Raw genomic sequence first — 72,089 nt, 5'->3', positions numbered from 1 at the left:
AGAACTTGAACGTACCTTGCACTAACCATCATATTGCCAGGAAATCATAATTTATGGCACTTTTCTTTGACCTGTGCATATGAATGAGCACAACTAACTACCTAAGGGTTTGTTGATTTTCTTTGAGATTTCCTTCTCTTTGACCCAAAACCCTCAGCAATGATCTCTTTACTGATGGTTGCCACCTGTGGTTTTCTCAGTGATTCAAAAAATCATATTGTTTGGGTACTGAACATGCCACTCACCAGCTCTGGACCTTTGGTGAGAACATGCTGAAATTTCAGATTCCCATTCCTTTGAGAGAAAGAGAGCACTCATACGAGGGTCATCCGGAAAGTAGTACCCGTTCGTGCCGCATGAAGTGCTGACGACGCGAGTAGCCGCTGGACGAGGTCAGATAGCTTCAGTGGCTTGTCTGCCTTCTCTGAGCCAAGTTGCGTGACGCTAGCATTGCCTGTGTTGTTTCTATGATTGTTTACAATGTTTAAAAAAATTGAGAACGCCGCCAGTTGTGAAGTGAGGGCAGTGATTAAATTCCTCAATGCAAGAAACGTTCGCCCATGTGATATTCATCGCCAATTAAAGGAGGTGTATGGAGACAATGTAATGGACGAGTCGTCTGTTCGGCGGTGGTGTCGCAACTTCAACATGGGGAGGGGGAACACACACGACGATGAGCGTTCGGGGAGACCGTCTGTCATTACAGACCAACTGGTGAGCTCAGTTGACGAATTCGTGAGGAACGATCGGCGCGTCACAATTGATGACATCTGTGAGCATTTTCCCAATGTTTCTCGAACAATTGTTCATGAAATTGTTAAACACCATCTGCATTATGCAAAAATTTGTGCAAGATGGGTCCCTCGCGTATCTCAATGAGCTGGCGGCGAAGGACTATGCAGCAGGAATACAGAAACTTGTCACACGTTATGACAAATGCCTTAATTTGCTTGGAGATTATGTTGAGAAGTAGTTTAAAGTATCCTCTTTCAAATAAAATTTTTTATGTTTGTTAATATTTACTTTTGTGTCTTTATTTCACGAACGGGTACTACTTTCCGGATGACCCTCTTATTTAGACGTGTTTAAAAAAATATAAAATATTAGTAATGCCATTGATTGAACAATTACAAGGTTCAATGGTACCTGTGTAAATTAAAATTGACCTGTGCATGTATGGTTTCTTCCTTAAGGTATCTTAAGAAACCAATAACTTACCTGAAGAATTCTTGTTTTGGGACATTGCAATAAGTCTTGTAATTTATCACCCATTGATTAGTGGTACTCTTGCATGGATATTCATCAACAGGACAAAGCAAGCTTTTTAATGATGGGTTTACTAATATTTTAATACTATTTTCAGTGTTGTCAATGAGCAATATGTACCTCACGGCTTGAAAGTGGTTCAACACTTTCGAGTGTTAGGGGAGGAAGATGGCATTAGAGAACTTGAAATATTGTGGAGAAAACATTTTGTGGATGAAATGAGACCACAATTTCTCCCACCCATGTGGTCTACTCATCACCTAAGGATAAGCCCAGCCAGGAAGGAGCTAGAAAGTCAGTCACTGAGACAACAAGAAGAGCCATTGGATGCAAATGCTGATTAATTAGTCAACTGGTCCAAATAAAATATTTAAAATATGACGCATGTTTTATTTTTTGTAAATCTATCGTCAGGTTGACTATCCACGTTGGTGATGGCTATTCCTCTATTCATATAGTGATTTCTTCAAACTCATTTACCTAATTTGATGGATAAGTATTCCAATTTCATGGCAATAGTCTTTAAGTTGGTGGTAGCAAGTTATACCAAAAAATTGTAGGGCCATAATTCGTGGAGGGGTAGTGACCAGTGGTTTAGGATGCAGATTATCTGCCATACCTTTAAAGCAGAAAAGTGGATGTTACTAAATAGAGATGACGAAAATAGAATGGCATTATCACATTACACAAAGTTTTCTCTCGAAGATCTATTAAAAAACTACCACAAAAAGCTTGGAGGTAGTATTTGAGTAAAAAGAGGTCGAAAATACTATTTTGAACTAGTTTTATTGATTTCATTTGTTGCCATTAAGCAATTTGGTGTTTATTGTAAGGTTTAAGAGAGATATTTGTCAACACTTCTTTGCTCAATTGCAAAATAATACAACCTTTTAGCTTGAATGATCTGCAAATATTGAGAACTCCCACTCTTTCATTCAATCCAGATTTTGCATTGTATCCTAAGAGACCTGTGAGAGTGGATTTCAGGATTTATTACACAGTTAATAATTTAAAAAAATGGCAATCAAGCTCTGACAAATTTCTAGGCTTTCATTTGAACCCAAATACCCTGGAATGTGCGTATCACAACAATCTCCTAGCAGGCTGTCAAAAACTTAATAAAAACCCATAAGTTTGGAACACCCCGTAAATATATGGACAATATTTACTTTGATTTATTCCAAAGTGCACCACATTATGATGTGCCATTGGAGCAATAGCATTGAAAAGGTAGTTGTGACACAAAAAATAGCCTCAGGGAGTTGGAAAAACTTGGCGTCATTAAACTTTCATTCAATAAAACAGGTTTCATTACATAGCCACATTTTCTGGGCCACTTTTTTCAGGATACGAGGCAATACATGTACACACAGAGAGGAGAAGGGATGGTTATGATTTCAGAGGGAGGAAGGATTGAATATAGAAGAGTGCAGCTGAATTTGGGATGTGCGCAGAATAGTATAATCCATGGAGGATTGATTGTGCAGAAGAATAAATGTGGAAACCATGGAGAAGGTGGCAGAAGAATGTTTGGGTGAACAGATGCATTGTGTATAAACAAGGGACACTTTACCACAAGATAAGGGCAGGAAAAATGCTAAGTGAGATGTGACTGCTGCAGATGGAAATTTCTGCCAATTATGTAGGGATGATACCAATGAATGGCAAGCCGGTATAAGGTTAACATTCAAAAGATTACTCATTATTACACTTACATATGAATATTCTTAAAAAAATTAGGTCTCGCTACAAATTATTAGGAATTTGTCTTAGACAAAAGGCAATCATAGCATTGTAGTTTGAGACGTAAATTAAATCTGCCATATGTTTAACTTCAGACCTTGAATTCCTTTAGGAAAATAAATGGTGTAAATTCTACTGGCTTAGAATGTATAGAGAAATGATAACCACAGTTATTTACAGGCCATATTTTTATTAACATACACATAGACAATGAAAATCATTTTACACTAACTATGGAATAAGAATGTAATGAAGTAGTCCTGATTTGTAAAAAATGTTATTTCTCCCAATAAGATTTATCAGATATTTTATTAATATGGTTAAGCACCACATGTTTTCTGAGGACCTTTCTGTGTTGTGTTGATTTTTTCTCCAAGACTTAAAGCCATACCCTGAAAGAGTTAAATGAATATACACTCATTATTTCTTCATGATAATATTTCAATTCCTCGGCTAATGATTTATGCAAGCATCTAAAAATTGCACATTAATCACAGTTAACTTGAAAATTGACAGACAAGAAAAAACTTACCTGGCTCTTAGCACGTATGCGAATGTGACCAATAACTGAGGCATCTGGTTTATTAAATGGTTTTTCTAAGCTAAGATTAGCTAAAGCATCTTCACCAAAAATGGATCTTGCATACATGTTTGCAGCCATAAAGCCACACTGACCAGAGAGTGCTTTCTCGGGGGTTAGGCACTTCATGTTTGTGCTACGTATAAAGTGTCGAAGGTACTCGTGCAGATCGGTTAAGTTTGTATTGACTGACACCTTAAAAAAAAAAAAAAATCAACATGGAATTAGATGGAAATTGACAAAGAAGAGGAAGAGAAAATCACACTATTTTAGCCTATTTTCTCTAGAATATAGACTTCAATATTAAAAAATGTACTTGTAGCTGAATTTATTCATTACACATGCAGTAATCATAAAAACTGCAAAAAATCAAATTCACACAAATGTATAACAATTATAACAACCATTTGATTATGAAATAATGAAGGATACTGGCCATCAATTGATTGGGATTTGAGATTAAACATCGAATAAGGACACACGAAGCAAGATGATCGGGTAGATTGGAGGTTTTTGAACTGTGTGTAAGTAGACTGATGAAAAGGTGAAATGGACAGCAAGGAAAACAAACTAGGAAGTGCTAAGCAGAGTGTGGGAAGAGAGAGGATGGTGGGGAGAAATGCAAAGGAGTCAGGAAAGACGAATTCAGAGCATTCTGAATGGTGATGGAATGTTGAAGACTATGATAGAGGTGAGAAAGTTAGGCAAACTAGGAGAAAGGAAGTCTGTGGAATTGAAGAGGGACTTACTGAAGAGCCCAATTTTAGGTTGCGTTTTTGGTTATGAGAAGAAAGTGAATGTATTTTTGTGCCCAACTGCATCCATCAAAAACCTTCCTTAACCAGGAGAATACATATAATAAATGAATAAGGTTGCACTAAATATGGAATATAAAATGTGAAAGTTATTAATATACAGTATCTTTCTAAGTATTAAAATCTATTCACTTCCAAGGGGTGAAGTTTTCCATGTTATATATAGAATATGAAGTCTATATACTCTCTTGTTTTACTACTTCATGTTGTTTTCAGATGGAATGAATTTTGCTGGCATTTGAGATGTGTCTTTAGGTCTAATTGACAATATGACAAGTTGGCTGTACTTTTATTAGCTAGTAAATGGCGTGGTTCAATTGACTTTGGTTGCTGGCCAATCCGATGATTGTGTAGTTGAAATATACTACTTTTCCATTTATTGAGGAGCTGATAATCGCGGACATACTCTGGATCCATTGAGTACTATATCATGCTGCTTACGGACAGCAACAAGTAACAAGCAATTCTCCTTCTCTGCCTAAGAGTGGCATGCTTTGCTGTAGCTTGCACATGAAGCTAAGGAAATCTGAAGAAACTCATTACTGTCCTAGGATTATAGATGAGGCCATTGAAATTGTTAATCACCCAGCAAGTTTCAATGAAGAAAAAGGTTCCAGCTCTGTTGTAGAAAAATTTCAATTCCAACTACTGTTCCATCTGACTGACCAGAAAAAAATTACAACATCAGGGGACATATAAGAGGGGAGCAATGCCGTCAACCATTCAGCAAAAGGATGGCCAACTTGATACATCGTCACTCCTACCTGAAGACATCAACTAGCATAATGGTAAAATGTCACTGGAAAATCACAGCTAGTGATACTCAAAGAGTAAGTAGCTCAGAAAATTCATTCTTGACTACCTAAAAAGTAGCCAAGAATGGATTCATAAATAAAGGATAATGAGAACTTAATGAAATTCATCATACCTTATTTTCCCATTCAAATTCTGCCCACATTTGACGGAATTCTGTGTCCGTACAAGTGGCAGGAACAATATAATCCATTATGTCAATGTGAATATCATTCAGGACAACAACATTTCTGTCTGAAGTGGATCCACTGACATCATAAACTATAAAAAATTAACAATAGAAATGATAAAATCATACTCAAATGTGAGCCACAATTGTGCTGAGGATTAATGGAACAACGAAAATCAATTTAATTTTAACAGCTGAATATTCACTTCATGTTTTTTTCGATGAATAAGGATATCTGAGCAATCTACAACTTATGGTAAAAATGCTCAAATATTCCCTCTATCTGACATGAATTTTTTACAGGAAATGCACCAGCCTAGAAGATATATGTCAAACTGACATTTACAAAAGCAATATTTTCTGATTACTGTTTTCTATATTATGCAAATTGGTTCAGCTAAAATGACAATATCACTTCTCATATGTCTCATTACCAATTCAATAACAGCAATTTTTTCTTAAATTTTATTTTGTTATTAGTTCCCAATATCTTTTTCCAAGTTCAATGTTTTATCAAGAGTACCAGTTTTCTTACTAAAGCCATGATAGAGAGAATATATTTTCCATTAATATACAATTTTGTATGGCACCTCACTCCAATAAAGAATGGAAGTAATTTTGAATTGGGGTACAGCACCACTGCTTTACTTGAGGAGTCTATTCAGTTCTTACAATGTGCATTGTGATAACGACTGATGGTGAGAAAATGAGACAATGTGAGGAGGCTTAAGAAAGATACTCAACACAAAAGAATAACTAAGTTTAAAATATGCAATATATAGGTCATGAATGGGTAATTTTTTAAATATTCCTAACTCTAAACACTTCGTAAAATTCTATGCTGCTAATGGAAGTTGTGAAACTTATTTTCCTGTGAATGATTAAACCTATTAATCACACCATTATATATTGAGACAGAGCTATCTACAATTACGACTATACTTAGGGAGTACAATTAAGGACCCTAACGAAAAAAAATATTTTTTTCTGTATTTAATGGATAATAGGCTGAAAAAATCATTTTTCAATAGGTGCAAAATCAAAACAACTTACCAATGTTGCCAAAAATGATTCCATTCTCAGTAGAGGCAACTTTAACATTTGCTTTGATGTTACAAAAATCATGCGGGGCAAGAACAACTGGCTGTGGCTTCTCAACTAGTTTTAAGTCACCAAGAGTTGCCAGCTCAAGAGTACAATTTTGAAGTGTATCACCTGGAGAAGAGAATCACATTAATTAAAGTATGTAAAAGCAACAGTTACCATACAGCTAGGAACAAGAACCGTATTAAAAAAAAGCTTCAATAAATGACACAATTTTATAATTGGTCTGAAACAATGAACATATCAATTAAATATCTTATCTGCATATTTTAATTTTTTTGATAAAAATGTGCACATTTTCAATGTAAAAGTAAAATATGAAGCATGTGAATCTACAAAAAAATATTTAAACGTAATGAATATATTATGGAAGTTGGACACACCCGTCTGATTTACAATGAGGACATCCAGGACAATGTCATACTGATTGACATGAACATAGGCCTCTGAGTATACTGGGTCTGAAAATCCTGTTAGCTGTGTGATCTTATTAAGCTTAGAGGAAGACATGTCAGCACCCTCCTTCCTGGTAAGTCCCATGGCTTGACTCAGACTAAGATCAAATACATTCTCAGAGCCACTTAAGTCACTTCGTGATGTCAATTGAAGGAAGGAAATAGGATCGTCAGCCTGAACTAGAGACCCAGGTTTTTCTTTTGCCTGAAATAAAGGAAGAGAAAATTTAAAAAAAATAATGAAATTTTGTTTTTCTTAAATCAAATTGTTTTGAGTATAACTTTCCAATTAAAGTAACTGTCTAGAAAAAGTAGTTAAAAAATGTAGAGAAGGGAAAAGGAAATAATGAAAAATTGTGGAATGCTGAAGCCCATAACAGAAGGGAGGATGAGAGATATACATCTTGCATGAATGAATGCTACAATAATATGATCATGCATAATTATATGTATGTATCTCATTCACAAAATGCTAGCTCTTTGATTGCATAAAAAAACAGGACTTTTAAAATGCTGAAAATAAAATAAATAAAATTTTATAAATGCGCATAGTTAAAAACCTGATCTAATACCCATTTAATTCAATTGCACTCTACTGAAAAACTGCGTAATTTGAACAGAGGGATGAATTAAAAGTAATAAATATTTAAAAAACTGCAAAATAATCAGTGGTTAATAAATATACATAAGTTTAAGGGACAATAGGAATGAGTAATTAATATAGGAATAAAATGATTATAATACATTGGTGAAATGGAAGTTTCAATATATTCATACTTCATTTGAGAAATCATAAAATATATGAAATAAGTTTTCCTTGATAAAAAGGAAATAGCTACTATTAAACTTTCTCCCATGGATAAACTATGAATAATATATAAAATTCTGTTATTACCTTCAATGAACTTGCTTCCTCCTCTGCCTTCGCGGACAGCATTATTGATAATGCCTTTCTGCATGATTCACTAAAAATTTCAACAATATAAGGTGTTTTGTCAGCCAAGGCACGCAAACATAATGACAGATGGTCAGCATCATCGTTGGTTATGGCTTTTGTTGGCAAACCTTTATGTGATTAAAAAAAATGTAATCAGCCTAATTATTTACAATAACCCCATAACTAACACACACACCTTATACATTTAAATTTACCACTATGAAGCCCCAAGACAATATTACCATGATCACTGAGTATTGCCAAAGCGTACAGCTACCAAAAATCTCAATCTACTAGGGTGACAAGGGTGAATGAAAAAGGATTTTTTTTTACAAATGAATCAAACTATGAATTAAATACTAAATGATTCCTCATTATTGAACTGTTTTTTTTAGGCCCAATGAAAAAAAATAAGCAATGCACTATCAACAGTAAACAAAAGCTCAACCACCTTATTATAAGTCATGAGTAAGGGTTATAAGATGCTTCATAATATCACAAAGTTCTAAATACAATTTGTACTGCTTTTTTAAAGTATGAAAACTAAAAGATGATTTAGAAAAATTATAGTTACACATTGACTGCACAATGAAATTTTCATGATTTATCTTTTACGAAAACGATAAATTTCACACATTTTTGCAGCATTGCTGTCATGAGAGTAATAATTATTTCATTTTTGAATATAAAGACGGTCTTAAAGTTACTGCCTCATATCATAAGGTAAACAAGTACATATTCATCCATTAAAATAGATCTAATGGCTTTTACATAGCATTTCTTCACCTTATAAGAAGCCACTAAGTTTTGATTTACAATGAGGATATCCAGGATTGACAACAAAATATAACACCCAATATATAGCATAAGTAGGGCATAAAGCTGCTCAAGCAGAAGCAGCATTATGCATCTAAAGTTATTTTTCGTGGCCTTAAGCTATAATATTTTCATTGAAATGAAAGACAAAGCAGTAAATTGCAGGTGCTACCAGCCTAGTTAAAATTCTGTCTGGTGAACTTTCAAGGACACAAGTTTTTCTATAAAAAAAAATCAAGACTGTCATAAATGAAAAGGCAGTACCTAATGTTGCAAATAATAAAAGAATAATTTTTTCTAGTAATTATCTAGAATAGGGGTATTTTTAAGTTTCAATTTATGAACTTATAAACGTAAAAAAGCTAGATCTTGATTCAAAGCACAAGTAAGGCAAAACCTATTTCTACATATATTGTGATGAATAAATCAATGAACCAGAATGAGGAGCAGACAAAAATATGTACATATGACAAGATTTTACCCATTTTCAATGGCTGCCTTCTCTGATTCCAAAGTACTTTATGCAATCCATGGGATACTTGTACATTTGGGGTTAAATTTGAGTAAAAATGACATTGATGGTTGAAATATCACTGACCTGATTTCCCAAGATGTAGAATAGAAGCCATGACAAGCATGGCTTCTGTGCAAAATCTATTTTGTTTTTTGGTATCTGGTACTAAAGATATATATCTCAATGCAAGCTTAGTCAGTGTAGTACCCAAAGCTGCACCAATGAAGAAATCCCCATCCATCATATACTGCCTAAGGGGTGGCCGCGCTTCAACTTTCTTGGCTGTGCTGCAGTAAAAATAATACAAGATTTTTCTGAACACTGCATTAAGTGACACAATAATAGGTAAAAAGTAATCTATCACCTAGCATACATAATGAAAACGTGACTATATTCATTACTTTGAGAGATCATATGAGAAATTCACGACATACAGTAAGTACATTTCTTGTGTGTGGGTACTTGAGCTGCTGTCAGCTAAAAATTGAGCCCTTCATAGTAAGTTCAATCTGAACTCTGGTTGGCTAACTAACTTGAATATAGGGAAGCATCTATAGTCTTCATCTATACACAAATTCTTCACTTTTATTTGCTTTTTCATTATAATGACACATGCATTTAACATTGATATAAGTACCATTGTGAGGAATTTTAAGAAACTTCATACTTAATTGTTTGGCTGAATATTATCTGAATTTACACTCCAAGTGTATAACTTATTATAAATAGTGGTACTGGGAGGGAAGAGCAAAGTTTCACTCTGACAGAAAACAATATGTACACGCAAATACTTAAATAAAATTGCAAAACATTGAGAAATAATGAAACTTTGATTGCTATGGATGACATGATGGTAATTAAATAATGGCACAACACAATTCAATGTAATCCAAAATATCCATCTTCTATTTCACTTCAAATGAACCATTAAATCTCACTTGATTAGATGACATATCATAATGGTTATTTATTTATTTCTTATATTCCTTCATGGTGTTCCCATGGTCGAAGTAATTTTTTTGCCAACTTGAGCTCATGTTTATGGTGGATGCATATCCTGAGGAACTGCATCCCGTGTTTAAACTACATAAAAATACCATCAGATTTAATGGCTGGTTACAAAGGCTGATAAGAGATATGTTCAATTGTAGATTCAATTGGCATGAACAACCATGCCAATTATTTGATTAATTCACTTCTTTTCACTGGACAACCAATCTCACTAAGGTTATCCATTAAGTAACACCCATTAAACTGTATTCATAGAGACATATATTCATCAATTTCGACAAATTTATATGATTAAAGATTACTATTATTCAATTTGAAAGATTTCTTAAAACAGAGGAATAGATAAAAAAAAGTTTCAGATAGCTCCAATAAGAAAATTGATTTCTCTGTACAAATACACCAATACAACGAGTACTCAACAGTATATTACCTGACTGTACTGAAAGCTGACTGGGTGGCATATGTGCCATCAGAAATAATCTTTTGAACGGGTGCTTGTTGCTGCATTATTAAGTCATCATCAGTTTTCTCACCAGCTGCTCTTCTTAATTCATCTTCAACAATGGGAATCTATAATGTACAAAAAAGATGACTTTCTCCAAATAGCTGAATAACAACCTTTTATTAGTTAACAAAATTCCGGAATGATGCAAGGAAATCAAAAAATTGTTAAACCAAATATTATTGAAAACCCTTACATCTCCTAAAGTCTGTCGAACTTGGCTCATCACCGACTGGATGTCCTCTGACGTATTAGCATACTCTCCAAGAATCCATACAGCTGCACGATGAACTTTTACTGATTTGATGGTGGGAAAGGCATCAAGCAAACGCTGTAAAATTATTACAACATAATTAATCGATCATCATTAACATCTATCTGAAATTATATTATTATTATTATAGGTAACTTATCGATTACGGTAGGTCTTTGCATGGACATTAGCTGCCAAATGGTCCACTGACAATTCCCTTGTTTCTCTTGAAAAACCATAACTGACATCCATCATTGCAACCAGCCCCTATTCATCTCTGTATACTTCCTTCCTTCCATCATTCTGCCCAACATGCCTATCCTATTCCAATCACATCCTCATTTGCCTAACATTCTCCCCTCTATTACAGACTTCCCATAGCCAATAAAAATGCTCTCTATTCATCTTTCCTGCCTCTTTTTGATTTCTCCCAGCAATTCACTCTCCTCTCCAACCACACCCAGTACTTCCTCATTTCCTATCAGTCCACTTCACAAATTCCAATTCCCTATTCTGACTAATTCGTTCCTCCTCTGTGCTGCTGTCAGTTTTGCTTTCCCAAGGATTTCCTGAGATAAGAACCACAGAAGCCTTGCCTCCTCCTTTGCTGGGCATGACACACAGCTGATTTAGACAAATCCCGTCGTTGTCAGGACTCCCTTCCTTTATAGTGCCCATCATGCAATTCTAGGGCTAAAGTAATAGATGACCCTGCCAGAAGCAACTATCCTTGCTCCCACCAGCACAGCTCAAGGAGCCATCAGAATGCACAAGCCCTTCCACCATGTCAAGACTTTCCATGGGGAAGGGAAAATATTTATAATTACAACTATTCTACTATTATTTATTTTTATTCTACAATTATTATTTATATTACCACTATTCTAGAAATTCTTAAATTATATATAGAATTAAATATAAGCACATATATGAAACACATTTTTGTGAGTTAACAAGAGTACTGCACTTAGGCATTAGCTATGATAGGGCGTTAAAATAATAATACAGTGCACTCATTTTACCCTTCCACAGAGACAAATATACTGGGAAAATAACACTAAGAGAACTTAATAAAATACATACAACTGTATTTAACTGCGATGAGTAGAGTTGCACTGTTTATATAAGAAACTTTTGTCAGGCATTTAATATATGACTCTGGGCATTAGAAAAACCATACACACCTCTACATCTCGTCGTATTGCAAGCACCGAGGGATAATAGTGAAAATTATCGACATGATCAGACCAAAGGAGTGACATGGGAATAATATGAATACAAATGTGACCAAAATTTATAAATTAAGGATGAGGGAACTTTAAATCTTACACCACTTAGTTAGCTATTATGCAATTGGAATGGAGAAGCCATTGGTGTCCACGGATTGGTTCAAGAAAAGAAACTATTGAACTACTGTTCACTAAAATAAGAATTATCAACAACAAATACAACAATTTCATACTAAGCAACACTTTAAAATGTCATACATGCCTGTATTTTTCCTCTATGTGCTCTTTCCTGAGATTCATTTTGATACTTCAATTCTATTTTTTATTTGAAATTGATATTCAAATCCTGTCATCATTTCTTTACTCACATTTTCCATTTCTAACTTTCTCCTCACTTTTTACTACATGATGGTCAATAATTTGTTTAAGGGTTCACCATACAGATAAACCAGGCTGAAGGGAAGCATTTATACAAAATACTATGTAATTTTAATCAAAAATAAAACACTCATTTGGTACCTCAATTATCAAAGGTCGCAAAGTTTCAAACTTCTGTATTGCCTCTCGAACGAATACTAGCACATCTGTTGCTGCAAGCTCGTTACTGTCAGATAGGAATTCAATCAACACTGGGATTACTGTTCCAGCAACATCGGGAAACTGAAAATAAGAAAATGACATACAGATCTCCTGAAGTCAGGTTTAAGAAAAGAATAGAAGCTTCAAATGAAATAAACGACTTTTTTTTAGCAAGTTTGCCAATTTTTTTCAGAAAAACTTACTTTGATACAACATGAATGAAGAGTTCTAACCAGCAACTGTCGGTATTTCCCAGTGTCTTCATGCTCCACAACATTGTGGGTTTTTGCTACCTCTTTCTTTAAAACCAGCACCATTTCCTCAATATTCCTTGAGGACACCAACTCCATTGCTTAAAGAAAAAACAACATATTGTATTTCAACAAACAAAAAAATTTTCCTGAACCTAATCAGAGGAAAATGTGAATTATTTACCCAGATTAAGAGTCTTTTTCCTAACTTCAAGATCCGGGCTTGCCAACACCCTTAGGATGTCCATTACAAGATCCTGTAACACTCTTTCATGGGATGGATGTTCTTTTAAGGCTATCAGTCTATCAAGGACTATTAGTTTAACATTGTTGTCACTTTCTTTCACTATCAGCTCAATATAACAGCTGGCAGCAGCCTGAAAATCATATTATCATAAATTATTTTTATTCTAGATCTCAGAAATTGCAAATCTGCATGACAATTCACTTTTAAAACCATTGATACATGTCAAAATTGTTTGATTTCATTAAGCTAAAATTAATTAAAAATGGATGTCTCATAAATTTAAGTAAATCTGGTTAAATTATCTGCAGAAGAAAATTTCAACTGGAGATCAAATGACAACCATTGACATCAGAAGAGAATTTTTTCTGCTTAAGTAATGACCGTTTACCTTAATAGCAGTAGGGGCATTGGACAGGGTAACCAAAGTACCCGCTGCTTCATATCGAACAGCCTGGCTCGTTGAGTTTAGTAAGTTGTATATACATCGAATGAATCTAGACCTTTCAGATGGATTTGCATGGCACACCTATAGAAATCAAATAATTAACAAAAAAACTCAATATAAAAATATGATAATAGGGGGAAAGAAATGTGAAACATACTGCATGTGCCACAAAAGGTTATTCTATAATGAAATACGGCACTGTCCAGAATTTTTTAAAACAAAACAATGAAGTATTTTTTCACTGAAAGCGAGCAAATTTAAACATGGTGAGAAGAAAAAAACTTAGTAAAAGTCAGTGTGCCAAGAAGTGGCAATAAATTATGGGAGTGTAAGGGGAATTGGAGGTTCATCACACAGCTCTCAAGTAACTATTGTTTACATTGCTTTATAAGGTGTTCCTTGGGGCAATGTATTGGCTTGAAATTAAACCGTAAACAAATGTAATTGTTTGCACATATTAGCAATGGTATTCCTGAATATTTAGCAATAATCTGATCCATGCAAATTTTTATTGGCTGAAGAAATAATTCATGCATAATATGGCTGTGCCACTCAATGAAAAGAAATGAAATTCAATTTCATATTACCTTATAGATGAGCTCGACTATGACCAACTGCAAAATATCACCAAAGGATGTAACCTGATCCAAACAAGATGCCAAATAAGAAAGTGCTCTTTCCTGATCTGCATGCAAAAGCATCAAAAATGCATTACGCTTGCATGACATATCTTCTTCGCCCTCCAAGAATGTGGCAATGAGCTCTGGGGCATCCGGGATCAAGAACTCAAAGTTCCTGTAAGAGTGATTAGACATTTATTTCACAAGTAAACTTTTTAAATATTATTTGGAGTCACTGTAGCCTCCTATTTCTCACATATTATTTGCTGCAGAATCCTTCCAATGGGCTCTCATAACTAAGAGTTAGAATAGCGGTCTTCACCACTGATTACTTATACTGGAAAATACACTAGCGCACTTCATTGTTCTCATCATATTATGGAAAAATTGATATCATGCTAATCAGAGGGTATTTTACAAGTACATTTTTTTCACACACGTCAGCAGGACACTTAACTCAAAATCAGAAGGATTCACTGACAAGTGATATGTGCCAGAATGAATAAAATTTTAGCAATATCATTTTACTCTTAATTTTGTAGCATTTAGGTAGATAATTCTTGAGCAATTATACAACTCCTATATTTTCTCAAAATGATAGGAAAGGGTGGAGGTCATCCCCAATAAGGGATTATGGGCAGGTTAGACAGCATCATCCTCTGTGTCGTTTGTGCTGGGTTGAATTCAACATACTATTAACCAACCTGTAAATTGTAAAGATAGCAAGAACTGCATTCCTTCTCACATAAGAATGGCGATGATCTAAGCATGTTCTGATGGCCGGCATGAGAGGCTCGAGTAATTCAGGCTCTTTAAGCTTACACAAGAACCGAAGAGTTGAGCCACGAATGAATTCATTGGGATGTTGAAGATCCTTTGAGGAAATTAAAAAAATATTTTAATAGGGGGCTCTTGTGATCATAAGAATGACATTCAAAATTACAATAATGGCATTTAGCTTACCAAGCTCTTCATAAAATCAATACAAGCGCAACACATAATAAGAAAATAGAAGCATATAAAGTATATTACCTTCCTATAGGCGTCACAAACTAATATCATTTCTTGCATCAGCTTTCCATCCGGAGTTGTTTTAGGCACTATTTCCCAGAAAATCAATAACAACTTTTTGATAGTGTGATCTTGCAATGGAAGAACAAACCGAATGATTGTCATCAATATTCCTGGTAATCTTTCTCCACTGACTATCATGTTAATGGTTTTCTTCAAGGCTTCAATTTTAGTTTTGGCATCGCCCTTTTCTGAAAAAGATTTCCTTGCTTTCTTAGAACATTTTGATGCTGGTTTAAGAGGCCACTTTTAAATATTAAGACTGAAAAACACTGACGAAATCAAAAGCTGGTATCATATGATTATGTACATTTGTTTTAAAAATGGAAATACTTACCTAAATCAATCTTCAGCTGCAATTCATTGGGAGGTTCTGAGTCCGTTGGTAAATTTATTAACGTGTAACACGGCTGCTCTACGGCAGTCATGATTGCTTTGAACTGTAGCCGGTTGTGACAAATGGTTATGATGGTCTGATGATTTTCATCGACTGCAAACACCTGTTTCCAACAAACAACATTCATTTAATGCAGAATACCAATTGATTTCTGATTCGTCTAGTTGCGAAGACATAATTCAAGAAGGAATATCGTCCGCAGTTTTTTGAAAACGTTTCTTATTCGTGGTTTCATTTGAGAAATATGGGAGGACATACGATTAGAAGCACAGTAGAGTGCAAACAAATTACCTGATAAACTTTACTAGAGTTGGTGGGGTTCCATTCACAGAATAAATTTAACAACAAACTAATAAAACTAAATAACTTTCTGTACTTCCACTAATAACAGGCAACCAGACGTGTCATTTACTATATTGGTCAAGTATAAGTTTTTACAAGAATAGTAATTCTCTATTAACATTTAAAAAAGAAATAAAATAGATATAATGTTTTGAGTGTTTTCTTATTGATAACAATGATTTTAATCTCATGAGCTTAGTTTGATCTATTTTGATACATTAAAATTGATGTTGATTAGGTTGCTGGAAAAAACAATTGAACGTCAAATTCGTTGGAAAGCAGTCGAAAATCCTGATAATTGATAACATTTTTAACAATATTTCGTGGATTAGCGTACCGTAGCATTCTCATTTAGGAAAACGCTCAAATATAGCTCATTAGATTAAATCTGTGACCATTGAATGAGCATTTTTTCTGAACATCGTGGTTAATGTTTGGATGTCAGCACGGATGGAAAATTTTACGGTTGTTTATGGGGTCCATCAAGATCAGATACAGCTGTTTACATGCATGAAATTATTCTAATTGTTACTTATTACTGAGGAATTATGATGTTACTTGTGATTATCTGAGAAACAAGAAATGATTAGAGGTCTGTATAAGTTTTACCTTAAAAAAATGATTGTTTTAATCCCGTATCTGTCACTAGATTATTTGTACCGTCCGATATGTGACAACTGGTTTTCGCCTTTCTTCTATTTAAGAAAGTAGGTTAATGTTATTTCTAATTCAAGTTAATCAGAATAATGCCAATGAGATATATCTTATGGTTAAATTGGACCAAAATATAAAGTTAAATCAATGTAAGATGTTTAATTAATGTACCCTGCCACTAAGATCTTTGGAAAACTAGTTTTCCTCACTAGGTACCTTCTGAGCTCTAGGTGTTTGTGAACTATTAACTGTTGCTGACTTGTACCTTATTTTTCTGTTATATTGATTTCTTAAGATAGAAAACCATTTAGGTGAAACTCCACCAAAATATTAGTGGATGTCATAATTTGTGCACATACACCTATTAGTGTATGCCTGCTAAGAATCTTATCGTTTCAATAATGGACGTCTATATCTTTTAGCGGATCCGAAACTATCGATCGTCTGTGTCAAAGGGAACATTTATCTGTGACATGAAATTAACGACAGAAATTTGTAGTAATATTGTACCTTATGTAGTGTGTATTGTTTTTTCTGTTTCCTTTTTCAACATAATCTTTACCCCGGCATCTGTATCCTTTTATTTGGATCATCACTATTCCATGTGATATTAATATGATTCTAATGCTCAAAATTTTCATTTTTTGAATTTTTGTTAATGGGGAGTTATGGAAAAATTAACAGGGTACATATCAATCAGAGAACTTTTATACCTTTAAACTAAAACTTAAAAACATTTTCTTTTGAAGTAATGTGGAATTTACTTAAAACTAGGATGGAAGAGTGTGGTACCCGGTTCTCAACTATTCAATTAATTTTTCAAATCAAAGTTTCTGCTTCAACAACTTAAGCCAAATTAATTCTTTGATTTACATGCAGCGAAAGAAGTAATTAATATATGCGCAAATGCTCCATTTATCATGCAATTAAGCAATCATAATTCAAGTAAAGGTATGAAAATATGTGAGTTTGAAAATCAATAAAACATCGCGCATCTGAAAGCATAACCAAGAGGCAATTCAGCTGGGAAAACTGTTTTACGAAACCAAATAGTAAAAAGTTAGATTAGCCTGTAGGTACCCAATGGTGCGTTGATGCTGCTATTGCAGTTGCATTGTCAAAAGTTCTTGCAGCCCACTAAATGACTCGACCTGGAAAGTGATTTTCAGTGAAAGATTGAAAAACTCTTAAAACGCTACTGAAAGGCACTCTCCCCACATTTTGTTGTTCTCGTGAAATGAATATTAAGTTTTTCCAACTTTTAGACTCAAGTTTGCATGTAATTTAATTTGTTTGTGAAACAGATTTGGACCTCCATTGCGATCCTACAAAATATGTTCAAAGGTTTGCAATGCTATTGCCACAACTTCGACGGACTGTTACAGCTTATTATCTTATAGGTCGGATGTAAGTACAATACAAATGACAGGTGTTGAAACCCTTAATGTGTTTTCTTAATTTTTGAAATTTTTATAAACATTTCACTTGCATGAACTTTTCGACTGTTTTGCTCTAGGAAAAGACCCTAAGCGACTACTTTCTCATGTGTTTGGTTCTGGTTGTGTATCTCTCTTGTTGAGAGTTTCAAGAAAAATTGATGTGAGAGGTTTTCTTATGCCACCAAAACTTAAGTTAATCCCTCAAGGTTGTAGCCCATAGGAAGGGGATTGACATTTTATGACTCGATATTATTATAAAAAATATTGTGAAACCAAAGCAAAATTTTGATAAGTCGGACTTAAAAAGCATTTTTCATCAATTAGGACATGGAATTTAAGATGAATACTGGCTATATTGAGCCCACTTACATGGAAGCCAGGCTAAACATGCCCTCTGATTAATTGTTTTCACTTCATAACTATATATATATATATATGTATATAAAATATCTTCGAAATGGAACGCTCATCGGCGACACACAAATATATAAAAACACAGATGTAGATTTTTAGAATATAGAGACACAAAGAAAGGATACTCAAAATTTGTTATTTTACGTTTCGACAGCACGGCTGTCGTCTTCAGAAGACGACAGCCGTGCTGTCGAAACGTAAAATAACAAATTATGAGTGTCCTTTCTTTGTGTCTCTATATTCTAAAAATCTACATCTGTGTTTTTATATATATATATATATATATATATATATATATATATATATATATATATATATATATATATATATATATATATATTTTTTTTTTAAGTAATCTACCGGTTCGGGTAGGTTTTTGGACGGACACAACTACCAAACAAATATTTTATTACTCCTAACAAAACACAAAATCAATCATCCTACTCTATATCAGGTCCCTCTTCATCACTGAGTACTTCCTTCCTCCCTTCATCCCGTCCAGCATCCCTATCCTGTTCCTTCCCTTTCCTCTTTTGCCCAACATTCTACCCTCTATCACAGTCTTCAACATCCCACTGCCGGTCAACACCACCTTCATCCACTTTTCCTGCCTCCATAGGATTGCTCCCAACAAACCCCTCTCTTCGCCCACCATACCAAGTACTTCCTCATTTGTTTTCTTCTCTGTCCATTTCACCTTCTCGATTCTTCTCCACACCCACATTTCAAAAGCCTCCAACCTACGTCTATCCTCCTGCTTCAATGACCACGTTTCCGCTCCGTACATAGCTACGCTCCATATCAAAGTTTTTACGAGTCTTTTCTTAACATCCTTACTCAAAGTCCCTGTCATCAACTCCCTCCTCCTTGTGAAAGCCTCTTTGCCTAGCGCAATTCTTCTCCTTACGTCCCTACTACTTTGACCGTGTTGGTCCAAAACACTACCGAGATACGTAAACTGTTCTACCTGCTCTAGCTTTTGCCCTCCTATTTTAATGTTAAGCTTGGCCTTTTTCTTTCTAGAAAATCGCATAACCTTTGTTTTCTTAATATTGATTATATATATATATATATATACATACAGGTATATATATATATATACAGGTATATATATATATATAAATATACAGGTATATATATATATATAAATATACAGGTATATATATATATATATATATATATATATATATATATATATATATATATATATAATATACAGGTATATATATATATAAATATACAGGTATATATATATATATATATATATATATATATATATATATATATATATATATATATACCTGTATATATATATATATACATATATATATATATATATATATATATATATATATATACAGGTATATATTTTTTATTTTTACACAATTACGTTGCAATTAGGCAAATTTCCTGGTGGCAACAGTCAGGTTAGGTCAAAGATAACTCTACGAACACATAAATACAGAATTACATACGAACACATAAAAACGGAAGAGATAAAATATTTTTACATAATGACACTTCCACATCACATACAAACAAACTTCCACATCACATACAATATGCCGTCCACATCACATACAAACAATATTTTCATGACTACAATGAAGTTTATTACCCAGTGGCTGCTTTACATTTCAACTTAAAACTTCTAAAATTGGATGGAAAGGGCTCAAACAAACCTCCAGGCAGCTGATTCCAATCAATTATGGTTCTATTTAAAAAAGAGTATTTTTTCTTATTGGTTTTTTGAGTCCTTATTTTTATTTTGTGGCTATGGTCGTTTTTTCCCTTAAAGTTAGGCTTTTCCATCACTTGCCATAAATCTTCCCACGCTTCGTCCTTTTTAACAACTCTATACATCGCGCCTAACCTATTCCTTTTTCTTCTATTTTTCAAACTCTCCCATTTCAGTACATCTCATCTACATCTACATCTACATAATACCCCGCAAGCCGCCGCAAGGGCGTGTGGCGGGGGGTGTTAGGTCACCAACCGTAAAAAAGAAAAATACCACATGCAAAAAAACAACACGGAAAATTACACCCACAGCAGCGCACACACTCATGCAAAAATCCCTTCATCCAATACTCATGCAAACACATATACCGCAAAACAACTAAAAACTGCACCCCATGATGCGGCACGAAAGCCATCCTACAACACGAAAGCCAGGACACAACAAGCAAGAAATTGAAACACCACATGAAAATGCACCACGAAACACTCTGCCCCCAAAGAGTCTTTAAAAGGCAGGGAATGCGACCCAACGTAGCAGGTAGCAGGAATTTCCCCCCGCGGAGAGGGACGAGGGATTGAAAGGGAAACTTAAAAACAGATGAACAGAACATGAATGAGGTCATTCGGGAAGAATGTGTTAATATAACAAAACACATAAGGTTAGTGGAAGAGCATGCATTTAAATACAACTAATTATTTTTTAGACGCTGAGGGTGGCAAGTGGAATTTTTGCTATCTATAACCCTGCAGTTGCTATCCCGTATTGTCCGTGGGAAGAAGGAGTCCTTGAGTCGGCTAGTTCTGGCATCTATTTCCCGAATTTTATATGCATGATCCAAGCGACCAATGTATGTAGGAGTACGAATAATTTGCGAGACCTCGGTGCTGAAACATGCGGATCTAAATTTATTTAATAATTTCAATCTTGCATTGAATCGTCTCTCAGCCAATGATTCCCACCCCAAATCCATGAGCATTTCGGTGACGCTTTGCGTTTTATCGTAGGAATTTTTTACAAAACGGGCTGCCCGGCGTTGAACCTTCTCAACTTCCCGAATGAGGCCTTTTTCACTCGGATCCCACACGCTGCATGCGTATTCTAAATGAGGCCTTACAAGAGCGTGGTAACAACGTTCCTTGACCTTCGAGTCACTTTTGCCGACAATGCGTCTAATGAATCCCAATCTTTTATATGCTTGACCGCAGACTTTACGTATGTGAGTCCCCCAAGTTAAGTCTTTTGAGAATGTGACACCTAGGTATTTTACCGTATCAACTACTGCCAGGTCACCTCCAGCTAATTTGTAAGCAAATCCCGTTGATCTTTTAAAGAAATTTACCACTGAACATTTATTATAATTTAGAGTCAATCCCCAGTTAGAACACCATTTAGTAATGCAATCTAAATCCTGCGCTAGAATAAAACGATCCTCATCCCCAGATATCTCCCGATAGATCACCGTGTCATCCGCGAACATCCTAATTTTACTTTTCACTTCGCGGTTCAAATCGTTAACAAAAATCAAGAAAAGCAATGGCCCGATCACACTTCCCTGAGGTACCCCCGACGTGACTCGAACGCTGTCGGAACTAGCGCCATCAAGGACTACCCTCTGTTCCCGCTCTGAAAGAAAATCTTTAACCCAACTTATGGCGCCCTTGTTTATACCCGCGACCTTTAATTTATGAATGAGTTTACCATGTGGGACTTTATCAAATGCCTTTTGAAAATCTAAGAAGATGGCATCCACTTGCCTACCTCTCTCACCAGATACAAGTAAATCATGTGTAAATAATCCTAATTGGGTTTCGCAGGAGCGGGTTTTCCTGAATCCGTGTTGATTGTCACTTAAAAAGTTAATATTGTCTAGGTGTCTCATTATTGAACTGACAATTATGTGCTCTAAGATTTTACAACAGATAGAAGTGAGAGATATAGGTCTGTAATTACTGGGATCCTCCCTGTCACCACTTTTAAAAATAGGCGTTATTTGCGCGGTTTTCCAAATCTTAGGTACTTTGCACTCTGTGAGGGATTTGTTAAATATAAATTCAAGGTACGGGGCAATGTTTGGAGCTAAATGTTTTATCACCCTAGCTGGTATATTTTCGGGACCCGGGGATTTGTTGGGTTTAATCTCATTAAGTAATTTTAGAATTCCTTGTTGGTCCACTGTTATTTTTTCCATGGGTGGAGTATGTATTGTTTCTTGGAGATATGCGGTGGCAACATCATTCGAGAAAACGCTTTGGAAGAATGAATTTAAGATGTTAGCTTTAACCTCGCTGTCTGTATGAATTACATTGCTACAATCCCTTAAGCAAGCCACGGTTTGTTTACTCCCATTTACTTCCCTAACATATGACCAGAAAGCTTTGGGGTCAGTGTCCAAGTGCTCGCAAAGTACTTTGCGTTTAAATTCCAGTAAGGCGCTACGTAATTGTTTTTTGGTTTCAATTTTAGAGGATCTATATGTGTCCCATAATTGTGTATTCTCAGGAGATGATGTGTTCACGCCTGCCCTCTTTACCCTAGAGTGTAGCATTCTCTGCTTTCGAAGGGCTTTTCTAACGTCTTTATTGTACCACCTGGGGTCGCGATTTGCTTTAACGTATTTTATAGGTATGAAATCTACGATTCCTTTTTGCATGATATTGACAAATTCTGTCCAAGTTTCTTCCACGTTGACATGACTTAAGCGGGTTTTGAACTCGGGTAGTGAAGAGTTTAATTGATTGGCAAAAGATTCAAAGTCTGCTTTATGGTAATTATAAATTTTTATTTTTGGTTTAACAATCTTTTTTATTGCTATGTCCAAATGGACATTAATTGCTTTATGGTCACTCAAGCCCTCATCAGTTGATACACTAATAATACGTTCCGGCGTGTTTGTAAGAAATAGATCCAATATGTTTTTTCCACGGGTGGGCATGCGTACTGCTTGATGAAGGGAGTTTCTTTGAACCAATTTTATCATGGAATTGCAAGATTCGCGATCGCGGGTCCCAGATTTAACGATATTGCTGTCCCAATCTATACCTGGGAGGTTAAAGTCGCCACCAATTATGTTTATGCTGTTATTATATTTACGTGTAAACTTGTGAATTTGATCGTTGAGGGTGTGAAGTGTTTTCAAATCTGAGTCTGGAGGTCTGTAGAAAGAGCATAAATTTATGTTGGGTTGATTGGTCCGTAGTAAGGTGCACCAAACACTTTCTATGTTATTATTTTCAAATGAAACTTGCCTGCTTTCAAAATGACTTTTAACTGCCACGAAAACCCCTCCTCCGGGTCTTGTATCTCTATCGTGTCGGTAAACTTTGAAATCTATTGGGAAAATTTCTTGGTCATTAATATCATTGCACAGCCAACTCTCTGTGCCTAATACTATATCAGCGGAATGAGTTTGGATTATGTGTTCTAGATCTGCTGATTTGTTCTTGAGGCTTCTGCAATTTATAACAAGTATAGTTAAATTATTTTGATGTTGAATAACGTCCTTATTTGTGCCTGACTGTAATTTAGGACGCCTTTGTGGGGAAGTGCGTGTCACATGTCTTTCTAAATCAATGCCAGTGTTGTCAATGACTTTTATATTTTTATTAATAATATTATACGCGCTATCCCCAGATGTTATTGACCCACTAAGTGACCTGCCCTCTATCCTAAAAAAGGCCTACAGTGGTCGAGTATCCTATCCGCTACCTTACTCGCCGCTTCCGCCGTGTAATGGACCCCAGATCGGTTAAGGGGAGTCCTGCAAGATCGGAGGGTTGGTCTGAGGTCGACGAAGGAGGCTCCTATGTCCGAGCAGAATCTCGATAGTCTCTGGTTTATGCCTACATCTAACATATCCGTGACACTATCTGTTCTTTTGTACCTTCCGAGTACATATCTTGCTGCCTTTCTTTGAACTTTTTCTATCTTTTTAATATGTCCCACCTCATATGGATCCCATACTATGGAGGAGTATTCTAGGATAGGGATAACCAGTGCCTTATATGCTTTTTCTTTTGTGGCTACGCTACTTCCTTTTAAATTTCTCATCACCCAATGCAATACTTTAAATGCCTTCCGTGTCAAATTATCTACTTGGACCCCCCACCCAAGATCCCTAGTTAAATAAATTCCTAAATATTTGCATTGACTAGTACATGGGATTCTTTCTCCAAAGAGGGTGTAAATTTCCTTTTCTGCATTCTTTTTATTTGAAAATTTTATATGCTTACTTTTACTTATATTAATGCCCATATTATTATTTGTAACCCAGTCACCAAGGCGATCGATGTCATTTTGTAACATTACGTGGTCATTTACATGTTCTATCCGTCTGTATATAATGCAGTCATCAGCAAAGAGTCTTATTTGGGAATGTAAATTGTTTGGTAGATCGTTTACGTAAATTAGGAAGAGTAATGGCCCTAGAACACTACCTTGTGGAACTCCTGCTAGTACGCTCGCCTCATTTGAAAATGTATCCCCTAATTTTACTTTTTGAGTTCTGCCTCTGAGAAAATTTTTTATCCATTGTTTTACCCTCAAGTCCAATGGTAACGAATCCAACTTTAGCAATAATTTATCGTGAGGCACTCGGTCAAAAGCTGCCGAAAAATCAACAATAACTGCATCCACTTCCTTTCCTTCATCTATTGCATCGCCGATGTATTGACTTAATCCCAAAAGCTGCGTTTCACACGAGTATCCCGTTCTAAACCCCTGTTGGTGTTTGAATAGCCATGTATCTCTTGCCCACCATTCCCGAATGTAGTCAGCGATTCTTTTTTCCATTATTTTGCAAACAACTGAGGTTATGCTTACCGGTCTATTGTTGGCTATTGTTTTATCCCCTTTCTTGAAAATTGGTGTAATATTTGCTTTTTTCCAATCATTGGGCAAGGCATCATTATTTAAAGTTACTTTAAATAGATGACTCAGGTACATAGCTATTGCGGTATCACCCAGTTTTAGAATGTCAATTGAGATATTATCCGGTCCCACTGACTTATTTTTCCTCATCCTCCTTATTTTTTTCACAAAATATGAGTCCTCCAAGATAATACCGTTTGTCGAGGGCAGTAAGCTATTTGGTGCTGTTATGCTGATGAAGTTCTCTGTCATTTCTGAGCAATTTAGGCAAGCCTTATTTTCCTTTTGGTTTTCTATTCCCCGAAAAACATCCGTAAAGCAGGAGTTGAAAATATTTGCTATTTATACAGTGTCTGTTACAATACCATTTTCCTTGCTTTTTAATATAGTCACGCGTTCCCTGTTATCTTTCCTTGTTCTCATGTATCTATAAAATTTCGTTGCGTTGTCTTTCGAAATTGCATTGATAAGAAATTTTTCCTTTGCCTCCTTCTTTTCCCTATTTAGGTTCCGGACCAAGGTCCTGTAATGGTGTGACATTTCTGTACTTTCATTCTTTAATCTGTGTGCCTTTCTTACCGCTATCTTTAGTTTTTTTATGGTTTTGTTGTAGTACTCCGGATCTGTGTTCTGTTTCAAATTTTTTATGGGAACATACTTCATTTGCCCTTCAAGAATTATTTCTTTGAATGTTTCCCATATTTTCTCCACGGTCGCTCCACTAGCTGCCCATTCAGAAAACTTGCCCCTTAAAAATTCCTGGAACCCTCTACTATCTGCCCGGGTATATTGCCAAATTTTCTTTTCATCCCCCATACCTTTTGTTGATGTATACCAGTCCATTTTAACACACACTGCTGCGTGATCACTTATTCCCGGAAAGACATCTACACTAATGATAGGGTTTGGAGGTCTAAGTAGAAGAACGTCGAGGGTATTTTCTCCCCTAGTGGGCTTATTTACTACCTGGGTAAACCCTTCTTCGTTAATGAGGCGATTTACCAGATCTTGTGCCTGCCCGCCACCCGCTGTTTTGCCCCCCCACCCTATTTCTGGAAGGTTTAAATCCCCTGCTATGATGATGTTATCATGGGCGTTTTCAGAACAATAGTCAGCAAGGATCTCCAACGAGTGCATACCTTCGCTTGGACTTCTATACAGAGCAATTATTTTTAACCATTTGCTACTTTCTGCTTCTCGTATCCTTATACACATCATCTCACAGTTACTTAGTTGCCAATCTAAAAAGCTTATTATGTTGCTACAAACACAAATGAATACTCCTCCGCCCCTCCCACCTCGATCCCTTCGATAGACATTGTAATTTGACGGAAAAATTTCGGCCGATGTAATGCTATCCTGAAGCCAAGATTCTGTGCCAATTATGATGTTGGGATTACAAGCATCTATTACAGTCTCAAATTCCCTAGATTTGTTGAGGATACTTCTACAGTTTACGTGGAGGATATTTAAGCCCTTACCTTCAATTTTACCATCTATACCGTGCACAATCAGGGAGTCACCTGTATATATATATATATACATATATATATATATATATATATATATATATATATATATATATATATATATATATATATATATACAGGTGACTCCCAGCCAATCACAAAATTCAGCATCCTACTCTGCATCAGATCCCTCTTCATCTCTGAGTACTTTCTTCCTCCCTTCATCCTGTCCAACATCCCTTTCCTGTTCCTTCCCTTTCCTCGTTTGCTTAACATTGTCCCCTCTATTACAGTCTTCAACATCCCACTGCCGGTCAATACCTCCTTCATCCACTTATCCTCTCTCCATAGGATTTCTCCCAACCAACCCCTCTCTTCGCCCACCATACCAAGTACTTCCTCATTTGTTTTCTTCTCTGTCCATTTCACCTTCTCCATTCTTCTCCACACCCACATTTCAAAAGCCTCCAATCTACGTCTATCCTCCTGCTTCAATGACCAAATTTCCGCACTGTACATAGCTACGCTCCATATTTAAGTTTTTACGAGTCTTTTCTTAATATCCTTACTCACCATCCCTGTCATCAACTCCCTCCTCCTTGTGAAGGCCTCTTTGCCTAGCGCAATTCTTCTCCTTACGTCCGTACTACTTTGACCGTGTTGGTCCAAAACACTTCCGAGATACGTAAACTGTTCTACCTGCTCTAGTTTTTGCCCTCCTATTTTAATGTTTAGCTTAGCCTTTTTCTTTCTAGAAAATCGCATAACCTTTGTTTTATTAATATTGATTCTCATCTCATACCTGTCGCACTGAATTTCCAATTCACTAAGCAATGCCTGCAACCCCTTGGCTGACTGGCAAACTAAAGCTTGGTCATCAGCTAACGGAACTGATTTTACGAATTCCCCGCCCACTTTCACTCCTACCTCTAGTTCTTCCCATTCCTCTTTAATCATTTTATCTACATACGGGTTGAACAGCAACCGTGATAATGGGCAACCCTGCCTTACACCTCTTCCTAACATTGCCCATCTGGACTCCCAGTTCCCTACTCGCACCTGAGCAGTCTGAGATATGCGGATTTGCCTTCTGTCCCTCCAATCTATTCATATTTTCTTCAATATACTCATTAGTTTTTCCCAATTCATTTATATGTACAGGTTATATGGGTCGTGGTAGGCCAGGGGTAGATCATTGGACCAGAGGGCTTGGGTTCTATTCCTGGGCAAGTCCCTTGGGGTGCCCTCAGTTTCATCCAAGCTATGTTATTTTTGGGGAACCAGATCATCCTGGACAGTCTTTAACAGGCACAGGGAAAGGAACTGGCCCCTTGATCTGATGTGTGAATTTCACTAGCCATCTGGCTTAGTACTTGATGAACTCTACCATCACCTATGAAACCGACCTTCGAGTGGATTATTGTGTTTATGGTTTTATATATAAATAATTATTACACAAGTAAAATTTTGAAGAATACGTCTTTGTACGTAAACCTGTGTGGTCAAATTATGCTAACCTCAGCTTTCTTGTATATATATCGCTGAACTCACAGTTCCCACTTGATCCTTTTTGTTCAAGTTCCTGTATTTTATCTTGTGCCCCACTTACTGACATTCTCACTGCTTCTCTCATGTCAGTTTATATGTTAAGGTGTCAGAAAAGTGGTAGGTTGAAAAACAAATATTTTATTTATGGTAACTATACTAATTAGAAATTTTTGAATATCACCATAAATATTTAATATGATTAACGATGAAGATAAATTCAGTATTGTTAAGAAATTGTTTAAAATGGCCCCATCGGTGTAAGTGAGAGACTCCATTTAACTGGACACATTTCAACCTAAACTCTCAATCATATGCTCAAGTAAATCTGTGAAATCTTGAATCACATCAAGAATTATGTCTTGTAGTTTAAAAATCTTCAGTCTTTACACTTGATTCAATATCCGTTGTTAAAATTATTCTACAGCAAAATAGATAAACACCTTGGATATCTTGTATTTTATTATCCTCAGTTTCAGATGCTAGGTACATAGTTGATGATCAGTAATAGTAACAATGGTAAGGCATTAGAATTCAAATCAGGTAACTTAATACCTTATACCTTGGGTAGGGCAGAAAGAGATGATTTTGAGTGTAATTCAGGAATAATTCTAGAAAAGTTTAGTTTGCACTGTCAAACTTTATTGAATCCATGCATTATGCAGCATAAACTTATAGAGTTTAGTAATTATTATGAAAAATTAAACTAAATATTTGGTATTAATGAATATAATGATAAAATAGTGAATGCAACGATAATATTTGAAAACTTAATGCAAAGTATGCTGTTTAGCTTAAAGGAGCTTGAGAAGCTAATTATATTTCTCAAGGAAAACTTTAAATACATTTGATGAAAATATATTTGAAACAGTATTTTCACTTTTAAAGTTCCTCTACTCATCTGGAAAAATGAAATGAAATCATATTTTAACTTCAGCCCAATTACTTATGTTTGTGATTACATCATGATGAAAACTACTTTTTGGTGTGCACAAGTTCATTAGTGAATGTAGCCGACCTATGCTGGATTTGGAAAGGTTTTAGAATTTAGGCAGAGCTAGTTATTAGTATTTCAACTCACTGTAGTTTTGCGGTTGAAAAGTATTTTCAATTTTTAATTGGACATTCATTATTGGCTTTACACAGCATTTATTTTATTATTTTCACTAAAATTCATGCGTTTAAATTATCTGTAAAAGTACTAGTCTCCAGACTAACATTCAGAAAATATTTTTTTGTTGGGAATAGCTCAAGAAATGGCTTAATGAACTGGTTGTTATGAAAAATTAAAGGCATCTGCAGAAAAATCAAGGGAGGCAATGGAATAATTGAGCCATATTCTAATCAATGAACAGGTTTCCTTTATTTCAAAGGACAGTTCTAAATGCAGCCTAGTGGGATCCAAGTATTTGTCTTTTGCTGTCTGCAGCTTAGTTTACTCATAATTGATATGGTCATGGAGTTAAACTCTTAAGTTATTATGTACAAACTCAAGCTTCAAAATTATTTATGCCATCTTGTTGCTTACAATTATTTAACGTAAACATGAATGTAGCATTTAGCCCCTTTTTCCTTGTCATTGTTCATTATCATCCAGAATTTCGATTGATAGGGGTGGTGTTTTGTGTGATCAAGGGCTTGCATATTTATTTTCCATGGAAAATGAGGGACAGCTATGTTGTTTTTGCATAGTTAATTGGTATTTATCTTTTTAGCTTAAAGAAAATTAATTTGATATTGAGAGGCAGTCATGAATACTGGGCACAAAGGGAGTGAAGAGCTGGTGTTCCCACCGTGAGATAAATTCAAGTGGTACAACTTCTTTTTGTGTGACCATTCTGGATAAATTTTCAGCCATTATTTTTTTGTCAGTTGATAAAAAATAAATACAAGGCAAAGCAACTTTGGATCTATGAGACCACATTTATTTAATAATTAGAGTAGTAAAAATTATCTACCTCTGTACTAATCATTGTCGAAGCATAACATACCATGTTTCTTCATATCTTGACAAGACATAATAGAAGTAATCATAGGTGTTAGGAAGTGTGAAATAATTGGACATCAAATAGCAATTTGAATGTTACAGAAATCATTTACCTGAGTTGGTACATTTTAACACATGACTGTGGTTGGATTTGATAGTTTCAATACCTTAGTAAATTTTAAAATTTCAAACCCACAATTACATCAAATGTACTTAAACTTCAGCCTTCATCTTGGCCTTATATTATAATTAGAGGTAAACACATCATTATCCAATTGGCAGAGAGTTTCATAGCATTATATTATTTATAGCCAGCCACCTTTTGGCTGTCTTTTTATGGTTTTCACATCTTCGACCCTTCCTGGCACTGAACTGCCACTTTGAATCAGTCGGTCAGTGGAACCCACAGATTGTGGCTCTTGTTGATGTTGCTGGTTCAGTTTTGAGGAATGAATTGACCGAGGTGTTACTGCTGGTGTTGATGCAGGGGTGATACTTGCTGAAGCCAATGTCACTTCCAAGGTCGGGATTGGTGAAGTAGGCCTTGGGATTGCAATTCCTTCCTCTATGTTGCGGTTAGCATTTCTCTTCAACGATGAAGGGGGTGGTGGGAGAGATGGAACTGATTGCTCGCCTTCTGGTGCTGTTTGGGGTGGAAGAGAGGCCAAACCCTTGCGCTTGATCACCTTTGGAGCAGAAGAGCAATCCCTTCGCACAGTTATGGCATTTGGATCGTCTGCATTCTTCTCAAATGCCTCTTCAACCTTGGATGCAGTTGGCTTTCCTACACTTTCCTTGACTTTAGAGCTGGCTGCCACATTTGATGGCTGGAGGATTATTTCTGATGATCCTTTGGCATGACTGCTTTTTTGCATGCTCTCTTGGCCACTTGCTTTCGGTGCATGAATGGGTGATGCTGGGTAATTCTTGTTGGTTTCAGGTTTTTTAGGTGCAGGGTTTTTGCTTTTCTTCATTTCGCTTACATTGTTTGGTGTTACTGGCCTTGATGTCTGGGTTGCACTCACCACACTCAGTAGTCCTAAATTACTTCCAGATGTATTATGTGGCTTCCATGGTGTTGGAGTTGGTGTATTGCCTCTGCTAATGTCTTCTTCCTTGATATCATTCAGGAGGTTTATGATACTGGTCCCTGTTGTATCAGGTAGTGGAATGGGTGTTATGCTGGGAGAGCCTCCACACTTGGGAGTTGCAGCTACAATTTTCTTAGCCTCTTCCATTGCAAGCTGGAGATTTTGTTGCTTCTTGAATGATTCCCTGCTACTGCACCTTCCAATCTGTGAACTAAAAGATAAGAGGATGTGCTACAGTTCAAGAATATATATATATATATATTGTATATTACACACCCAGACACACACTCATATCATATAAATATGTGTTTATATATATATATAAAACCATAAACACAGTAATCAACCCGAAGGTCGGTATATATATATATATATATATATATATATATATATATATATGTATATATATATATGTATATATATATATATATATATATATATATATATATATATATATATATATATATATATATATATATATATATCACCAAGGATAGGAACACTATCCATTTGTATTTTAATTTGAGCGGTACATTTTAGTGAATGTGTGGATATCAAATTTTTATTTATGCAGTGAAGCTATTAAGAAATAAATTTTTCAGCATACATTACCATATCGATCAATGTCAAGCCTATGATGGATGAATATTGAAGAATAGAACTGACCATGAATGTGGTATTTTATTAGATAATAATTTGGATTTTAGTGCTTTAACTAATTCCTCATTTTATGTCCTAATTGTAGGACAAAATCAATTGCCTATAACTTAACCAATTCTCAGGATATATGTGGAGGAGTTTACATTTGCAGATTTTAGATAAATTTTTGGCACCACTTTGGTTACAAATAATTTTCAATTTCATGAATTAAGAATGCATTATTAAGATATACTTACGACATGCAGACATCTCTGACCACTTGCCCCCACTTAAAGGAGCTGGACCTGGCCACAGCAATTTTGGCTAATCTCCTCCATTTGACCAGAGGCTCCTCATTAGCTGGTGGTGTGGCCTCTAGTTCTTCTAACATGTCCTCACTGACCACTGGGGCCACTTGGAAGTCCTTCATTAGTCGTCTTTCCCACATCTTCATTTTCTTACCTAGCACAGTAGCTAAAATAAAAGAGCAAACATTTTTTCCAATCTCTCTTTTGTGAAATGTGACTTTAGTTGTAAATATGTGTTAACATTGTTTAACATTCTCATGCTAGAATCTCTTAGAAAAGATAACTTTTATGTTGTTCAGGATTTTCTTATTTTTCAATACAAGTATGATTGTGAGCCTATTTGTATTAATACCCATATTAGCTTTTCTAGTGTTATTCCCTTGTTTAATTGCATTTAGCAAACTTGAAATTTAATTTTTGGATGCGTCTATGGGAGTTGAATGTTAAGTGAATGCCAATCATCCATAAATAATTACTGTAATTTTTCCTATGTAATTTAATATAGAGTGCTTCTAATGTGTAAACAAATCGAGCGTAATTTCTATTTCACCTGTTTTGTTGCTTAAATTATTTTAGCAATTAACAGTTTAAAATTTTTCTGGAGTGTCTAATATTTTTATTAGTCTCTGTGAGCAAAGTTCTGTAGTATCCAAGTTTGAATATAATGCTACATAATGGAAAGCTTAATTACTTATATGAAAAATTTGTTTTCTGTTACATTAAAAGATATTAAATATTTAATGGAGGACCTAAGTGCCAACCTAAAGAACTCCTTAGACAAGCATATAGATATCTAAGTTATGTATTTTCTATAAAGTACAATAATATCATTTGAGTACAGGCTTAGACTCATAAATTTGTTCTCACTCTTTGACAATAGAAATAGAGCAGTGGAAATAATGATGAATTTTTTGTTTTTTTTCCACCGACAACCGATTTATAATTGAAACATAGCTAATACGCCAGCATCAAGTATTTCTGTGGTAATTTCTGTATGAACTGCGGTTTTTGTAATTTGGATATACTAATAAATACATAAATGTTCAACATCAGGGTTGGCTGATCTTAGTGGGAAATACATCGTTTTAACATGAAAAATTTTTTAAAAGTTATTATTTTAGTATATTTTTTATCATTTTCCTCTTAGCCTAATGTTATTTGAATTTGAAATGTAAGAAATTCCTGGCTATATTTGCCTTTTGAACTATTTAATCTTTTATAATGAAAACTTAGTGTGAATGTTTTCCTTTGAAAATTATAATGTACTCACTATCTTTCCTCTTATCAGCAGAGGATACATCCATTCCATTTCGCTCAAAGACTTCTAGCATTTCATATCTCATTGTTGAGATCTCTCCCTTGACCTCATTGATATCATCCTCGGTGACTGGATTCTCGTCCAACTTTCTGTGCATGGAGGAAATATAGCGCCAGACAAGTGACCGCATCACTGCAGTGTATCGGTAATCTCTCTCCTTCTCATGTCGCTCCTTTCGCTGTAAAAGTATTAGTAAATTGAAATAATTCCATGAATTTACAGTTCATTGATTATATGTTACATGAGCACTAATTAAGTGATGGAAAAACTATTGATTTTACTTTTGGGGAGATGTGAAATTCAACCATCATATCTTGTTTAAGATGGTTGGAAACATTGGTAATGGTTTGACCATCTTAACTTGATTAGCCAACTTCTTCATTTATATCAATTAAGGGGATCGAGGTGGTGTGGTGGCTATCGTACTGGCTTCCCACCCAGAGGGCCCGGGTTCAAATCCCGGCAGTGTTGAACATTTTTCAGAGGTATCTCGATCCCTACTAAAGGTGCCTTGTGGAGGGCACTTTGAGTGAGTACGTCGTCCGTCGGATGGGATGTTAAGCTGCGGACCCCTTGGTGCCTTTCGTAAAGAGTAGGCTAATGTCGATGCTGGGTTTCTCTCCACCCTTCATCCTATCCTGTCCATCCCCTATGGCACAAATGACCTCAGCTGTCGGTCGCCTCCCCTAAATACTACTATTTGTATCAATTAATCATTTGATTGAAGCGTCACAAATAATCTATTGAAATTATCAACAACTTATTAATGTCAAATACCTTTACACTTACATAGTGCCCTAGCTTGCGCTATATTCATATATATGCATTTCAAGTTTTTAAATGTTATTTCTTCCAAGTGTTCATGTTTATAAAATTACAAATCTCACTCATGCCTGAATGAAATATTTTTCAAAGGCATTTTTTACCTGCAGCCAACAATCCTGGAAATTTCATCCTTTTTTCATCAATTGAATTCTGATTTGTAGTGATTGCGATTACCTCCTTCAGTTCTGGTTTATGCCATCGGTAATGCCAATACAACTCTAGGGTGCATCAAAATATTCCATGTTTTCCACCACATTAGGGTTGTAGTTCATGGGGAGGGTGCTAAATTTTAGAATGTGAAAAATATCCCCAAGTCTTTCTTTTTTAATTTAATGTTTCTCAACTTCCACTAGAGCCATTTTTCATGAGGATAGTATTTCTTTGGAAACGGCTTCCGTTTCAGATTAGTCAGAAGGAAAATGAAATAGCCGTGAAATTTGGTACGAATAGGATAAAACTTCGGAGACAAACAGAAATGAAAATAAATACCTGCTACTCTAGTCTGCAGCATTAGTTTGCAATATGCACCATGAAATACATCAATTCTTAAAAAGCAAGCCTTATATTGTTTCTTCAAAGGATTTGGTTCTGTATTTGGAAAATGATGACTTTAAGAAAATTAGAATCAAGAATTTTTGTTTTTGATAATTATTTTTAGACATCTATTTTCGTAGTGAATTTTAAGCAATTTAACCTCTGGCATTTTATGCAAGCTATCATAAAGAACAATTCCTGAGATGCCTAATAACTAAATGTGCAATATAACTGGAAGTATATCATGGAAAAATTTGAAGTGAAATGTTTTCAGATATATTGCATTAGGAACTAAGATGAAACTAATGAACTGAGATGTTGATACATGGTACATTATGAAAGTAATGTTCATGAATTTATTGTGACAAGACTATCCATGGCAGCATGGTAAAACCAGTTGGTAAATGTGATAGGGGGGTCTGCCCTTCCAACGCAGCTGGTTATCACTTTGCTCCAAGCAGTCTGAGCAGAAAGATGTGCCTCCGCGTGAAGCATGTTTTTCGACTTTGTAACACGGCGGTGCATTGTTTGGTTCTATTTTGTTTTTGCCAATTTTGAAGCACAGGGTCGAATCTTGTTTTTAGGGGTATTATCTTCAAGGGGGATGGGTTTTGTGTTTGTCCTTGATCAAATTTAAACTTAAATACACATGTTACCAGTCAATTTTCGTTTTATGTTTCTAAAAATTATTTTTATCATAAATCCAATGCTATAAAAATTTGAGTTTTAGAGGTGGTGAAGAAGGACAAGGAATAGAGTTATTTATCCATGGACTTCACAAAAGAAGTATGTTAACTTTTAAACATACAGCACATCACATGCTCATAATTCAGAACATTACTTTTGCTATTCCTTTCCATGCAGTTGCATTGACTCCACATTTGGCTCTATTTCTATCTTTTGCAGAGGCTCTAGTATGAGTTAGGAAACATTGCTGCCCTCTGCAACCTTGGTGTTTATAGAGGTAGTATGCTTAGGATGGCAATAACCGATATTGAATTCATGGAAAGTATTCATTCAACATTATTGTTGAGAATTCAGATTGGGGAGCAGGGATATAAGCTTTCGTTTGTGGTTTCATCATGATTGTTGAATTGGTTAGCAAAAGTGAATATAACGTTTTCTAACTTAGGTGGTTTATGTCCCTGTGTCAGCATTTGTATCTACCAAAGTCACTGAAAACTAAATAGGGATCACACCTCCTTTGATCGAACTACCTTACGTTACATAATTGTTGGTCTTCATTGACTTTGACGTGATGGTAAAGCATATTATGCCCTAAAAACTCAAAAATAAAGTACATAATCCTGTTTCATTCTATTTCAAGAAGTATGGTTTTATGCCTCTTATTGGAGCAGTTAAAATTTTTAACCTCCAGTCCCCTTGTTTATTCAATCAATTTCCAGTTTTGAGGCAAAAGACTACAAGAATTAAGCATCATCCAGTAATTTGACACACCTAGAGCTTCGAATACATTCATTTCTGAATTTATCAGTTTAAAGCACAGTTTTATCTTGATGTATTGTATATATGAAAAATTACAGAAGTTTTCGAATATGTATATGAAGTGCTTGCTGCGAGTAATTTGAGTAATTCTTGCTAACAAAAATTTTATAATACTTTTGAAAAATGAATGATCATTAGCTAAATAACCCATTTTTAAGAAAGTTAAAATGAAGAGGGGTTCAAATGTTTGTAATGCTGAAGGAGGGGTATAAATGCTTGTACGAAAGATTTTTTCCTAAATAACCAACATACTTCAAGGCATTGATAATATCTAGCTCTAGATCAGATTTTGGTGACTACTCTTATCCTTGGACTGGTCTTGTAAGTTTTGAAGTGCTGGCTGATCAAATGCCCATATAATGTTCTTGATATAGTTATTCAAGAGTGGTCCACTATCTGGGGCGTATTTACCAGTACGCCAACTATGCCATGGCGTAGGGCGGCAGCTCCCAGGGGGCAGCACAAGTCCCGGAATTTTTATTTCATCAATTTTTTCAATTTTTTTAATGCAAACATATTGATTCAAAATCCTGTGCGTTTTCTTTTTCAGAAAAAAGGTTCCACCATAGGCCACCAGGAGCGCGAATCCTGTGTTTACATTAGTCATTGTCTTGGGAATTATCTTGCTATTCCTTTTTTTGCTAGTGCCTGTTGTTAGGCACGAGGACCTTGTGGACACATTGAATTTGGTTCGCATCATATTGGATACATTCTTTTTATTAATGTGAAAATGTAGAAAATTAATTCCTTAAGGGGGCGGCAGACATTGACTATAGCGTAGGGCGGCAAATGGGGTTAATATTCCCCTGTCTACTGTTATTCCAGGGAAGTGTCATTAAGCACCCAGTAGGCCATACTGAACATCTTTTTGGTATGCATCTGATCCTTGGACTGCGAGTTGTGACCCTTGCTCAAAATGGTTTGATGGATGATGATGTGCTGTTGACTAACCTTGGAGGACATCCTTCTCAGCTTATCCTTCTTTCTTAGACCAAACCATTTCATGAAATGTTTTGGAGTCGGGATGATGTTGAATGGAGTTGGTAATGTTGCGCTCTCTTCAAAGTAGCTCATCCACAATTTAGTGCGAGCAAACTTCCATTCAGTGTCAGCATGTTCCTAGAAAGTCATGGAAATTGATTATGCTTTACATGCTTATTCATTTTGTCAGGTATTAATGCTTTAAAGGAATTCGTATATTTCCCAGGTAATGCAAAATATTTTAAACATATGTGCAGTTTCTTGTAAATTACACTAGATAGACTGAATATTATCCAGTATACCAATACCTTTATAGTTTATGGGTGTATTAATTAGACAACTGAGGCAGGGAGAGTGTGCTGTTAATGCCTTAAGAATAAGATTATGATTTCGATCTCCAAAATTTTGAAATAAATTTGAGATGAGGGTAGAAAGAAACTTAACATTTCCACCATAAAGATTTAATATTTCACGACCATGAAGGAATTCCACAAAGTTAAACCTGAAACTGTTATGTTTACAAATTTGGGATAATTATTTCAGGAAGACTCACAGAAGTGCACAGACCTCAGTACCTTTGCTGCTAAATTAACTATCAAACTATCACTATAATTTATATTGAATTTTGAACCACATATCTCTTCTATTTAATGAAACCTTGTTTCATGCTCTTATGGTTACTGCACATGGCCAAATTTTTATTTATATTAGTTTATTCATTCAGTTTAAAGATTTTGTGGCTTTATGGGGTTATCACATGTATCAGTGGATCTGAACAGAGTAAAATAGGAGAAAACCTGGTTATTTATGAAAAATAATTATAAGTACAAATGAGTGGAACATGTATCAACTGATACCACTACGTCTACAGAAATTTAATGGGTCTGCATAATATGTTAAATACCTGAGTGCCTATCTTTCAGTAGATGTCTACTAATTGAACAAGAAATATGTATAAAGATGAAACTACCATCAAAAGTGGGAGCATATGGGGACCTTTAGAAATCTTCCTTCAGTAGCCAAGGAAGCCATTTTTCAGTAGTCAAGAAATTATTGACAAATAGTGGGATAAATCCATCCGAATTAGTAAATTCAACTGGGATGCCACCAATCCATTTGAATTATTCCCAGAGGTTTTAGATGCTTGAAGCTGGCTACAGCCAAACTCAGTTATACAAAGGTTAGATACCAAATTGTAATAGCCAATAGTTGTTATATTCATCAGGTATATATACAGAATTATGTTACACATACTTTTACTCACTGCTTATTTTTCTTTCCCTCTCTTACACACACAAATGTATTCACAAATATATAGCTATGCATAGGTGGTAATGAGAATAATTATTGATGTACATGCTTATTAATGCTATTTCAAAATCATTGTGAATGTTGGCTGAAAATATATTTTAAATGGTTGAAAGTTTCTGTTGTCAGGAATGTGGGAGGAAGAAGTCATGTAGGAGGAAAAGCCATTAGAAAGCCTTTTGACCATATTCAAATTATCATAGAATTGTTATGATCATGCTCGTTACAATTAAGTTAAGCTGTAAATCTCCCAATCGTTTACAAAATGATATTTGGAGATTTTATCTTTATTTTCATTTTAAAAAGTCAACTTTTTGAAACAGCCAAGTTAATTGCTTTATGCAGGGGGAGCATATTGGAATCAATCAGGCTCTGAAATAGGATATTATTGTTATATATTTGGAAAGGCCAAGAATTCAAGTTATAATGGCTGTAAATTATGGACTGGAAAAGAAAATGTAAAATTGGCATAATATGAGGTCTATTGAGAAAGTATCCAGCCATGCAACATGTTGAGTAAAAGTATCACACCTAGATTGATGAGGTGTTAGTCCCCTTTGAAGTATGTACTCCCCTTGGGACCTCACAACACATCTTAGCGTCTCTTCCACTTTTGAAACTAATCGCCAGTCTTTTTTCTGAATGGTCATCAGCTGCTTTATCATATTCTCCGTATTGTTAGCCAACTGTTGGGAAGACTGGGCTTTTGTTTCAGTGTCATAACTATAAACTCATGACTCATCTCCTGTTATGACCCTTATTTAGTAAACCTGGGTCATAGTTTGAGCCTTTGAGCAAGTTCTCGGCAACTGCAGCTCAAAATTCTTGGCGTTGATAGTTAGATGGTGATCTTTATTTTGGGGCGAGATTGAGACTATGGAGTCTCTTCTAACTCCTAACCCCTAAGGTTGATGAGATTAAAGAGAATTCGATGAGGTAACTGATGACCATTCTGAAAAAGGAGGTAGTTGATTGCTTTGAAAAGTGGAAGAGATGCAATAATAAGTGTGAGGTCCTAAGAGGAGTACTTCGAAGGAGTCTAAGGCCAAATTGTTCTAGGTAGGCAATTTTTCTGAAAATACTGCGTTGCTGGATCCTTTCTGGACAGACCTTGTGTGTGTGTGGGTGTATACTCGTATATATTTATGTATGTGAAATATATGTACACACATACACACACATATACATATATGTTTATATATATATTTATTTCTGGATAGAACTCTTAGGTAAAGCCTATAAAATTAAGGTAGAATTCATGAATAAGAAATGTTAATACTCCAGTTACATTGAAGATAAGTATATTTTATAGTACTCTGAGTTAATCTACTTTGCATTTTGATGTTAGGCTTTAGTCATTTTGGAAAAGTGCCACTTATCATGTAAACGCTCAAACAAATCAAACGAATAAGGTTATCATTAAATTGTAGCACTGATTAAATATAAGTGTATCAAAAATTCACAATTCAGTGGCACATTTTTGGATGGATATGCTCACCACAATAGCAGCATAAGAATTAGACATCATGGCGATGAGCAGGTTCAGGAGAACGATCACATTGATCACCGAGTACGAACCAAACATTAACAGTCCCCAGAACCGTGTGTACGTCTTTATTCCTTGTAGCTGGAAGTCCTCTAGGCCAACCATACCAAAACTTGCCCAGAACAGTGATTGGGATGATTCAAAAAGACTGAAATGTGATAAACACTTTTGTAAAAAAATTGAAAGGCACATTTTGAAATTAATGTGTACTTTTGTGGAAAAATTGTTGGAATAAAACTTTCATTAAAGTTACCATCTAAAATTATAATGAACCACATCAAATCAATTGTTTAATGAAAGCATTAGATGCAGTATTTTTGAAGATCAATAATTAATTTCAATCATCGTATACACTAGTATGTAGGGACAAAATGTTAGTGTCAATTTAAAAATTTTTTATCTGTACGTTAGTTTACATTACAATGCTGTTGCATCGAATGGAAAATTGATCTTTTTATATTACAAAATGATGCTTAATTGAAAGGTGTAATATTTGATGGTTGAAAATCAATTTGTTTTCAAGAAAAAATCTTTTAAATGCCTTTGAGCCAACATTACAATGTCTATTGGCTACTCGTATTTAACATTCAAGGTTTTTTACTTACTTTCCAAACCGCCGCCATTTTAAGCATGAGTCACCTTTGTTGTCCCAGTCCGGAAGCCCTCCAGGAAGTGAATAGCATTTCTGACGTTCCAACTCAGCAAAATACCAGAGGAGTTGGTTCAAACCTAAAAAAATGTAAGCAAGTGTATTTTTAAGAAAGCCATGTGCATAACTCAAGCTTATTGAAATAAAAACATTCTGAGAAAAAAAAATGTTATCATCTTTGCATTCCAATATGAGTGGTAGTTTGCCTATGCTACCATTAAAAAGAATAAATTCAATACGAATTGAGATGAAAATAACGGCAGGGAAAATGCCTTAATGTGAGATGAAAAGAAATATAATTTGAGGCAGCAGCTTCCTGAGTACAGGAAAAATAAGTAGCCAATCAGGACATCATGCTGTTCAATATTTTTATGGCTTAGGTGATGGCCCATTATTTTTAAATGTTCTGACATTACTTACCGCATGCAAAAGCAAAGAGTACCAAGCTGTAAATGACAAGGAATTTAATTATATCAATTATCATGCGTCCCAAAGAGATTTGCAAGGGCCCTAGGTGTGGATTCACTGAGAACAGGTGGACCAATTTAAGAGCACTGAAAGAGATAAGAAACATAGTAAGAAAAAGTTTAAGGGACCATTAAGTTGATACTAATTTTTATCGATTGCCACAATTATATACCTATTTAATTGTAATTTATTTGTTATTGAATAAATTGGAAAATGACAAAGTGAGCTAAACCATTTCATGGAAAACAATGCACTAAGATTATGAAATAATGATTGAATAGTTTTCATAACTATTTCCTCATAATAAAGGAAGTAATAAACATTATATATCTATTATAATGTCTTATTTTTAAAAATGTTTACCTCAGAACATTGGCAGCAGCAAATAAACCTTCTGCCACAAGCTGAGGGTCAAAATCATCCCATTGCTCTCGAGGCACATATGCTGTAGAGGGATTCAGTGATATCTCTTTATTCTGCTGTACATAGGCAACAACCCGCAGGAAGAACACACCGACGTACAGAGAATTACGAGAGAAATCAATAAAATTCCATAAATCTCTTAGGTACTTCTTTATTCCATCTTGCACTATCTCCATTATTTCTTCCCATATAAATCCTGCAATAATGTAAATCCTTATATTGAGTAATTGGACACAGCAGACTTGTGTTTGAATCAAAATAATTTTTTTAAGTATTTAACAAAGCATTTAATTGCATTAACGTTTCATAGAAACATGATAGTTAATGCCACAATAAATATTCGAATAACTATCCCAAAATCTGTGCATTTTGTACCTTGGGAGGTTATTAAAAGTAATTTTATATAGGCTTAAACTACATTTCTGTAAAAATAATATGTTTTCATTATGATCTTTCAAATGAATTATTCACTGCATAAATAACTATTCCCTCACACTTCCTCACACACATTTCCTTCTTCCACTCATTTTTATACCCATGATGTCTTATTATTTTCCTTGTCTACCTTAATACGTCATAATATCCCTGCCTTTAACAGCCTTTAGTATCAACAGCCTTAAAAATTTCACCACTTTTCAATATTTCTTCACTCTTTTCAGCCATCTTTGTATTTCTCCAAATGACGTTCTCTTTGCCTCAGATGAGTCCAGAACTCCTTTAGCTGCACTAGTCTATCCTATATCTAGCATATTTTCTCCATCCTTCAGTGTGCACCTCAAATACCACTAATCTATGCTCATCATATTTCAACAAAGACCAAGTTTCTGGACCAGGCACCAATACATTCCACATCAAATCCTTCACCAATATTTTCTTAAGGAATCTATTTGTGATTCGAGTTGTTAGTTCTCCTCTTTTATAGCACTCTTTTGAAAAATAAAAAAAAAATTATATCTTACTGTCTGTACTTCTATGAACAGTTTTGTTGAAAAACTTTCCAAATGGATTGTCCCATCCACTAACTGTTATCAATACTTTCATGCTTAAATGATTACTCACACTTTTTTAGAATTCATTATTTTCATTTATTTAAGATTCATCTATCTTACTATACTCTCACACTGATCATCTAATGCTTTCAAAAGTTACTGTAATCTTTATGACTGCCTATATCTTTATCATGCGTTGATATAAGTCATCGGTTACATTTAAGAATGGTGAAGATAATAGCTACTTTAAATCAGCTTCCAGAATACTTTCATTCTTATTCCAATCTTACCTAAGGGTAGGGCCTTAAATATATGATATTGAAATTACTTTTAATATATGATTTTATTAATTATTTAAGCATATCATACCATAATAAAACTTGTAGACTTATTCGCTAAATTCTGGAGAGAATGTTGACAATTCTCTTTCTGTTTGCTTAAACTTTCTTGATTTTGAATTTATAATTGTATAGCCATTGACTAAATCACTTATCAAAATACAGAGTGCGGCAACATAACTTCCTTTATTATAAAACAAATCCCCTTTAAAAAGGAAGTTATGTTGCTGCACCCTGTATTAAAGTACAAAATTGATATAAATTATAGATTCAGGTGTGATGTGGTGGAACTGTTCCATAATACAGAGACGATAACTCTTGCAACTGTCCACTTATAAGTGGAAAATTACGGGTTTTGTCTCTTCAAAATTGATTTTACAAAAACTTATAACTTATATCCGTCTAATTTTTATGTGATAAACAATTGAATTGGTAATTTGCACTAACCGATGACATAGAAGAAGACGACGCATTCAAGAATCGTAGGGCCGTTTCCTCTTTGCCGCTGGAGTTGTTCATCCAGTCGTGATCTCATGCCTTCTGTTCCAAACAACTGTATGATGCGAATTTCAAACCTCTGTGTCACCAGCACCAGCAGCACTGAAAAGTTCGATGGAAAATGAGGACACTCTTGTTGAAATTCTTTCCAAAGCAAATTATTCTGTCAAGTTCTTTCAACATTTTGGAGATCATAAGCTGAGTTAAATCCTGGAAAATTCAAGTGGACATTGTGGGGAATTCATGTAGTCAAGTCGGAATTAAGGCTCAGGAGTTTGCGTTGGGCTGAGTAAAAATATTTTTTCCAGATAACATTGGAATTAATTTCGCTTGAAACCATAAACAGGTTGTGGTTAATAAATTTGTGAAAGTGGCCATTAAGCCTCTAAAAATATAATTTTTTCCTGAAGCTACCCTTAGTGTAAGTACATTTTTGAAGATGATATTAAAATTCATGATGTAGCATTTGTTTGGTCGAATCTGAAACACCCATCAAACGATTGCTTGCTCAATCAAAAAACTAATATGGGTCCTATTGAAAAACTTGACAAATGTTAATGAAAAAATCAGTGTTATTTTTTGTATATACTTCCGAACCTGACATTATATTTTCATTGAATTTTTTCACTTTCTCTTAGAAGACACATCGATATGAGGTTCACTTACGTAGAAAGAAGAGATAAGAAGAAGCGTGAATCAAGAACTTCATGAATGGCTTTCGCATAAGTTTCCCTTTGGCGGTGTTGGGGGCAACCATGTAGAGCACACAGTAGAAAGGGAACAGAAGGGCTATGCGAGCGATCTCCAGGCCCTGCTCCAACATTGGTTTTCGTCGAAAGCCGGGAAGACCGTCATACCAGATGGATGCCAGGAGTTGTTGGATGTTCTGGTGAGCAACAAACTGAGGAGAAAGAAGCAAGGTTTCATTTCATATTTATATTCACGTACTTTTCCCGCCTTTGAACTTTTAGAACGAATCAATTATTTTGAAACTTGACAGCTGAAACATCAATTTGTCAGCGAATTGTAAGCAGTCTACGTGGGATGTAATATAGACTAGTAGAATCATTGCAGTTTAATGAGACTCGGTTTGCCTTAAAAGTATAAGTATAGTCGGAATATAAAGATGCGCACGTAAATATAACTGGTTTTTTTTATAGGAGATCCCGGGCAGGTAAGATTTTGCAATTTTGTTTTAATCTTGCTAGATCCTTACAGTTACCGAAGGATTGTCTATGTATTAATTTCAAATGCTATCTAACTAACGGAAACGGGGATGCTATGACACAGCTTGGAATCGCGGTTCAAAATATTACACGTTTACAACCTATTATGTAATATCTTTAGGACATTATGATATCGTCTTCCGGCTTTCGTGGAATGAGGTGGATAATTAATAAGATGCGTATGTCAATATTTTCGAATGGAATCATAGTATTTGCTAAACGATGTTTCCGATTGTTTGTTTGAAGTATTTTTTCTCGGCAAACTATGAAGAGATTTTTAAGTAGCGGGTGATCCTCCGCGTTGCATTGTTTGCTTTTGAAGACATTCTCTCTGGTCATCTTACAGGCATCTTCAGGTTAGGAGACACGTTCCTCTCTTTTCAATTAGCCTCATGTTTTCCTTTCAGTCCCCTCCTTTTCCATACTCCTCAACACCAACATTTCAAAAGCCTCCAATCTGCGCCCATCATCATGCTTCAATGACTATTTTTCCGTCCCGTACAAAACCACGCCCCATGTAAAAGTTTTAGCGAGACTTTTCTTAACATCCTTAGTAAATGTCCCTATCATCGGTTTCCTCCTCCTTGTGAAAGCTTCTTTGCCTAACGCATTTCTTTTCCTCATGTCCCTATCACTTTGACCATTTCGGTTCAAAATACTTCCGAGATACTTTAACTGTTTTACCTGTTCCTGTACTTTTCCTATTTGTACATGCCATAATTTCCTTCCTCCTTTTGCATATATATATATATATATATATATATATATATATATATATATATATATATATATATATATATATATATATATATATACACATACATATATGACATTACTGCCATACATCGCCGGCTCTCTCCAACATTTTCTCTTTATTTCTTTCTTTCATATTTCTCTCCTAAAGGCAAACTAGTCCTCTCTTTCTCTCCATACTCTTCGATATTATTTTATAATTAATCACCTGGAACTTTTTGTACATTTAAACATTAAATTTCCTTGGTAAGTGAAATCTTTATTGTTTCTAAGTAATCGTTTAACTACCTCCCTGTATCTCATCTCGATTTGACGCGTCTGTAGCACTCTTAATTTAATATCCGCGACTTTAGGCTTCTCCTGAAAACGCGAAAGACTCACACGTTGCATACACTACAGGATAGAAACAACCGTTCCGACAGAACTTATTTTGATGGATAAATACGAGGGTCATCCGGAAAGTAGTACCCGTTCGTGCCGCATGAAGTGCTGACGACGCGAGTAGCCGCTGGACGAGGTCAGATAGCTTCAGTGGCTTGTCTGCCTTCTCTGAGCCAAGTTGCGTGGCGCTAGCATTGCCTGTGTTGTTTCTGTGATTGTTTACAATGTTTAAAAAAATTGAGAACGCCGCCAGTTGTGAAGTGAGGGCAGTGATTAAATTCCTCAATGCAAGAAACGTTCGCCCATGTGATATTCATCGCCAATTAAAGGAGGTGTATGGAGACAATGTAATGGACGAGTCGTCTGTTCGGCGGTGGTGTCGCAACTTCAACATGGGGAGGGGGAACACACACGACGATGAGCGTTCGGGGAGACCGTCTGTCATTACAGACCAACTGGTGAGCTCAGTTGACGAATTCGTGAGGAACGATCGGCGCGTCACAATTGATGACATCTGTGAGCATTTTCCCAATGTTTCTCGAACAATTGTTCATGAAATTGTTAAACACCATCTGCATTATGCAAAAATTTGTGCAAGATGGGTCCCTCGCGTATCTCAATGAGCTGGCGGCGAAGGACTATGCAGCAGGAATACAGAAACTTGTCACACGTTATGACAAATGCCTTAATTTGCTTGGAGATTATATTGAGAAGTAGTTTAAAGTATCCTCTTTCAAATAAAATTTTTTATGTTTGTTAATATTTACTTTTGTGTCTTTATTTCACGAACGGGTACTACTTTCCGGATGACCCTCGTACATTTAAGTTCGAGATTTTATCCGCGTTATTTGTTTTATAAAATTTTACTCGTTCATACTGTTATAAAATATATTCGGAGATGCGCAAAAACATTATGCTTGATTTGATGCCCAAATTCACTACATTTGTTTTGCCTCAGCCTTCTTCGCTGAATTACTTCGCTTGGTAACCTGGCGGTAATAAATTATTCGTATATGATATCGAATTGTTAATATTTCATTTCCATCAAGCAAGTTGTTTTGTTTAAGATTAATTGCACTGTTAACCTTGTTTCGTTTGTCGTAAAAAAGAAAATATGGAAATGTATGGCCATTGGCTGGTGCACTAGATGTACCTGGGTTAACCCGAGTGCAACGTAACCATTAATTTCCTCAAATATGCCGCAGAAACCAGTGTTTTTTTCTAAAGAGAACTGACAAACCTGCGACAAGAAATTAAAATGTACGTTTTTTTCCAAATAGTCGGTCAATTTCACCGACAGGTTATATACCAAGCTAACAAATACGTAGTTGGCTTCTATTTAGGTCTTTTTTTCGTTTACATTTCAAAATTTTCAAATATGCAGTAGTTATAAATTTTATCACTGAATTATTTTGCGTATTAATAATTGATAAATATAGTATCATACGTGTCTTAAGCATTCAACGAATATTTCAAGGGAGAATAGACATGAGTAGGTCAGAATCTCTCTGGAGGTGATAAGGATGACTAGTAATTCCTCTGTTTCTTTATTTGCTTACCATACATTGTAAGCAGGTAAATCACCTAAGCCTCTTTTCATGCCAAGAACTTTTTAATTTTTAGCTAATATTTGCAGGTGTATAATTAGCAAATCATAAGGCTGGTAATGTGTTTTAATAATTATGCCATTTTAATTTTTAAATTTCAAATTTTGGAAACTTTTGCAAATATCATGCAAGATGCATCCAAATGTGATAAGAATGAATGATTTTAAGTGCTTGAAAGATTAAAAGGCATTTGGAATTGCAGTTAACAGAGCAGGTGAAATAATAGAATTTTAGCGACTGGCAATATCCCCGCGATATATTTCCTGGACTTGTATATTAATTACTTTGATAGCGTTTTAAAAAAACTTTAATTCCAAATACCTAATCCTAGCATTGGGATCTACCTCGTTTGTGTCATTAGAAGATAGATCATCTGTATTCCCTTCATTTTTCCCGCTTCCTAATGGAATTTTTATGTAAATTGGTTGGTACAAATGATTGTTCGAGAATATTTTATTTAGGGGTAACTGATCGACTAGACATAATTGATAAACTGTCGATTGATTAAAAATTACTTCAGATCACCTTCTTTTGCTTATAAGAAATGGCGAGTTCCAGGCGGGCTAGTTTCATATGCTCTCCGTCTTCATAGGGTGGGCTGTCTGGGTCGTGGTTGAGGACAATTGCGAGCTCGGTTGAGCTCCTAGTGTGTTGTAAAAGATCGACAGCTAATTTTTGGCACTGTCTTCGAAGATCCTGTAATATAAAATTTAATAAAAAATCACCATAGAACCATGGTAAAACATACTTTTTTCGACTTATGAGTAATGAACTCTATGCACATAATCGGTTTCACTATTTTTAATTGACTCTCGAAAATCATTGGAGGTTTTTACAAAAAAGTACTTACAGTAGTTATTATTAGATGCGGGAGACAGCTGCGGCTACTTGGGTTGTTGGAGATAAATGGGTAATTTGTAGAGGGAGGTAGAATTTCCGGAGAATGGGAGAAGAGTGGAGAAAAACCTAGTGCCGATATTAGTCTCCTCTAACGAAAGGCGCCAAGGGATTTACAAAGTAACGTCCCACTCGATGGACGGCGTGCTCCAATTGAAGTACTCTCCACGTATTACCCAAATAGGGATTGTGATACCTCTGATATATTCTGCCACCATCGGGGTTCAAACCCATGCCCTTCGGGTCGGAAGCTAGTACGCCCACATACTTGCATCTTTTTAACTATACGATGTAGCTATAAGGTTACTCACTACACAAGAAGAGTTTAATAGCAGTTACAGCAAAAGGAATATATTTAGTGTTTGAAACACTTAGAAAGACATTTGAAAACCTTGATTAAGGATTAAAATTAAGGTCTTTACAGATCTTAATTTTAAGATAATAGCATTTGCATGGGAATCATTTGAAGTTTAATTATTTGACTTCTGCCCGCTACATATCTCCTACAGTTACATGTAGTCCGGAGTAGGTGACGAATTTATAATTAAAAAAACATCAACGCTTTAAGTCGCATTATGAGGGAACTGTTTAATTATATGGGTTCAGTCCAAATACCCTGATGACACGACACCGGTGTGATTTCCAATCTTGTAAACTTGGAAAGTCATCGGTATATTCGTGAAATGGTGAAATCACAGAAATGAAATTAGCTCTTATCCATATTTGTTTATGTAGAAAGGTTGCCATACTGCGCCATTTTGGTATCTACATAACACAAAAAATGGCTTTTAACATAGATATACTTATCATCAATAGGATGATAGTTGTGATTTCAATTTTTTTTAATTCAAGCATTAAAGCAGAATAATGACTTGCCAGAGTTAATGTTTCTTGATCAAGTCTTCCATGAGTATATGAGTTTTAAAGAATAGAATTCAGTTTTTTGTATTCGCTTATTAGTAATTCGGGAAGTAGGATGTCTATAGTTTAATCAGATAATATCCGTATAATTTAATTAGCGTAATAATATTATTAAATAAAACCGTTTACACAATTTCTTACCTTTGAAAATACTTTTGGATTTGAGGATTGATTTTTTGAATGCCATTAAATGCTTCTTTTACTCGAATTGCGTATCAGTATTGAAGCATTCTCTTCAAGTGCGCCGAAGTTGATGTCTTTGAGAAAAACTTCCCGTCTCCAGTTTGTGTTCAGTAAAGTTCACTAGTAAGTAATGAATGCATTGATGAATAGGAATTCACTCTGGATTAATTTTTTTGAACCTATTCAATCTAATTTCCGGTATTAAACAATGTTAATCGTGTGTATTCGCATTGATGGAGAAAAGTGAATTGCAGTTACTGAACAGAATTCCGCACGATCGCAAATTGGGATATTCAAGTTTCAATCCAGTCCAATTCATATCATCGCTCCTAAGGTTTCCCAAACACTGCATATGAGTTCAAATTATTTCTGCATTCGTTGTGAATAGTGGTTTCAAAGCAAAGAAAAAGTCGGGGAAATGATCAGAGGAGGTTGGGAAGGAGGCAGGAGGGGCGATCAAATCACAGGCATGAGATCATGGAAAATAAATGAAAGTGAACGGATGTAAAGACTCTTCTGCATTGTGAATTCACGTGTTTAATACAAAAGGCTATAATGGAAATTTTAAAGTGTTTGCTTCTTATCAGCGTTTGAGAGACTTTCAAATAATGACCGAATGATAATTTTTTAAAATGATTAATAAATTGATAATTTTATCGTTTAATAATTGCCACATATGTCTTTCTTATTTTCAGTTGCATGGTTAAAATTTTAAATATCTTCAAATGAAGTCTCATTGATGCCAATATAAAATAATAAAAATTGTCAAAATTATGTTTTCATAAAAGGGTCAATCTCTCACCGATATGGTTTATTTATATGAGAACATGAACGCATAGAGTGAGTACCTATGATAAAATTACTCCGGTGGACAGGATCTGTCCATATGTTTCATTAAGGTGACCGTATTTAATTCGCTAGCATCTCTCATGAAAGAGCTGTCTCACCCGTTACAAGAAGTAACCGTTACATTGCGCGTGAGATTTGGGATAGAGTAATCGGTTTCTTTTACAATTTTGCGTCGCCATTTTTTAAAAATATCTGGTACCCAGTATTTTGCACGAAGAAAGTTAACTTAAGGGCAAGCGACGGTAATACCAAATTTTTGAACTAGGATTGGATATTTAGCCCTTCAATTAGCGGCGGAATTATAAGCTCACGTTGTATATGAAATGTAAACTGCACCTGAGGAAGACGTATTAACAACTTATCCATTGTTAATATTGAACCTTGTAAGGAGTTATAAGATGCCGCAAACATTTTTAGTTACTTCTTGTTGCTTAAAACTCAATAAATTTTAAAGTCATATTTTTGTTATTTATAAATTCATTACCAGGTTCAACTTTACGAATACTATTTTTGTATTATCTCAATATGCTAAATATTTCCTAAATCAATGCATCACATTTTTGAGAGGTTGTTGTTACCAATTGTTTTGTAAAAGTCGAGGTTGTAAAAATGTACTGACTTCCCACCCCAAGGAACCGGTTCAAATCATGGTGGTAACAGGCTTTTTTAGTGGTATCCCGACCCTTTCTTGGGGTACGATGTGGTAGAGCACCTTAAATGTACGTAGTAACCCGTTCGTCGAGTTGAACCCTTTAATGCCTATCATTAAGAGCAGGCTAATAATCGATGCTGGATTTTCTCCACCCCTCTTCCTCCATTCCCTCAACATCCTACCCCCGCCACATTAATAATATTGAAAATGACCTTAGCCGTCTCTATCTCTCGAGCGAGCGAGGAACGGGCGTGGATTTGTATGAATCCACCAATAAACCAAAAATTAGCTTATGTTGTGACCACATCAATCGATATCTCACCATATATTCCTGCTTGCATTCTGGCTCAGCAAAGGCCAGGTTTCTCAGATCCCACGATAATTCAAAGGCGGTAAGAATAGGATCGCTGGAGGAGAGTGCGATGAGGGACGGGCTGGAGAGAGCGCGGTAGGCGTTGACGCGAGACAGCGAGTGCATCAGCGAGTCCTTCTGGGACGACCGGATGCATTCCTCGCAACCGCACCTGAAGGAGGGGTTACCAAATGGGATTATGTGCTGTCCTTATTCCTGATTAAAATTGCTATGCACCCACCGAAAAGGGCATGTAACGTTTAGAATACTCGTAGATAAAAATAATTGGCCATCAAATTTTCAGAGGTGAAATTTATCAGCTGTTGATAAATTGTTATAACTATGTGATTAGTAACAGAAATTTAATTATCTTGAGCATTGGAAAATAATTGTAATTAATTATTTCTAAGACTTTTCTTTTTTACTAACTCGTAGAACAAACATCATGCAATTACCACGATGGATATGTAAAAGCAATCTTTAACGTTTATTTCCAAGAAAATAATTTTTAAGGCGCTCTTCTTTTTCACGGACTCAGAAACTCATGGAAGAAACACTATGAATTAACTAATCTGCAAAAATAATGCAACAATTTCAAAGTGTAAATATCATTCGCCTTGACCGGGATCTTGGTATTTGAAATTGCTGCATTTTAATCAATAACATTAGCAAATGACTCCGTTAAAGCTAATGTCGCGGCATCTCCCACATTTCGTTGAATTTGCAAAAATAATGTTTGAAATTTATCATTTTTGTGTTTGAGTTGCATAAGTTCTTCGGTGAAACTTTATTATTATATGTAATATTATGCTTATAATAAATGACAATGATGTTCAAACATTGCATTAAAGATGGCAAAGATAAGCGAAGATTGGGGTCTTACTTGATATCATGTGGCATTGGTAGGGTGGCCCCTCGATCCAAGAGGATTTTCAATATCTCGTAGTTATTCTTGTGAGCAGCCAATATCAGAGGCGTGATGTCAGGTGAAAATGATGCGGTGTTCCAATCCATTCTCTCCCAGCTCTGCGAAATACGTATTTTCATTACAGTAAATGTAGATGTCAACCATTCTGATCATTGCTATCCGTCGAGTTCATTTTTTTCACTAGCAGTAAACAAACAGTATGGTACTTACCAGACCTCTAAGGTATCCAGATATTTGTTGGATTCTATTTGCTTTATTTGTTACCTCAAATTATCTGGGCCCCTTTTTCGATTGTACATGAATGAAACATACATGTATGATGGAGTTTCTGGGGCAGCGGTGTTATTTCATTCAAAGTGGTCAACATTTTTGCATGCTAAAATATAAATTTTACCATCTAGTATCTGATGAGGTGCCAGAGAGGAAATTTATATACGAAATTTTCGGAAATTTATAAATGAAAATGGAGATATTCTGATGGATTCACAAACTAGATAATAAAAGAATTTGCTCAACCAATACCTATAAGTCTTAGAAAATTTGATAATTTTAGCTATGCTAAAATAAATTTGAATTCGAATAAATATTTAAGCAAATCGCAAGTTTTCTTGCACTTAGGCTTATTTGTTAGATGCTTGCTTAGCATCTGTCGAAATGTTCTCATGTTGGGAGTTCTACCACAGGCTTTATTTCTCACTCATTTGGCTCCTTGGGGGGTGATTTTAATTTATAAAATCGAATTAAAAGTCATTCTTAATCACCTGCCAAAAAAATACTAGGAAAAATTTGCATTAAATACAACTTTTGCTATGGGAAATTGTAATTTTTTATAAATTTCGTTGTGGAACCTATCTGTGGTAAACTATAACTTGTAAAATTATAAAAGAAAACGAATCTGCCGTGAGCTATAACTTTTGAGTTTATCGAGGATAATGATTTTGTTAGATTAACATTATTAACAAGCTTACTGGTATTATCTGATAGTTTTAGTTCCCATCTCATATCTCACTCGTGTATATCGTAGACACCATACGTCTATTATGGTCCTGTAGACGGCTGTTCCACAGTTAAATCCCAAGAGAATAGAATGTTTGCCTAGATAATGTAGATTGATCAGTATCTCATTCTCAGAACTACTAATATGATACTTATGATTGAATTTCAAGAAATGAGCGAAAATAAAGCAATAGAAAATAACTATCGTGTTGCACGTGCGTGTATATCATTGCAAGATTTCACTGATACGTCCAATATTACGATAAGCAACGCTAAATGTTTTGTGAATAATAATCAGCTTTATTCGCAATGAAGGAGTTTACAAGGAAGATCTAAAATTCCTTTTTATTTGCGTGTTTACAGGAATGACAGTTATCTTTATCATTCTAAATTGGAATATATTCACATGCCAATCTAAATCGTATACATAGCTGTAAGTTAACAAAATATGATATCGTTTAATATATTGTTTGGAAAAAAGCACCCGAAAACATTTTGTTTTCGGGTGCTCTCTTGTTTGTCATTAATGAGGACTAACAGACATAGATGTTTATTTGAAATAAACAAAATTTTCCCAAAAGTTTTTAAATAAAAAAAGCAAAATTAATACTTACTCAAACACGCACAGTCAAACGCAATCAGAATTACATAATGTAGATGGACTTGCACGTATTTAATTGCACGTGTGTTTGTGCGAATATAAAGTGCTATTTAAGTATCGATCTTGACGTAAAAGGCTGGCGTCCTTATTCCCGCTATCACATACACACTCTTGCGATGGCCTACGGGGTATTGTGTGGATGTAGAATTTCCACATGAAAAATCAATTAAAGGGAGCTCCTGCGAAAGTGCAGTGGTTGCTCGTTTCGGTTCCGTTTGAACAGGTCAGTTTATGCTCCCGCTCAAACCCCGCGGGTGGCGATTGGGGAAGCCCCTATTCGACTCACGTAAGGCTCGGACTCCTTGTGGATAAGCTCCTCGTGTTCGAGGAGCAACTCGACCGCCTCGACGAACTCCGCGTTGATGGCGTGCAAGAGCGCGTCCCTCGTCTGGACGCCCAACACCACCAGCAGCTCGACCATCTCGAGGTTCTCATTGTCGATGGCCATGAGCAAAGCCCCGCGCCCCAGGGGATCAACGCAGTTGATGTTGATCAATCCAGGGTGGCGGTGGGCTCTCTGAATCATCCTATTCGAAAGAGATTTGTTTTATATCCTACTTTCTAAAAAACTACAAAACCTATTTTCCGACTCGTGCTACAATGGGAAGGTGGAAACTGAATGCATTCAATTTACGTACGTAACTTGAGCGGGGGTTTTGAATCAAGAAGACCAATGTTGTTAACTATTGGCAAACATTTTTCGAGAAGACGAAAAAACATCTTAGAAAAACCAATTAACTACCAGGGATTTAGTCAAATTTAAATATTAGATCAATTTTTTCCACAGAGAAGGACATTTCTAGGCATTTTGTATGCGTTATTAAGATTCAAAGTGGGAATGATTTATTGTAAAATAAAATGATTTTTGGTTACTCTTTATTAATATATTTCTATCCAACATTTCACGTCCCATTCTGAGAGCATCATCAAGAAAGTTGCAAAATGGATTTTCCGCTATTTATCAATGTGATCTGTTTTTCTTTTTAAAGTTAACTATATTTGTCAAATGCCATCAAATCTTTGAAGAAGAAAAAAATTGGTGTTAATGGGGATTGAAGGATGGTAGTATTCCAGGGGTAGAATACCGAGATGGTCTTGAAAGTTCTTGACCTAGGTCTAATGTCCATCCACTCGACCTCAATATTTCATTCACCTGTAGTACGATGAGTGAGAAAGCAGCTAGTGCCTTGGTACGAATACTTACAAATTTCAATTGGCGCTTTGCATAAAGTATTCCTTTTTTATTTAATTTCATCAAAAAAGTCGTTTCTCCGAAATAGACCAACTGGGAAAATTTTTCCCTTGACTTTGATTTTGCCAAAACCTTTATTGTAATTTTTTAAAGATCTATGAGCGTTAAGTATTGTCCTTTTACATGATCACATTTGATTCAAATCAGGCTAAAAACAAAGTCTTCACCTCCAGACCGACTTTGAAATTATTTCACCGTTGTAGGCCTACGTATTAGTAGCACTAATAGCGTGGCATAGTCCCATTACAACTCCCTCGGATACATATCGCAAGGCATCCATATATTAATAATTGCAGCAGCGCAAAACAATTTTCACTCATGAATAGCACAAAAGTCTTAAGTGCTTCAACCACTGAAGTGACTTCGCACTGAGGGCATAATTCATTAAAAATAGTTAATTGGTGACGTGTTTATTCGAAGAAGTATTTTAAAAGCTTTTATTTGGGCTTTGTCGTCGAACGAGCAAACCACTCAGTTCGGCTTTTGAGATTATTATGCTCTCTATTTTTACTACCAAAACTGTGCTTCTCGAATTTTTCTGATTTCCTTAATTTTTCAGTCGAATGATATGATTTGTTTGAAAATATTTTAACGTCATATTTATTCAAACTGAGGAGTAAGGTATTGAGAAATGAAACTTATTTTTTGTTTAAGCGATTTTAAGTTCTGATATACTTTCTGAGATAAATATATTAAAAATATTTATTTGAATTAACACATGGAATACAATAATGCTGTTGTAATGAGATAAATAAACAAGTTAAAGAAGTATTAGAGTTCATAACGATAGTTTAAATATTTTGTCCACTTGAAAATCAGAAAATTCACAAAACATGGAACTCAACTGGCCATGTTTTGCTTCTTCCGTTTTTGAACATTGAACTTACTCTTCTCCATACCTTTTACTATTCGACCTGTATATACCTATCATTGGTCTGATAAAATACGAGATAATTTAATTTTTAATATATTAGCTATTTTTTAACCTTTAAAACTTTTATAGGCAAATTAATATTGTTAAATGTTGGCTCTGAGCGAAAGCTTTGGTAGGGATAGTGATCTCTGATTTATGGTCTATTCGTAAAATTTTGGGAAATTAGAAAAAAACTTAGGGAATAAAAACTCGTTGTAGTTTTGGTGTTACTAATGAAATTCATCTCTTACCGCTTGACATTAGCAACGTCTCCTCTTTCCACAGCCAGAAGAAATTTCTTCTCCTCCAAATTGATTGGTTTCGGTAAATCAGGCATCTTAATGCTAGTCTTCCGCGAAGATTTTCCACCCTGTTAATTTTTAGGTATGGTTTAATTTGATTCTTAATGCGTGTCTATGTATTACATTGTAATGAAAGAGTTTGAGAATCTTTTTATTATTGGATTAAAACTTCTTGGCAAACCGTCTCTATCACTTGTGCTTTTAATTAATTAAAATAAACTTAAAGGCCAGAGAACGATTTGGAAATGTTTGAAGAGCTGAAGTCTCCTAAACTTAAAAAGAGTTATTTTATTCCTGTTCAAATTATTTACTGAGAAAATATTTGAGAGTGATCAATAAGTACTCTTATGATAAGTTTCTTTTTCTCTCCGAATGAATTCAGGATATAGCAAGACAATTTCATTCCATATATTATGGTATTATTGTTAATTTAAATAACTGAAGAACTAAAAAATAATTAAATGGCTCATTAGGTCAAACATTTTGTAATTGAGCATCTTTACAGTTAGAAACGTACCTTCACCATGATATTGTGTAAGTTATAGAAGTTTATGATAATTCGTAAATTAGGAAAAGTTTACTTAATTGTTTACTTACTTCTTCTAAGTCCATATCTCTCTTCTCCTCCGCCATTTTGGTATTATCGTGGGCAATCTGCCGCAGTGCCAGGGCTGTCTGGTCCTGTTATTAATGATTTAGAATATGCGAACAATGAAGGAAGTCAGTGGAGAATTTTCCTTTTTTTAGTCTGAAATGAAGCCTAATTGATGTTTTTCGCAGTAATGTTTTCTTCTATTGGCATATGAATCTTTCACCACTCATAAGTCTAAGCATTTATCCTTATTGCCCAACCCTTTATAAATTAAAGAAAATATTAATTCCCGGAAGCAGCATCATTCATATTAAAGGAAAATTCTCTCGAGATGTGGAAAGGACACTCGGAAGAGCGTGTGAAATATCTGCCGATTTCAATTACCTGTTTTAAACTTACAAATTTTGCACTGTTTTTCTGGGTACTTGGGATCGTATAGTTAGCAATAGGTCTTACCTTTCCCTAACTTTAAGTTCCTAATATTTGGGGAAATAAGTACCGTTCAGTTATCTTTCTTCTGGCTTACCTGTGTAGCATAATTTCAGTCTGAGTACGGAGCACCTGACCCTTAAATTAAGTTTTTCAATTAATTAATTATTTTAGCGAATTTTGTTGGTATATAAGGTGATTTTTGGGGTATGTTAAATGAAAATTGTTGCTGTTAAAATTCTTGAGTTCATATGTTCATTAATTGAGTTCGCTTTTGGCCTAATCGAGGATGATCTTATCTTTGGGAATGGATTGCTAAAGCTCTAAAAACGAACTGAAATCGGCATTATTTAATAAAACGTATTACTGGAGCATGAGTGCATTCTGGGTTGGCATGCATTGTATTTTGGTGTAAATGCTGATTAGTGTATGTAAGATTATTTAAAGCCGAATTGCAAAATAGTATCATATATTTATTGCTCATATTGTTTATGTATTATGTATAGTATTTTATTTATTTTCTAGCTATTCGATGTTATTACATTATTAAAGGTAAAAATATAATGTCTAGGTCTGGCACGTTGAAGGTAGCAATCACTATGTACAATTATCCACTTAATTTTCAATGAAAAATATAGTATTGTGCACCTAGCATGCTTCAAATCATGCTACAACTTTATCTGTTGGGTGAGGACTTACTGCAATGTATTAAAACCAACACCAATCGTTTTTTCAAAATCCAACTTTGCTGTGTTGGATAAGTAAAACTTTTTATGGACAAATATTTGCTATTCCTCGGACGAAATGTTTTGCTTATTAATGGCATCAAATATTAGACTGTTTACTTTCTGCGAAACTTTGACTAACTTTCTTTGAAGAGATCAATTTGCATTTTTATTTAAATTAGTATTTAGTTCGCACTATGGGTAGGAATTTTTTATTTTAATTCTCCAAGGCATATTTGAAAATCAATCATGTCCCTTTACTAGATAATAATAAATGGGAAATTATGGATTAGAGCATAAGGAAATTAAGTATACGTTTTTTTATATTCAATTCCAAGTGATGAAAATTTCAGAATAAACAAAATTCTGAATTAAAATTTCGAATCTCATTTATTAGGTTTCGTTACATTGCATTTCTTTCAAGTTTTTTAATGGATTAAACGGAGCGATAAAATTATGTTATTTAAGTTTCTCAAATATAACTTTGGGTTTTACGCAAATTTGCTCCTCTCGTTGTTTTTTATATCTTTATTATTAAATAGAAAAAAACAGGACAAATCTGGTTTATGGTCACAAATAATTGATTATGGAAAAACTCTTACAAAACCGCATATTCCAAAAAAAATCCTCCTCTTGCTTTTTATTATATCGATATTATCTTTTGTTTTTGTAAATCAATTGAGGAAATCCAAGAATGTTTTTATTCTTATAGCTGATAATTATTTCAGAAGAAGTAATAATAGTTTGGGCCCTGTATATTTTGCATGATGTCTCTTCTAAATAATTTTTTAATATTTGCGAAACACTAACGTAGTAATATTGATAGAATTGTGCTCTTACAGCTAGTCGTATTTTTATTATTATTAAAAATACACGTGCTGATAGACATTGTCAGGTGGCACACAAGTCCCAAATAATTGCAAAAGATAATACATAAAACCAGACAAACACAAATCTCTTTAACAAAACGAGTGAATCCCCATCCCATTTACAGCCATTAATCAGCAAGAAAAAAAAGATAAATTAAAAATAAAATTAAGCTATTACATATAATACATTACACCACACATCAATCAAATTATTACATATATGCCTTACATCTATTCTTAAAAGTATACACTCTGTTAGGAAAGGGCTCGAATATTTTTGCAGGTAAGGTGTTCCACTCAACAATTGTTCTATTTAGAAAAGAATTTTTTTTTATTTGTTCTCTGTGCCCGGCATTTTATCTTAAATTTGTGATCATTTCTGCCTATAAAATTTGGGTTCCCCGCCTCTTTCCTAAGATCTGCCCAAGCTTTCTCCCCTTCAAAATTCGGAACATTCCACAAAGTCTGCTTACTTTTCTTCTAGATTCTAGAGGTTCCCAGCCCAGCGTTTCTAGCATGTCAGACACATTCTCCATCCTCCTATGCTTCCCCAGTACATATCGGGCAGCCTTTCTTTGCACCTTTTCCAGTTTTTTAATATGACCTTCTTCATGAGGGTCCCATACAAGAGAAGCGTACTCTAAAATTGGTCTTACTAGGGTCTGATAAGCCTTCTCCTTGGTTGCTCTAACGCTCCCTTTGAGGTTGCTCATTACCCAATGAAGAGTTTTGAAAGCTTTCTTATAGATGTCCTCCACATTTAGCCCCCACCCTAAGTCCTTAGTTAAATATACACCTAAGTATTTGACAGTATCACTTCTAGGAATGACATTTTCTGAGAATTTATATTCCCTATTGTTTCCATTTACCTTATTGCTAAAAGTGATGGATTTGCATTTGCTAACATTAATATCCATCCCATTTTTTGTCAACCAATCCGCCATTTTATTAATGTCCCTTTGAAGTTTGTCACGGTCTCTGTCATTTTTGACTTTCCTGTAGATAATACAGTCGTCTGCAAAAAGTCTTATCTGAGAATTAATATTTATTGGGAGATCATTTATATATATTAAAAACAAGAGCGGGCCAAGTACGCTTCCTTGTGGGACTCCCGATTTTACCCTTGTTTTTTCAGTTTTATTTAATAAATGTAAAACTCCAATAGCCGTAAACAGCTTTAACGTAGTAGTTAAAAGAAACTGGGAACTTATTTAAGTGTTCTTCAGCTGCGTGAGAGATATGGTTCGCCCTCTTCGGCTGGTAAGTGGTTAGGGGGAGGGTGTTCGGTGGAATTCGTCGTAATAGCAGGGATTTTCGATAAGGAGAGTAGCTTGTGGGTGAGATACCACCAAATGTAATTTAATTACGTAGTGATCCAAGAATGAGCGATTCGCGCTCTCTGGCTTCTATTCAAGAGTGGAATGGCATTAAGCGTTTTACTGGTGTGTAAATATGGACGAAATAAGAAGAACTACGGTAACAATCATATTTCCAAGAAAATGTTAAATATTGACAAGCGCAAAAAAGTAAGCGAAAACTCATCCAAAAGCATGAAGAAGTATAATACATAATATTGGCTCTGTGTGTATGGTGGCTACGTGAGATTTTCTAGCTATTATTATTGTTGCTGACATTGAAAGCAAAAGACACACTCAGCTATTAAAATTATTCATAGTTTGTTTAAATCCGTTTAAAAATAAAACTGCGGCATCCGTGTGAAATAGCTCATCAAATGATCGCTGAAAGATAATCCTTCAAATAATTGATGCAATTTAAAGGAAGTAACTAACGTTTAGAGGAGTATGAGGCGCCTATGTTAAAAGCTGCTTAAAACATGAATCAGATGCGTTTGTTTAGGAATTCTGCTTTCTTCAATGTACTATAAAGGTACAATGCAAATAGATAAAGTTTAGTTTGACGTGTTTGAGTGAAATGTATATTTAATTGAAGTGTCTGCAAAAATGCTTAAGACAGCTGTTCAATGAGGGAGACGAAGGGACCCGGCGCTTGACTTGCCCGGGGCATCAGTCCCAGGCCCGATATCCCGTAAGAGGGAACTGGGGTTTGTGACCGACGGAAAGTTTTTCGTCGTGTAACAGACGAAGGTTTAAGTAGTTATTTTTTGATCATGCGCATAGATTGGCCATTTAGCGCTTCAATGAAATAACTTATCAATTAAATCAATATCATCAATAGCATTATTATTAGAACCAATTTCATATTTTGTCTAGATCATTCAAAATCACTTTATCTCGAATATTGCTGCAAATTAAATTTCGTAAGACAGTGCGTTATATGATAAAGTCAAAAAATCCGCCAAGACTGGGTTTAATTTTGAGTTCAGAGTTCATGTAGTATGATTGATGTGTACAGGGAACGAAATTTGCTCCTCCATTCTAGTGTCTTCAAGAAATTAACTGCATAATTCACAAAAATCATTTTATACTTATTATTATTATTGAGAGAAATTAATTGAATAACTTTTAGACCAGTCTTGCGCTACTTCATGCATGTTAAAACGGTAGATGTTGTCTAGTGTTAAGACATCATCGATCGCATCAAATATCTTCTTTTTATCAGTGAATGAAGCACCAGAGTGTCGATTAAAAATAAGATACCGTGTCAAGCGGTTAGAGAGTTTATCAAGGCGTGCTCGGTGCATTTCGCATTTCTGAACCCGAATAATTTATTGCTGAAGAAGTGGTTTTTATCTAAACACGAAATAATTGATGTCAGATTTCTAGCCGTGCATCTGATTGACTTGAAATTATATCAGATTTGTAGCCGTTTGTCAATGCGTAGTAACGTAGTGCACCTATACGCTAATATTTGTAGTTATGATTAATTTTAGGCATTAATATTCCCTTAGTCAGTAGATAATGCAAATATTAGGTAAAATTTAAAAAAAAGTCGGAAAGTGTAGTGACGAAAGTGTGAAGAAAACGTGCTATTTATCTTTAGTAAGGCCTCACATTGAGAATGCGGCAAGCGTTTGGGATCCTCTTCAAAAAATATTAATTCCAGAATTGAATAGGGTACTGAGAAAGGCCGCAAGGTTCGTGAAAAACTCGTTCCAAGGGACACAAAGCGTCTCATATTTATACGGAATCTGGGATGGGAACCTTTATATATGCGAAGACTCAGGGCTAGATTAAGCTTATTACAAAGATATTAAGCGTGCAGTTTTGCATCCGACAGTGGGGATATAATAAGACCCCCTCATTACATTGGCAAGGTCGACAATTGTAGCAAAATTAGAGAGTTAGATTGTCGAACTGATAGATTAAAGCCATAGTTTTTCCCTCACACTATTCGCGACTACAATAAAAAGGGGAACACATAAGAAAATAATAGGTACACACTTTCGAAAATAGGGGTTCGCAATCCATCCTCAGCGTCTAATGAATAAGTAATTCTACTCAATTGCATGCACTTTCACTAACTTCATGTGATTTGCTGTCAAAACTCTTCCCGCTTGACCGCATCAGAATTCTATTAAATAATCTGGTGCTCTTTACAGTATTGCTTCCTTTGCTTTGTCTGTTTTTAAGTTTCCCCTTCCATCCCTCGTCTCTCTCTGTGGGGGTAGCCTCCCGCTACCTGCAGCGTTGGGTCACAGTCCCTCCGTGTGTCCTTGGGGGTGGAGACCATTGCATATTGCATGTCCATTTGGTAGTGGAATTTCGCCTTCTTTCTTTTCAAATTCTAGCTTGAACGTTATTGGTTGAATTTTTACTGGATTCTTTAAGGTGCGTGTGTTTGTTAGTTGATACTATATGTATTGGCTTGCGTGTAAGTTGAAAGGGTTTTTGCATAAATGTATACGCCACTGTGGGTATAGGTTTGCATGGATGTACTGATTTAGCATGTGGATTTGTTCTCTTTTACGTGTTATGACCTAACACTCCCATTCACAGACCCTTGCGGCGGCTTGCAGGGTATTATGCAGATGTAGATTTAGAAATTACGTTAGATAAAAACCCAAGAATTGCATTAAACCATAGGAGAATTTATCAGAGCGACTTGATTCAATGCTCAGATCTGAAGTGAATTATTTATAGCTGACGAAGTGGCGTATATCTGATGAACGAAATAACTGATGAGCCAGTTTCCTGGTGTACTGATTACATAATCGATCCCTACGCTCATGTTTACGTTTCTGGTGATTTGAGATATTAATATTCCCTTAACCTTTCATGCTTAATATTTTCTATTCTGTCTCTAGGTAGGCGATGAAATTAGACCATTACGAATTTTCAGCATGTGGAAACTTCGGGTGAAAAAGGAAGTGTATTCTAAGCTCCCAATATCTCCACTTTCTCAAATAGTTGTGTCAGTGTGCACCCGTCCCCAAAATGAAAGAACAATAGAAAGAGACAGTCGGTAAACCAATTATCAGAAAATCCCTATTTGCCTTTTGCTTTGGCTTCCTATGGGTACGAGGGAACCTCTTGAAGCGCCAGAGTCTGGTTTTCCGTATTGATTCACAGATGGAAAAATTACTCCTATGGCTTCTGTGAGAGGTGAAAACATTATTTTCAAAATGAGCACGTGATTTCCACCGTCATATCGGAAACATGGTTCCAGGCCACCCTTTGTATATCATAGAAATCTTCCAAGGTGCTTCAGTATGAGGGTAGAATTTAAAAAAAATCTATACTAGTCTCTGGAAAACCCCCTAAGTTTTCAATGAGCATAACGAAACTTAATTAATTTACAACTCTATTCAATAATTGGTGCAAAGAAAAGATTATTTCTGCAATATGTATATTTATTTTAAATTCAATTGTGAAAATGATTTTTTGTACAAATATAATGCATTTTTATGATTTATTTTGGTTTGTCCACTGATATACGAAAGACATCTAAACTGTTGATTTTGCTTTTCAAATCTTGTCCATACACTTTAAAGCTTATAGCCGCTGTTAATTTTGAGACTAAATTGTCCCTTTTCAAACCATCTCATAATTCTAATAAGTAATGGCTTTCTCTCATGACGCATTTATTGAATATATTTTGTTAAAATTCCTCTTCAAGCAATTGAAGCTCTGATGAGGAAAAAGGTACTGATACTTTGTCGTAATGGCTCAATTGAGCTTTTTCAGTACCGTTCTCACCCAGCGGCCGGGCACACAACCATCAACACCACCGGTTGCAAGTTCTTCTTTCACTTATTTCAATTATTTCTTTTGGAGCCGAGTCCCTACACCAGGTGTAAATTTCATAAATTTTGCTCAGCCTTATAATTGGAAACTAATCCTTGAATAATGTATTTCTTATAAATAATTCGATATTGGGAAGATAAGAAGTTCTCGTGATTCATAGGAGTAAGTAAAATTCATAAATCGCCCAAAAGATAACTACTCGTATAATAGCTTGAACACCTTGTGATGATGTAGAAAGTTTTATATTCACGAAAGTTACCGAAAAATTCCTAGATCCTCATCGCAAAATTAAATCCGCGTCTCTTTGAACGAAAATATTCAAATGGACCTTAACTACGATGATTTCTTGGAATTTTTATTGACAACATAATCGAAAATGAGCACTTCTTTTTGTTTCTTCACCTGTTACCTGTTCCCGATTTGTCGTTATATGTCTTGCTATGTATTTTATCTCCTCTTCTTCTCACTATTATATCCCTCTTTCTTTCTACCCTTCCACACTATACGCCCTTCCCCTACCGCTCTATTACCTCCCCATTATTAACAGCAATCAAAAAATAGCATAGAATTTACATTTACCTGTTTTTCTTGAACGTCTGTGAACATCGTCCAGGGTAATCCGATACGGGATGAGTAGAGGAGAAAACATTCTCGAGTACAACCACTTTGTGTCTAATAAATTCCTCTACAACATTTCATAGAATGTAAATCTGCTAATTCTTTTTTATTGCAAATTTACTTTTTTGAAGAAATTAAATAGTACAAAGCACAATAGTCAAGAAAGACTCATTTTAACCCTTGACAAATCAAAAACGGAGAGTGCCGAGATACGCGTCGTCGGGAGTGGGGAAAGAAGTGTAAAGAGGCTTGGTGAGAGTGCGGAGATGGGGGAGGAAGGCAGGTTGGTCAGAGAAACGGAAGAAGTTCGAAGGAAGATAGTAAACAACTCTATCGAATAAAGACGCTTTCATGACTTGAAATGAACTCTCACGGCCAATTTTTGAATAATTTAATTCAACTGTATCGTTCGAGAAAGAAATGACGGAGCTGTGCTTGGAGGAAATATCTTTCTTTAGAAAACTTTCAAAATTCTATGAATTTCTTTGAGAATTTAGGGAACGAAATATTGGTGTTAGTGGATTGTTGTTGGTGGAATTTCGAAGAAGGTAGTGTAATTGGATTCAGGGTATACTGAGATGAACTAGGATGCTTGAGATGGTAATGGAGGGGAGGACGTTGGGAAACCAAGCTAGATAGAGGAAAGGAATAGGCATTTTAGATGGGACTAATGGAAATAGAAAGTATACGGAGCTAACAAACGAGGGATTTTAATGTGTAGCATGGGGTTTAGGAATAGTTTCAGTATTATCAGTTTGAGCTTAGAAGTGCAGTAGTGTGTAGTGCCAAGGTCCATCAAAAACCGACCCTTAGCCGGTAGACCTGTTACGAATAATAATAATAGTAAAATACCTACAGTAAACAAGGCTAGCCCAAATATTAGGGATTCTTCTGCTGGGGTTAAATACGGGATACTAATCGTCATATATGCGGCTACATAAATATCGTGTACTGGCAAAAAATAAAATAACACTCGTTAGATGAACGCCATAGCGAAAGAGCGCAAATGAAAGATAAGGGAAAAGGATTAGTATCAACCTGCCCTTACACATCAGTCTTGAAGGGTACAGCACTACCAAAAGAGATCAGTAAAACTGAAATAAAAGCTGATGATATGTTGCCGTAACTTATCTCGATGAATCAGAGATTTATATCATATTTATCTGCAAAATATCATACTCAATAGGAAATAAAGCTATAATCTGCTACTTAAAGGAATATCACAAAATTTAAAAGTATATGATCATTGTACACCTTAGCATTAATTACCATCATATACATATATATATATATATATATATATATATATATATATATATATATATATATATATATATATATATATATATATATATATACACGTGCTGCTTAGAATACCAATTAAAATAATTAGTTCTTTAACCGGGTAAATCTGATAGAATAGGAAATGAAAGCTCAACAGCAGATGAATCTGAATAGAGTATTGCCGTAATAATATTTCTTATAGTTAATATGGGTTCCCTTTTAAGTGCTTTATATTATTTCAAGGGTCGTAATTCAAATTATTTTAATGTACTTTGATTATCCTTGCAAGGCGGAATATTAAAAATTGGGGTAGTACTTAGGGTATGAGAAGTGACAACCTGCAGTAAGAAAATACAGCAATTTAGTGGACTATTGCTCTAGCTCAGGTGCTATCTGTTTTTGATTTATATTGCAATGAAACTTAAAATGTTTTGGCAAAGCAAAATCGCAGGGTTAGTATTTTAAGATATTATATGGGCGTAATTTTATTTAATTTCCATGGAAATGAGATTTCCATAGATTGGCAACTATAAGTTTGTGCAACTATTTGCATGAGCATAGTTTGTGCTTGTCCTCGTAAATAGATATAATTATCATGTTTGGACTTGTAATTCTCACTTTAATTCTGTGCCAAATGAGACCGTTGTCGAAAATCAGTTACTTAGTAGTTCCTTATCATATTTGCCCCAATTTGGCAAAAGTCCTTATCTTTTCCTGCTCTTCCCTCGTGGTCAAAAACGATGTAAATATAAGGTACTATGGGAATTAATCTGGGCCACCTATCTATCTGGAGCCTGACGTTTAAGACTTTTTTGTAATTTTCAAACTGCAGCAAGAACATTGAATATCGAATTTTGTAGCTTATATTTAAGCACTATGATTACTATTATCATACGGGCCGATACACTTAAAATCGTTAGTCTATCATGGACTCAAGACCTGCATAAAATTCGCAAAAACCGTGAATTCGGCGGTTAAATTAATTAAGTTGCCCAGGAAGATAATTCGAAGTAGTCAAAGACATTATAGTGCGTCTTTAAAGCGGCGAAAATCCGAAGTGCTTCCCTATGATTCGTGGATTAAACTTTATAAAAGGTTATTTGGAATAAATCTGCGGTGTAATCTGCCCTGTATTATCGTTTCGTTGATTTTTTCATAATCTACAGTCCATTTATAAACCAGTGGACAAAATTGAGCTGCATCCGGCGTAAACACTGGGCCATGTAAAACCATATGAGCACGATGAGAGCAAAAGGTCATGAATCGTACAAATGTTTTTGGAAAAATTTAAACTCCCTCTCCCTCGTTTGTTTTCCGCCACATAATATCGAACCCATATTTATATTGTGTGTTATTTACCACATTTGATGCTGAAGTTTATGTACCGTTGATTTGGTCGGTGAGAAAAATGGGAAATGTATCTCGTTATGAATGCTGCATCACCCCTCCCATTTTGGACTTGCGTATCGTATATTGCCTCTAAAAAGTGACATTATATAGAGGTACAGAAAAATTGGAAAACGGTGCATTTACAAAAGTATTTGACATAATTAGAACTAATTGTCGCATTAAGGATATTCAATGCAAATTTTTACTATAATTAAATTAAAAAATAAAGAAATGTGAGTTTTGCTTTGTTTTTTTCTTCCTCTCCCAGGATTCTCTTGTTGAACTGGGGTAAATATACGAACGATATGAAATTCAATTTCATATTTATCTCCTTCACGTTAATTGATAGATGCTTTCGTGATCTTTAGGTGAATCAAATTATTCTCCTAGATTTTACGCTGACAACATCATATCGTAAAAATACCGTAATTACTTGATGTTTGAGGAAATAATTTACTAGAACAAAAAATATTTTTGAACTAATCACATGAAGCGATTTCGTTTTCAGATAAATTTTTACTCCTTTCCTTCTTGAGATAATCGAGGGTAAAATTAGAGAAATTATAAATTTATGACCGATTTGAAATACTTAAACAGAAAATGTGGTCTGTCGCAGCGTCTTTGATTTGACATTGTCCCTCATCGCGCTTTAATTCATATCATTTCCACCCGGAAATTATGTGAATGAAAACATTTATGTGAAATGTTCTATTTTTGTGCCATTGCGAACACCACTTTTTCGTTTACGCACCCATGATTATCTCGAGATTGGGTTGATTTGCATCTAAGTCATGGGCGTTAAGTATGTTCCGCATATTGTCGAAATAAGAATATTTTGGATTAAGCTACTTCACGGGAAGTGAAATAAAATTTGGAATCTTCAGATCACTAAAGTCATCTTCCGTTGAACACGTAAGTATTCTCGTGTAGTTGCAGGTTTTCTCATACTCCTAAGCTCACTTCTCACTTTGGCTCAGAAGTTGTTAATGTTACCACTAGCTACATCTCGCCAACACTATCGCATTAAGCCACTGCTTGCAAACCTTTGTGTTCTGCTTTGTAGTTAATTGTTTTAATCTGATCGAATTGATATGGGATAAGAAAGTTCTTCAAGATTTTTCCATTTATATATCCTGGAGTGCAATATCAAAACAATTGTGTCAAAGATATCAGAAGATTAAACAATTCAAAATAAATGAAACAAGTATTTTACGACAGAAAATAAAATTAAGTTACCCATCTCTTCGTTTATGCTTCGGGTTTGTTTTATGAGACAATTCGCCTGAATACAGTTAGCCTAGGAGTTTGTTATAACCTATGGGAATCCAAATTTTATGGAAAAAAATCATTGATATCAATGAGAAAAGAGTGCTGTTGAAAAATAGTTGATGCAAATACTGGGAAACAACTGTCGATGAATAGCTGAAAAAAATCAAATTTTTGAGGCATTGAAGATTAACTAAGTTTAATTTTCGGAGCACATATTATTTTTTTAATATTTATTATTGTATTATTATGAATTAAGTATAGTTTAATGTTTTATGTCTCATCATGGTGTGATTTCGATTTTTTTTATAAGCAAAATGTCTTGATGAGCGTACGTAAAAAATCTTTCACAGCAGTTTATGATGCTCTTCTATGGAGATTAATTAGTTTTTAACGTATATCTAATCCTATTAATGTTACTATTTCATAGAATTGTATGGAAACTTATTTAAGATATATTACCAACGGTAATCAAAGCTTTTACGCTGAAAATGTTAATTATAAAAATAATAATGATAATATGTAAATGGCCAAACTTTTGATATGGATGGGCCAATTTTTCAGTCAAACTTCTATTTATTTTTATATTTGCAATAAAAAATTGACAACTTTTCAAGTACAATTCATCCAATTTTCTTAATTTTCATTCAAAAATAGTTTTTTCTGCTAAAATTATGATAATTCCACCGGGCATCATCGGTCATTTCACCCCGGAAATCCGTCACTAGTTGGCCTAATGCGACGAAGAAGCCTTAGAAAGTCTATCAAAGTCACGGTTTACGCTGTGATTTGATTATGGTTTATTGGATGTTAACGGTAGGAACAAAAAGTAACAGTGAGGGCATTGAAAACACATGTTGGCGGCACGCATGAAGTGACTGACTGAGCTATTGATTCAAATAATATATTACTGGCAAGATACGGTTAATTTTTAAACTTTTATAAAAACGCTATTTGAATATCTAAGTCGCAAAAAGTAAAAAAATGGTATTCTTATGTGTAGAATTTTCGTTCATTTTTATGTGATGTTTTGAAGAAGTGAAATTTGAAAATTCATCTAAATTCATTTATCTGAAAATACAGAAATGGAATTTATAAGTGATTTGAAACTGGGAAGACAATGAAATTGTATAATAAGCTTGCAATTCTTATCCAAAGTCGTTGCGAGTTACATAACCACATTCATACTTTATCTCTTATTTATACTTTATATTTATACTTTATCATACTCTATCGTTTTAAAGTTTTATTAATATCGTTAATAATTTTCACTTTTATTGGCAAATATTATTTTCAGCTATTTATCATTCATCCTCTCTGGATTAACTTCAAGACTCATCATACGTGTAATATTAAAAATGGAATACGTTCGAATGTATGTTGTATAGCAAAGTGGAAATAGTGATGTTGTTCCAAATATAACGTCAATTGGAAATTAAAATAATATTTCATTAAAATAAGAAGATAGCAGAGGATTGCAAATTTGATTTTATTTTTACCTATTGGTTATTGATTTGAAGGGGGTGAAAGTCTCGCATCTGCCGAAGGTGAAAACGAAAGCTTGCGACTCTGATCATTCAGTTGAAGATATTGGTTCAAAGTTTCCTCTTTCTCTCTCAACATATGCTCCTCTGTAATGAAACAGATGAACAATTTAAGATTTAAATGGCAAAGGAAACAATTTAAGAATTAAACATTTTTAAGTAGGAGAAAATTAATAGGTCAGCCTGTAAAAATTAAAAATGAGTTTATCAACACATTAATTATTTAAAAAAAATTTAATGGCAATTAACTTATGTGAATTATACAATTTTAGTAAATTCCATTAATTTAAATTAAGTAATTACAATAATGTAGGACTCCATTAATGATATGAAAGATAGTATTTGAACTCGGCATGAACTATTGCTTCTAAAGGTAACGATAATAAGCGACATTTTCAATTATACAGGAATCAGGACATCACCACAAATCAAGAAAAGACTTCGAAATATTTCTTTGTATTAAAAATATATTTGCTTACGATGAGTACATCTCACGTGCATCAAGTTTTCGAATGAATTTAAAAAATTCTTTTCTGTCATTACAATGCCCAGTATCGTCGAAGCGAAAAATTTAAACAGTTTACCCCATAAAATAACCATTATCCAAACAGAAATATGATTTCGCAATTGTGTTTTTCGCAACTCGAAAGAATATTTATCACCAACTGAAAACAAATCTCTAATATTCCTAGAATAATTTACATGACGTTAAAATATCAAGGCGCCGTACTATTCCAAGACACTTCGAGAAGCCCTGTGGGGTGTCAAAGGACTGAAATCACAGAGCAATCGAGCAATACTGGACGATCTGTCTCGAAAAATCCCCTTGCGCAAGATGGGTGGAAGTATTTAAAATAAATGAAATGCAAAAATAAAATTATTGAACGAAATGTACACCAAAAACGCAATTAAAACTGCCTTCAGGTGTCTCATGATCTATCTCCCGGCGTCAGAAGAGAATTTGACAAAAGGACCCTTTTTAAGGAACTTAATCGACACAGGGTTCGTTCTTTCGTGAATGTGGCATTTGAAAAGTGACCTTCTTCGGTGGGCAGCTCACCTCTCGTAACGGCCTCTACCTCAAAACGAGGAAAAAGCGTCCAAGTAGGTCCTCAGAGATTCCCGGGACTGTATGTCGGCTGACTGCGCCGTCGTGGGCCTCTGGACTAAGTGAAGACGCACGCGCCAACTTATCTTTATATACTAGATTACTACACTGAGGGCGGCGACCAAAAGCGATTAGGGGGTGCGACCACCTCTTTCCGCCTTTTTGTCTTCTGCCATGAAGTTGTGCAGTCACGGGGCGGGGCTTGTAGAGGGAAGGGATGGTGGAGGAGAGAGGGAGGTAGGGGAGGCCAGAAGGGTTGTTCCCTTCAGCGTGAAAGCGAAGTCGTGTGACTCAAGGGGAGGGACCTTTCAGAGAAATAACTGAGAAAGCAAACTGAGGTCTCACGAAAAGTTGGGACCAACAGGTACTTTCGGGTTCTGCTGTGACTTGTGTGCAGTTTGGAAGAATTTTCAAGAAAGTAGTGATGATGAGGAGCATTTTGGCATGCCTGAATTGTTTTCATTCATTCCCATACATAACTGTATCTATTCGTGAAGAGTATTACGGAACTACCAAATAAATTATTTTTAAG

The 72,089-nt window shown here is 35.1% G+C and overlaps 3 protein-coding genes across 5 annotated transcripts in view; 1 reads left to right on the top strand and 2 right to left on the bottom strand.

Annotated features, from left to right (window-relative positions):
- Exd2 (Exonuclease 3'-5' domain-containing 2) overlaps window positions 1-1,647 on the top strand; it is an 8,970-nt gene extending 7,323 nt beyond the window's left edge. For both annotated transcript variants that reach the window (XM_071596361.1, XM_071596360.1), the window contains exon 10: window positions 1,364-1,647. In XM_071596361.1, the coding sequence (XP_071452462.1) occupies window positions 1,364-1,610 (247 nt within the window). In that variant the 3' untranslated portion in view covers window positions 1,611-1,647. The remainder of the gene's footprint in view (window positions 1-1,363) is intronic.
- A 1,548-nt stretch (window positions 1,648-3,195) lies between these two features.
- On the bottom strand, window positions 3,196-16,238 carry betaCOP (coatomer subunit beta). The gene is made up of 18 exons (XM_071596560.1): window positions 16,109-16,238; window positions 15,758-15,920; window positions 15,382-15,611; window positions 15,054-15,223; window positions 14,317-14,524; window positions 13,673-13,810; window positions 13,222-13,414; window positions 12,990-13,138; window positions 12,727-12,867; window positions 10,922-11,056; window positions 10,654-10,793; window positions 9,297-9,499; window positions 7,841-8,010; window positions 6,874-7,150; window positions 6,440-6,601; window positions 5,333-5,478; window positions 3,542-3,784; window positions 3,196-3,401 (listed from the first exon to the last, which is right to left on the bottom strand). Exons 2-18 carry the CDS (start codon window positions 15,846-15,848, stop codon window positions 3,330-3,332), a joined length of 2,868 nt encoding a protein of 955 aa, XP_071452661.1. The 5' UTR covers window positions 15,849-15,920; window positions 16,109-16,238; the 3' UTR covers window positions 3,196-3,329.
- Window positions 16,239-28,718: 12,480 nt separating this feature from the next.
- LOC139697584 (transient-receptor-potential-like protein) lies at window positions 28,719-71,634 on the bottom strand. 2 transcript variants are annotated; one of them, XM_071596352.1, is made up of 18 exons: window positions 71,510-71,634; window positions 70,405-70,536; window positions 57,166-57,249; window positions 56,518-56,636; window positions 54,388-54,628; window positions 52,400-52,542; window positions 51,487-51,688; window positions 48,188-48,358; window positions 44,362-44,596; window positions 43,645-43,797; window positions 41,811-42,066; window positions 41,400-41,533; window positions 40,936-41,059; window positions 40,283-40,478; window positions 37,447-37,614; window positions 33,583-33,808; window positions 32,262-32,478; window positions 28,719-31,576 (listed from the first exon to the last, which is right to left on the bottom strand). In XM_071596352.1, exons 3-18 carry the CDS (start codon window positions 57,199-57,201, stop codon window positions 30,580-30,582), a joined length of 3,618 nt encoding a protein of 1,205 aa, XP_071452453.1. In that variant the 5' UTR covers window positions 57,202-57,249; window positions 70,405-70,536; window positions 71,510-71,634; the 3' UTR covers window positions 28,719-30,579. The 2 variants fall into 2 exon arrangements, with proteins under 2 accessions (XP_071452453.1, XP_071452454.1); XM_071596353.1 differs by lacking the exon at window positions 70,405-70,536 and having other exon boundaries at window positions 71,510-71,624.
- Between the last annotated feature and the right edge of the window lie 455 nt (window positions 71,635-72,089).

The sequence above is a fragment of the Hetaerina americana genome, unplaced genomic scaffold, assembly GCF_022747635.1.
Source record: "Hetaerina americana unplaced genomic scaffold, ioHetAmer1.1.p SCAF_8, whole genome shotgun sequence".
In the NCBI taxonomy this organism is placed as follows: domain Eukaryota; kingdom Metazoa; phylum Arthropoda; class Insecta; order Odonata; family Calopterygidae; genus Hetaerina; species Hetaerina americana.
The sequence above is the reverse complement of the archived record's forward strand: the minus strand, read 5'-3'. Positions and strand labels throughout refer to the sequence as shown.

Bases quoted from the DNA above. Each gene is read 5' to 3' on its own strand.
- betaCOP (XM_071596560.1), bottom strand. From the start codon at position 15,848: ATGACTGCCGTAGAGCAGCCGTGTTACACGTTAATAAATTTACCAACG. The intron at 13,139-13,221 runs GTAAATAATTCA...TTTTTCTTTAAG, and splicing joins GAAAAAGACTCTTAATCTGG to CAATGGAGTTGGTGTCCTCA. The intron at 7,151-7,840 runs GTAATAACAGAA...CCTTTATTTCAG, and splicing joins AGGAAGCAAGTTCATTGAAG to GCAAAAGAAAAACCTGGGTC.
- LOC139697584 (XM_071596352.1), bottom strand. From the start codon at position 57,201: ATGGCGGAGGAGAAGAGAGATATGGACTTAGAAGAA. The intron at 42,067-43,644 runs GTTAGTGCAAAT...ACATTATTGCAG, and splicing joins CGTCTTCTTCTATGTCATCG to GATTTATATGGGAAGAAATA. The intron at 41,534-41,810 runs GTAAACATTTTT...TATCTCTTTCAG, and splicing joins GCTGCTGCCAATGTTCTGAG to TGCTCTTAAATTGGTCCACC.